This window comes from Patagioenas fasciata, chromosome Z, assembly GCF_037038585.1.
Source record: "Patagioenas fasciata isolate bPatFas1 chromosome Z, bPatFas1.hap1, whole genome shotgun sequence".
Lineage (NCBI taxonomy): Eukaryota > Metazoa > Chordata > Aves > Columbiformes > Columbidae > Patagioenas > Patagioenas fasciata.
In genome coordinates, this window is record NC_092560.1 from 16720023 (window position 1) to 16792111 (window position 72089).

General features: G+C 40.1%; 1 protein-coding gene and 1 long non-coding RNA gene across 3 annotated transcripts; one reads left to right on the forward strand and one right to left on the reverse strand.

The window, feature by feature from the left end:
• Window positions 1–9000: 9000 nt before the first annotated feature.
• On the reverse strand, window positions 9001–39409 carry MTAP (methylthioadenosine phosphorylase). 2 transcript variants are annotated; one of them, XM_071801887.1, is made up of 9 exons: window positions 39324–39409; window positions 36963–37049; window positions 30570–30628; window positions 28076–28243; window positions 19845–19947; window positions 17012–17251; window positions 16330–16452; window positions 10676–10806; window positions 9001–9975 (listed from the first exon to the last, which is right to left on the reverse strand). In XM_071801887.1, the coding sequence occupies exons 1-9, from the start codon at window positions 39342–39344 to the stop codon at window positions 9918–9920; spliced, it is 990 nt and encodes a 329-aa protein (XP_071657988.1). In that variant the 5' UTR covers window positions 39345–39409; the 3' UTR covers window positions 9001–9917. The 2 variants fall into 2 exon arrangements, with proteins under 2 accessions (XP_071657988.1, XP_065717846.2); XM_065861774.2 differs by lacking the exon at window positions 10676–10806.
• LOC139826375 (uncharacterized) lies at window positions 39118–44000 on the forward strand. Its single transcript, XR_011736384.1, has 2 exons — window positions 39118–39245; window positions 39796–44000. It is a non-coding gene; the product is annotated as an uncharacterized lncRNA (long non-coding RNA).
• The last annotated feature ends 28089 nt before the right edge of the window (window positions 44001–72089 follow it).

Here is a 72089-nt window from a genome sequence, read left to right on the forward strand (position 1 = left end):
TGGGGCGGGGGCAGGGCTCTCTCCCGGACTCCCCCGGCTAGCATACAGACAGGAGCCCGGCTCAGCCTTGCCATGATCCTGGGGGCAGGTGACGGTCCTACCCCTTCCAGCTGCCGGCGGCCCCGGTCGGCGCGGCGGAGAACGAAGCATCCCCGGCTTCTCGGCTCCCCGCTGCCCCTGCTGCCCGCCTAAGGAGCCCCCTTTCCCGTGTGAAAGAGGGCCAGAGCCTCGGAGGACCCCTTCAGAAATACGGCCGGTGAAGCGGCGCTCACACGGGGATGGCCGAGGGGGGTTCCACGCAGGCTCTCCCCTCCCGGGAAGGCTTTGCAGAAAGACTGTCCCACGGGCTTTGGCTTCGGAGCTGCCGAAACTTCAGACTTCATTGGGAGGTCATCTGAAGAGAAAAGGATGAAGAATTTTTGGCATGGAGTCACCCAAGGTGACTTCGGATATGTTCTAAGTGCGGGGTGTGACCGGACAAGGTTTTCATGTACTGCTGCCACCGTGCAGGGAAGGAAAGGGAAAATTCACACTGCTTGGGGCAGTATAGAAAAAGGTTTTCCTGCTAAGTGTCCAGCCCAACCTCTGTGAAAAAATATTCTCAACTTTTTTGTCTCTGTAAGAAGTTTTTTAAAAAAAAAGTTTCGTCACATTGAGGTGGCAGCACTGTGCTGCTTTTCCTTTCTGTCGTTAATGTCCACTCTTTGGACAAGGAGCCAGCACCACTGTGTCACAAAGCACCCTTCCATCGTGTGCAGGTGCCAGCATCTGAATAATTTGACTCATATTTCCCGTTGTGGTGTCCTCTATGAAGCTTTTATTTAATTTTTTTGTTTGGTTCTTTTTTTTTTTTTTTTTTTTTTTTTTGTTTTTAATAAAAATATCTTCAGGTGCAATGGCACTTAAAAAACAAAGTGTTTTCTATTACACATCCTGGAAATCAACTCTTTGAGAACATGACTCCCAAGCTTTACAACGGGTACCATCCCCTTAAAATTCACGTATATTTAACGAAGTTTATGGTGTTTAAGGGTCCATAGGCTTTGAATATTGTGCTCACAGTCTTCGAAAGCTTAATGCAAGTGGAAAATAAAAAACATTTTAGGAAAGAAATTAATAACCTGATCTTGCCCAGGCCAAAGGCATGGAAATACATGAACCCCACTGCCTACTTACATAGGAAATAAGCCTCAAACACTATGAGTAACAGGAGGAAAATGGAAACAGAGCCCTTCTAGAAGGAAGTGAGGAATTTGAAGATGGCACAGGTAAGCCACAGGTGGAGAGAGGACCTCTGAAGACATTCATATCTTACTAGAGCTCTAATGGGACAATCTACCTAGGGCTTCTTGATCCATTTTTGTTTTTTTAATCAAGTCTCATTCAATCCTAATCTGACACTCACTGAAGTAATTCATCATCTCTTTCTTTCTCTCTCTTTTTTTTAAATTATTTTTTTATTTTTATTTTTTTTCCCCACACTTACAGGAAAAAGAGGTAGAAATGGTTTAACGATACTGTACGAGCAGAAGTCAAGACAAAACACTTTTTGGAAAAGAGAGCATGCTTTTGGTAGAAACACTTGCTAAGAAAGTGTTTCTGTGCTGGAGAAAGCCCGAGAAAGGGATGCAAAATGAGAGTTAGTCCTTAAGAGTTGAAAACCAAGAACCTTGCAACAAGAGGCTTCAGGTTGCCTCACAGAAAGGCAGACAGACATTTGCCACTAGATCGAACATCATTCTTGGTAATGACTGTAAACTCAGGACTGAGGATGGGCTCTGTTTGCACCTATCGCTCCAGCCAGAGGCTGTGCAACCAGGGAAAGGGTTTCTACAAACGACCAAGGGGGCAAGGCATTTAGAATCCATCTCATGCTGCCAGTAGAGGTCTTTCGTAATACCTGACTTCCTATGACTGAACTAGGCAGCTCATGCTGCCATTGATGCAGTCACTATTCTCAGGAAGCAGACTCCTATATGCTGTTTCTGAACAAACACATTGCTACTTGTGGAGGTGGGAGAGGTGGTCCAGACTTTCCAGGTGGGGAACGTTCCAAGATAAGCATTTTTTCTCTACATGGTGCTCGTGGTCAACAGCAGGGACTGGATAAAAAGGTAAGAAAACAGGCATGTTGAGAGCTGGGAAGATGGGACAGAGGCACAGGGTTTCCAGAACAGGGGGGAAAGAAACAGATCCAGCTGAGGGAAGATGTACCTGGAGAAAGATGAACAAACATGGCAGAGTCTGCCCAAGCCTGAGAGGGTGCACACCAGACATCTACCTCTACTCCTACCCATGCCAACCTGGGTCAATGGTTTTGTTTGGCTTCTAAAACAAAGCCCATCCCTGCAGAAATCCAATGCACATGGCTGATGAGCAGCAGCACTTACAATTAGACAGCAGACACTCTTCAGTGGAAATCATGTGAGAGAGGGCATCCCTTGCCTCCAGAGGCCAAGCTTTTGCAAGCTTTACTGTTTGTTTACATCTACTTTCACCTGAGGTCCCAAGCAGCCTAAGGGTCAGAGAAGGAACTGAGGGTCAATCCAAGGTACTAATAACACGATGCAGTGGAGAAGTATCAAATATTGATCAGTTCTGAGGACTGAGCTGATTCCACTGTCCTCCTCACGTGCACTTTAATGGGAAAGCAATACCTACATGAGAAAGAACTCTTTTAAGTGTTTGACTGTGGTATGAAAACAAGCAAAACATTATTTCAGAACATTCTTACACAGTGGATAAGAGCCCATAAAAAAGCTGCTCCCTTTAAAGCATTAATTAATAACACACAGATTCTAAGGTCAAATTTAAAGATTTCCATGAGATCAAATGTCTCCCTCCTTCTGCTAGATGAACCATGCTGCAGGAACCCAAACAACTAGACAGCTTTCATGTGCCCTCTGTGATATGTTTCACTTACTACAGGCATTATTTTTGGTTCCATATGTTGCTAAATCTGGGGATGAAATATTGTGGCCAAACTTTTTTTATTTTTCTTTTCCCTCCTCTTCTTTCAAGGTGTACATAGAAATCACTGTATTTTTAACTTGTATTATTCCCTTAAGCAATGCTATTCAACACAGCAGACATTCGGATATTCTACAGTTTAGCATCATTCATTTCTTTTCTACAGCTGTACAGAAGCACACAAGCTATTATATGATGATTTATGAATGCACTTCATTTGTAGATATGCTTCTTCTGTGGCTGCTTTCAGTAAAAGCTCATGCACTTCTGTTCACTGGTAGAAATACAAATTGTTTCACCAAATGTCAAGCTAAATAATTTCATGCTAAATAATGTGCGGAAGAAACTTGATTCCATGAGGAATGCCTGCTGTAAGGCAGGACATTTGAAAATACAGAGGTATACGCATCTGGAAAGGACATCTTGCAAACAGACTAGTCCAGCAAGCTGGTTCACAAAAATTATATGCAGAGTTACTTTTGTATTTCCTGTCAGTCAACAACAATTCCTAGAAAATCCCAGTCTATGCACCCATGGAAAAAATCGATTATATTACTAAAAAATTGAGAAACGCCTGGATTCCGCATGATTTATTGTACATGAATTAAAAACATTTTGTTTTCTAGTATTGCTACTGAGACCATAAGGCATTTATTTTGCTCTGCCCTGAGTAGAAAACTGAGCCAGAAGACTCATAGTGTCATTCATACCTGCCTACAGTTTCAGGAAGCACATTACATATTCAGTGATAATTGCAAAAGTGATAGTGTTATTCCTCACTGCTTGGTTTACTGAGAATAAAATGGAAATACAATGGAAACTACACATATAGAACTAACTGTGAGCTTTCTTAGAGAAATCTTCTTACTCCCTTTCAGTAAAAACACCAAATTAGTATTATTTTCTCCCATACAGTTTAACAAAGATCAAGAGATCCAGATGGCCAGTTGTGTGCTAGGAACTAGACTACCGAACAATTACTTGTTCATTTACAAGGATTAGTAGAAAACAGATGATCCAAATTTGTTTTTTTTTCAGCCTAAAGCTTTTCCCATAGAAACAGCGTTAATTTCAGAATCAGTTCAAGAGTGCTGAAAAACAACTTGTTTTTTTTTTTTGGAGTGCAGTTCCAGACTTGCAATGAAAACACCTTTCCTCCTGCCACTTGGTCATGCAGCCCCACTGTGTTGATGCCACACTGTACCCTTTGACAACATGCTTTAACTTGCTAATATGGTGGAATATGTTCCATTTTGGGGAAGTGACTTTTTTTTTTTTTTTTTTTCCTGGTTCTGTGAACTGATGAAACCTAAAGAGGAGTTTGATGTGCACTGGAACCAGAACTAAAATAAGCAGCAGGGAGCAGTAGGAAAGATGAGGAACAGCAGCCCTATAACACTGTAGGGAGTTAAAAAGTCCCATCAATACCTGTGAATAATTTTAGATGTGAATCTTCGTAAACTCTGTAATGCAGCTGGACCTGCAAAATGACACCCTGGTGATCAGACAGAAAACGTATTTCCAAATATGCCTAGTCATGCATGGCTTTGAACCACAAACGGCCTGAGACAATTCATAGCAAAGGTCATAAAAAACTTGACAATTATTTAAATAAACCATTTCAAATTTTTGCAAAAACATGATTAAATGTTAATTTCAGTTCTCTTGCACTGTCCTGCTTCAGTCAGTACTGCAATGACAGTGGGGAGAGGAAGCAGTCGTTAAAACAGTTAAGCCGAAGTTTCCATCTCAGAGAGCTGATCCCGCCCAGTACTGAGCACCTCCTGAATTAATTTCTCCCCTTACTGATACTCAGCTGGTTTTGAGAAACAAAATACTCTCCTGCTGGTTACACTTCTGGGAACCCCAACTGCTCTCAGGTTTGTTTTGAATAGTAATACAAACACTAAATTCTGATGTCACATGCCCCTGTACTGATGGTGAGAGAGGCTTTCAATGTTGTTAGTACGAAATGCCGTGAAGTGAAAATGAGATATGAGTGGGCAATCTTTTAACATTAGCAAGACAGATCAAAGTTAGGCTGCACAGAATGTTTTAGAGCAAAAAGAAAAGAGAGAAAAAGAGTAAATCTAATGGTCTGCCTCATGGTCTTGTTTGTACCATATTTGAACCTGCTATATTGTATTGGCATCAGTACATTACACTGTTAACACACACATGAGAGGATGTTCCAAGCAAAATAAACTGAGAACTCCTCCAAAAGAAAAGGACTTTAGAAGCCTTGGATAGCTGGGGTAAGCAAAATACAACATCCAGACAATCAGTGAGAAGCAGGGTAGGGCACAACAGCAACTCCAGTGTCAGAGAGAGCAAGTGCTCTGGATGCAAGCTCGGAATACAGACAAGGTTCTGTTTGGGTCTGAATGCTCCCATGTTCAGATGCGGAAGTCTCTTCAGTCCGAGCGGAAGGAGATCTGTGGCCTGTGACACAGGCGCCACGATGAAGCAGAACTCCTGACAAATGCCACTGGAAGAGCAGTCGGACAAAAGCTCCTGTGAGTGGGTGTGAGTCTTCCTCTTGCGTTCGTTATTTGCATGTTGAACTTTCTCTGCAGTGACACTTCTGCTTGTGGTCTGTGTGGATCTGGACATTTCATGTAGTTCCAAGTGCTGACATTTCCTTTGGAGCTCCGTGGAAAATTTTACAAGGAATAAGTGTGCTACTGATTCTGTATTTCCCAGTCCTTAGCTAATAATAGCATACCTCCCGCTTTGTGTACGTGTGCTATTCACAATTACTCACTTCCATTCAGTCTCTGCGCTGTGCATATGTGGAAAAAAATTAGGCTTTCAGCATTTATTTCTAATATACCCACTGTTGCCCAGGTGCATTTCTCTATTTCACCAAGGCAAATCCCACACAGGAGCATGAAACCTCAACAGCTCCTGCTAGCTCTAGGGATGGTCTCTTTCCCCCAAAAGCCTTGGAAGCATTTAGGCCATATAAGTCGATGAGTTAGTTTAGGACAATTTCACTGGAGAATGAGAAGGCAGCTTGAAAAACATTAAATTTCATTGGTCAGTAACTTCACTAGGCTTTCCATGGTCCCAATCCCTTTTGCATGAGACATGCAATTTACTAACAGATAAGCTGCTTTGATTGCTTCAGTGCTCACTACTTTGGTACCTGAGTTGAAGCAGCAACTGTTTAAACGAGACTTGAAAATGTAAGGGTTTGGGAAACATATATATAGAAACCATTCAGATTCTGAAAGGTCCTGCTGAAATAGAGACAGTATTTAGTACAAGAGATGTCAGTGTAAAACTGTAGTGGTAAGTGGATAACAGGTTATGTTTAACACACAGAAAACACAAAATTTCTGTAAGAGGAGCAATGACATCAGTCGAGTTTGAAAGGCATTTATTGTAGAGTCTGACACGTTTGAAAACCAGGCATCCTATACCCTGGTAAGCTGTTCATTAGGCCAAGGTGTGACTTTGCAAGAATCTCAAGCTAGTATTTATTAACACTGATTTTGATGCTATGATACAAGAGCACTGTCAACACTATGTACCAGAAGGCGGCACTCCAAATGCACCACAGCAAATGGCCTGAATAATGTTAATTAAAAAATTTGAAATTGTCATGGAGAGACAGTCAAACAGGAGAGGTAATTTCCATCAATGAAGTCCTCTGCATGTCATTGTCTCACTCTTGTCAAACCAGAGATATATTAAGTCTAAGAACCACCACTGTTCTCTACTATAATGTTTACTTGGTCTTAATAAAGCAGTATGTTACATTTGTATCTTGTTTGTACCTTTTAACTCTATTATACTTGCAGTACTTCCTACAATAAATCTGATAGTTTTCTTAGGACTGTTCAGAAAGACAACGAAAACCAGTTATTTGAACTGTCTTTGAGTAACTAAACATTACCTATGCTTTTCTTCCCAGATACCATCTTCCTTGTACAGTCTGCTGGATCAATATCTCAGAATACATTTAAAATAATACATTTAAATACATGCTAAACTTCACAAAAGCACACTACACACTACCACTGTGTTACTGACTTTATCTTAATTCTGCATGAGACACCTTCAAATAACAAGCCTCTATCGACAGAGGATATAGGCATCATAGAATCACAGAACAGTTTGGGTTGGAAGAGACCTTCAGAGGTCATCTGTCTCCAATGTCCTGCCTTAGGCAGGGACATCTTCAACTGGATCAGGTTGATCAAACCCCGGTCTAACCTGACCTTGAACACTTCCAGTGATGGGGCATCCACAACACCTCCAAGCAACCTGTTCGTGTCTCACCAACCCCACTGGAAAGTAATTCTTATGTTCAACCTAACTCTGCCCTCTTTCAGTCTAAAACTGTTGTCCCCTTCCTGTCACTACAGACCCTACAGAAAGTCTGCCCCTGACAGGCTGCAATAAGGTCTACTCAGAGCCTTCTCTGGTCTGAACAAGTCCAGCTCTCTCAGCCTGTCCTCAGAGCAGAGCTGTTCCATCCCTCTGATCATCATGGTGGCCTCCTGAACCTCTCCAACAGGTCCATGGCTTTCCTGTACTGAGGGCTCCAGAGTTGGACACAGGACTCCAGGTGGGGTCTCACCAGAGCAGAGGGGCAGAATCACCTCCCTCAAGCTGCTGGTTATGCTGCTTTTGATGCAGCCCAGTATATGACTGACCTTCTGGGTTGCAAGCACACATTGCCAACTTGTGTCCAGCTTTTCATCCATCAGTACCCCCAAGTCCTTCTTGGCAGGGCTGCTCTCAATCGCTTCATCCTCCAGCCTGTATTGGTATCGGGGGTTGCCCCAACCAATGTGCAGGACTTGCATCTGCCCTGGTTGAAGGTTCACATGGGCCCATTTCTTGAACTTGGCCCTGTCCCTCTGGATGGCATCCCATCCCTCAGGCATGTCAACTGCACCACGCACCTTTGTGTCACCTGCAAACTCAAGCCTGCTATCTTACGTCATTGATGAAGATAATACATAGTATCAGTACCAGTACAGACTGCCGAGGGACACCACTTTTTATTGGTTTCCACTCGGACATTGAGCTACTGACTGTCACTCTTTGGACATGCAGGCAATTCCCTGTCCTTACCTAGCGTTATATTAAGAATTTATAGCAGAAATGTATAAGAAAAAACACAGCTCTGCACCATACTGTCCTGTGAAACTGTAAGTACTCTGTATATAAAACAAGAAAGCTAACACAATTATCTTTATGTGTCACTATGGAATGTAAAAAAACCTAACCCAACCCAACCAAAAACCAAACCCAAACCAAAAACCAAGGGGGACTGAAAATGGAAACCCAGAAACAACTTTTAAAACAATGGCTTCAATCCATTCCAGTGAAACTGTCTACGGGCAAAGATAACAACAATGAAAACTGTTTTTAAGGCTAGTCATCTGATTTGGCTAGATATTAAAGGTAGTAAAAGCACATTAGATCTGTAGCTGCCTTCCGGTCAGCCTTCACACTCTGGTTCCTGCAACCTTAGTTCTTTAAAAAAACACTGGGAAGTTGGTTAAGCTATTTCATCCAGTATCTGAAAAGCACCTGTACTGGTTTTGCTAGGGACAGTATGTCCAAATCCAAAGGCTTTCACAGCAGGAGAACGGGTGCCTAACAGGACGAGACTAGCAAGCTAAAAAGCTTCTGTACCTCCTTTTAAAAAATTTCCTTTGGATTAAGGTGGGGTTTTTTTTGTTTGTTTGTTTGTTTTTTGATGTTACATCACTGTGAGAATGAATACCTTTCATGTTTCTGTTTTTTTTCCTTGTTTGCCTTGTCTTGCATTCTTACCCCCTTCTCTCTCAACGATCCCTGTTGTTTCATGGACTTTGAACCTTAAGTTCTTAGCTGCACAATATTTTGTAAAAGTGATCTTATTAAAAGTGGTGTTTACAAGGTATCACCACTGACCCGTTCCATGAATGGCAAAAGTCACCGTCAGGAAACCAAAACTCACTCACTACACTAATGACTAGAAACAAATTAAAAAAAAAAACAAACAACAAACAAATGATTTCCACACAATTAGGAGAAGCATTGGTTTAGTTTATTTTATTTACTAGACAAGAAGCAGCAGATGATTTTATTGAAGTCAAATTGTATTAAAAAAATGAAATGCATACATTCAAAGCACTCAAGCACATTCATCACTTAAAACAGAAACGAAACCCACAGTTGTTCAGATCAATAAAGCAGCAAAAGGCCAGCACAGTGTTCAGGATACTGGCAGCAAAGCACTTTTCTGTGCAGTTCTGTAAATCACTTAAGTACATCCTCAGGCACATATTTGACTTAGGCATTACCTATTTTTTTGGAATGAGAACATTGATTCATTACACAACTGCTGCTGGGAAAGAAACACCATAAATGTTAAACACCACATCTTCCAGCACACAAACAAAAACCACTGCTTAAAAAAAAATCACTGAAATTAAAAAATATGGATAATGTATAAAAATAGTATAATTTTATTTTGAAATTGTCTCTTCAGTTTTTCTGGTATGTTTCTGAAGTGAACTGTAACCATTTGCCGCGTTAAGTGAAAAAATGAAAGGCAGAAACAGCAAAGCAAATCACGTATGTGAAATCTGCTTTCTTAGATCTCATTTTATGAAACTGCAGAGTATCATCTAGCCTTTCCTTTCTTACATCAACTAACAGGTGTCATTGAAAAGAGGATGACCACTCACTACTGAACTTTTTCTTCGACCACTGTCTGATCCAGCTTGATAGCAAAGCTATCCTAAGCTTAGAACACACTCAAAATCTAACTTTAGCCATCTTACACATTATCAAGCATGACAAAGATTATAACAGCTGTCTTATACATTATCATCGATCAAGGTTTACTCCAATTCTTTTATGCTTGTAACAATTTTTGAAGATATTATAACCTCTGGAAGTTCAGAAGTGATCCACTCTACCTTGTGAGCACCCAAACTTCAAGGTCCATCCACATTGTTACTGCTTTGGCAGGATGACCGAACACTGCACTGTTGTCTGAAATATAAAGTCAAAGTAGATAAATGCTTCCTCTGCCAATGTAGAGCAGAATTACTTTTCAACATAAAGGCAGACTACGTAGCTTCCATTTGGATTACAAAAAGATTTAACTCTTTCCACATGCATAGTATCTCAAACCTCCTCCAACACCACAAAAGTTATAAGAATTACAGGGAGGGCATACCCTACAACAGTTCAAACACTTGTCATTACAACTTTCTAAACCTGTCTAACAGGCTTACTGGTATTGAGAAAAACAATCTGTATCGGGTTTGTGTGGCAAGGTTTTGGTAGTGGGCTGGGGCTAAAGGGTGGCTTCTGTGAGAAGCTGCTAGAAGCTTCCCCCATGTCTGACAGAGCCAATGCCAGCCAGTTCCAAGACAGGCCACCACTGGCCAAGGCTGAGCCCATCATCAATGGTGGTGGTGCCTCTCGGATAACACAGAATATTTAAGAAGTGGGAAAAAAACTGCTGAACAACAGGTGCCAGAGGAGGTAAGTTAGAAAATGTGAAACAACTTTGCAGATGCCCAGGTCAGTGAAGAAGGAGGGGCAGGATGTGCTCCAGGCACTGGAGCAGAAATTCCCCTGCAGCCCATGGTGAGGCCGGTTGCTCTCCTGCAGCCCAGGGAGGTCCATGGTGGAGCAGAGATTCACCTGCAGCCCAGGGAAGATCCACGCCAGAGCAGGTACATACCTGAAGGAGGCTGTGACCTTGTGGAAAGCCCACACCTGAGCAGGCTCCTGGCAGCACCAGTGGCCCTGTTGTGAGGGTGGGAAGGACTGTGGGAAGGAGTCATGCTGGAGAAGTTCATGGAGGACTGTCTCCTGTGGGAGAGACCCCACACTGGAGAAGGGGAAGAGTATGGGGAGGAAGAAGCAGCACAGAGCTGATGAACTGAACACAACCCCCATTTTATGTCTCCCTGTGTTCCTTGGAGGCAGAGAAAACTGTGAATGAAGTTGAGCCTGAGAAGAAGGAAGGGGCAGGTGGAAGGTGTTTTAAGATTTGGCTTTGTCTCATTAACCTACTCTGATTTGATTGGTAATAAATTACACTAATTTTCCCAAGCCAAGTATGATTTGCACATGACAGTAATTGGTCAGTGATCTCTCCCTATCTTTATCTTGACCCATAAGCCTTTTGTTTTATTTTTCTTCCCTGTTCCAGCTGAGCAGGGGAATGTTGGAGTGGCTTGGTAGCCAAGGTTAACATGTGACACAATCATACTGCAGAAACACTTAATTAGAGTTTAGGCTCAGAAGCTACCAAGGAAAAATTGTGCAACTTGCTTTTCATTTTTAATGCTACCATACTGGCTTACATGCATAATATACACAGAAAGCTCTTCACAAATATAATCAGAACATTCTCAAAACCAAAGTTCCTTAAAAAACGTGATTTCTACATGTTTCTTCATAAATTTTGAAGAACAGCTAGCAAGAACAGAAACCTTTCTCTAAAGGTGCACTGACTGGTAATGAATGAAATACTCATGTTATTCAGGGACAAGCAACCTTGACATTAGCCACATTCAAGGGTAAGACCTGAGAAACGCTTCGGTCTCAGCTTTATGGCAAGGCCCTTAGCCTGCAAGGACTACAGTATGCAGACTCATGCAACTACAGTTGAAGTGAAGCCTTGATGAACTTTCCACCTCCACCTTACTCACCCGAGCCAATTTGCTCCAGTCACACAACTATGTTCACCGATTTTGTTGAGGTATTTTTTGAAGAAGAAAATTACTCAGCAATATTTACAAGATCAGAGCTCTGCACAAATAAATTATTAATGTAAGTTTCAGTCTGTGACTAGAAAAAAAGACTGAAAAATGCCCTTGAACTTGTTAGCTACCAAACATATTAAAGTCCAAGTATGTCAATGATGAAGTGTGCTGAAACACCTATTGTTACCTTACATAATCTAAACTATCCCACAGTATTCACTCACCACAGCTCTCTTATCAAAGTACATTATTCCTTGTATCAGAGATCTGACAAATACCATTTCACCTAGGCTAGTGCAGAAGTTCAGAAAAGACAGGCAATATCAGCAGGTCCCCTCAGAGAGTCCAGAAGTTTATCTGAGGAGCATTCACAGAAGTTCTGACACCCTAGCACAGGCTAATTTTCTTACACCTATGCTGTAGGAAAAAGAAGTTCTAACATGAGATTCCTTTTATCATCCCAGTAGAGATGCTCTCCTGATCCCCATGGGGTTGAACCTTACCACAATAGAGGTACAGAGCTAAATTTTCCACTGTCATGAGTTAAAATTCTTTTCAACAAGACAGTTTTTCCTCTTTCACCAATACTTTTCCTAACAAAGATTAAAAAAAATACAGTACGCTGGTTCCCTTTTGAAATTCTCTGCTGTCACTGATTTGTTTACTTAATTTGGAAATGAGCCCATGTTTTACTCAATCAGCTTTTGATGGCGTGGATGAAGTTCTGGTTGCCTTTGATGTCCCTTCCAAGTGTCAACTATAGGTAAGGTTTAGTTTTCCTGAAACCATCCCTACATGCCTGCTCTTGCTTCTGGATTCCTTCTTTGCAGCTTGTTCCCACTTGCAACCCTTGAATGGTGTATTTTTGCACTGGAGCTCTGTTTTGTGTTTAGCCAAGTCAATCTCCTGATTAGTCTTTCCATGATCACTTCCGTGTTTGGAGGATGCTGCCCTTATAGAACTGCCAGCTTTCTGGGACTCCTTGCCCCTTCCAAGCTGCCTCCCCTGAGAGATGATACTTACTAGTTCACTGGTTAAACCCAAGTATGCTTAACTGAGCTCCAGCACCTGTGCTCTGCTGCTAGCCTTCCTCTCTCCACAGAGTACATTGAACGTGACTATTTCAGGAGCATTACAGCAATAACTGCCAGTGGTTATCACTTCCCTAAATAATTATTTTCAGTGAACAGAAGATCCAGCTGTACATCGCCCATGGTTGACCCATTCTATCCCGAAATTTCCCTGATGCCAGCCAGAAACCACTTGGACCACTGTGATCAATAGCATCACCTCTGTTTCCTGACCCATTACGCAAATACAATGTGGTCATGCCCCATTCTCAAAGAGGAAGGCCTTTGTAACCTGGCCACACTGCAAAGTGACAGGCTGCAGGAAGATGCTCTGCCTGCAGAAAAGTTGGCTCCAAACTTTTTTCAAGCTCATGTAACCTGAGCCTGGAGAATGATCTCTTTTTATAGCAATGGAGCCAGGAAATACTGGCCTAAAGACATCTTAGGCAGTTCAAAAATAGTAACAGATGACACATAAAAGGAGAGACGGCAGGCAGCCTACCCTTCAGCAGAAAAACAGCCTGTGGACATCTTTGCTTCAATACTCCAGGGTTTCCTCAAGACTACTGCGAGATCCAGAGGTGACACCACGGCATGTGTCTGGGTGGGTTGGATGGGAGGAGACAGATAAATGCAGTTGTGCAAAGAGACTGGCAGCATATTTTCTCCTGCCTGAGGTTTCTCCAGTCATAGCAGCCAGATTACAGAGCTCAGAAAGGAAAACTTGTGTCCATGTAGAGCCTTATGCTTCCTCAAACACTAAAACCAGGTAACTGGCAGATGCCCATTTGAGATGCCCAGTTGTGGCCTGGATGTAGGCTGGCATGGCTTTGCATCACCACTAATCACAGAATCCCAGCTGCAGTCTTGTTCAGCTCCCTCCTTCTCTGCATTCCTTACCACATCAGCCTAGTGCAAGAAGGGCTGCCTTTAAGCTCTAGGAAGAGGTGCCTCCGAAAAAGATCAGTTCAAAAACATCAATCATCTGACCTTCGAAATTCCCAGAGTAAAATACACATAGGAACACTTCACATCTACAAAGAAAACAGTGTTCTAGAACTCTTTATGGTTCAGCTACTCACTTGTACAGAGGCACACAGACACATATTTCCATTGCTGTATTGCAGAATTGCCTTTCCCTTTATTCACTAAAATAGAAACCTATGACCAATCCTTCATCTACTTTACCAACATTTAATGCCTCAAACAGCAAGATTTTTAGTCTTTCCTGTTTTGCCTATGTAAAATCAAATGAACCCCCCAAAGCCTCAGACTTTCCTGTCACTTTTCCAGAGTACTTGGTTATGTTAAATGAGAAACACTTGTGACTCCTACTCTCCTGACAAGAACTCAGGCCCCACTTGGCAATACCTAGTTTCTGTTTCCAGTTCTTCTAATGCCTCAGAAAATTATCACTGAAACCAAGCCACTACCAGCAAAGAGCATCAACACATAATGATTGCCAAGCCAAAGTAAAACAACACCAATACTCATCACTGACACCAGGCACTAGCAAGTGCTTAAAAGAAGCTACATTAGGATGGAGTGATCCTTCCCTCTTGTGCATCCTATTTTCTTCTTTCAGCAAATAGCAGTTCAGGGGCTGAGCTGGAGGAAGCGTGTGAATCAGTGTTCTGAACAACTGATAATGCACTGAAGGAAGGGTTAGCATTCATTAAAGTGGAACTTTGCAAACTCAATGCCAGCTCCTTCCAGTCACCTGTTCTTCCACTCCCAATGAAGAATCAAGACAATCACACAACTGAAAGCAATGGGACATTGCTTAACGAAGTACATCTGCCAGATTTGGATGCAGACCTCATAGTACCTAAGCAGTGCTATAGAAGCCACCACAACCGAAGTAGCTAAAGAATATCTTGCATGTTGTTTAGATTATTTGTTCAAACTCTGTGTGTTTTGGTGTTTTTCTTTTTCTTTTTGGTGTGTGTGTGGTGTTTGGTGTTTTGTGTGTGCGGTTTTTTTTTTAATAGCCAGGCATCTGTATTAAACAAAAAGCACGGCCCAGTCCTCTGAAAAGGTTTTCTGTGGATTAGAGGGAGAACGAATACTGATTCTGCTGTCTCCCTTATCCATCATCCCTTATCCATACTTTCACAGGACCGCAAAGGGGAAATGGAGAAGTCAGTTACCTCTCACAAATGTATGGAACGGACACTAAAAGAGCTGTTTCAGATAATCAGGTGAGGAAGAGTCATAAACATAACCCAAGGCCTTCAAATAAAAAGGAGGTTTTCTAGTGAAGAATTAGCAAAAGACTGATTTGAAAGATTTGGTTTGAACCTCCACAAACCTGACTTGCTCAAGTATGCTCAAAAGTGTCTGGGGTGAATTTTGCTTAAAACTTCTTTCCTTTAGGACACTGAATAAGCTAGAGATGAGAGTCACTGACACAAGAACCATATTGGAAACAAAACTGAAAATTTGATCCTAATCAAAAGACAAAAAAGGTTTTTACAGTACATACAGTTCTATTGGTAATTGCATTTCAGGAACACATTTTCAGTTATATGAAGACATGACTTATGTCTGTGTTCATTTTTCTTACTCATTCAAATTTCAGTCACCACAGTGAGAAAAGAGAAAGAAATAGCCTAAGAGAGGAGAGAGTTATAAGAGACTTGACTCTTTCAAAAGTTTCCTCAACAGGATTCCTCCTTTTCAGACTGCTGCTGCTTCCCCTAACTGAGATCCTTGTTGCCAACTGCTGTCTGCTCTGTCTTTCATATTCTAATTCTCTTTCCCTGTCTGCCATACCATTTCAGGGCAATCTTCAGTTGCTCTTTTGCTTCACACTCTTGTACTCTTGGGAGTGGCTATTAATCACAAAAACCTTGTCAAGAAGCTGGATAAACATCCAAACTATTTTAACATTGTTCTTTCCCTCTATGTTATTGCCAGAAATGAATCTGAAGGATGTCTGTGAAATAGCAGTGATGTAAAACTTGTAAATAAACTCTTCTTTAAGAAAAATTCTGCCTAAAAATTTCCTCACCAATATATTATGAAATGCTTTTCTTTTCCACCTTTTTTTTCATGGTCTGTGGATCTGAAACCCGTGGGAGAGCACAGTTCTAATGATTTCAAACTTGTTATTACTCATATCTTGTAACAAACTCCTCTCCTACATATTAAAGAGCACAATGGTTTTGGTTTGATTCAGTCTTTCCATTTGGCTCTCCTCTGTTGTAAGATCTAAGCTAAAGCTGAGCAGAGGTACATTTTCAGTTGGATACTGACATAGATTTGTATCTTACCTGTGTTTTGAAAGATAACACTTCATCAATCATATATAGATGCCCCTAATTATTTTACCTTTTGTAACACTACTTGTGAAATTGAAGCAAGATCTTTGCAATAAAGGCTGTGAGAGTCTTAATGAATTTGTTTGCCCATCTTGAATGGATCTGGTCTGTTTAAGTATCTGCTCTAAGAAGCTACCACTTAAGCAGAAACATCTTGGAACACATACCTATATTATGTGTATATATGCATACATTGTCGCAAGTACTGATCAGCCCCACGTGTGTACTTACTTTCAGGGTGTGCAGGGTGTCAGTCCACTCCATGGAACCTATCTGAGGTATAGCAGAAAGGAGTATGCTAGTAGCCTTATTTGCATTCCCTTTCAGTGTCTTCAAAACTTTATCCACTGAAACCTAGAGATACAATAAAACTGACTGGTGTCTCTTGATTTCAATGGCACACATTTTAAATAACCAAATAAATTCCTTTAACTCACATACCTCTAAATACTCAAATCAATTCATTTAACTCATGCATCTCTAAATAAAATGCCACAATTGTTTTAGCCAGTAAAAACTTCTTTACTCTGTAGGTATATGTCTGATTGTATTTTACACAAATAGGAGAATTACAGCAGATACATCATTTTGCATAGAGCTGCAAAGGAAAAAATACCAAACCAGTTAGAGGAAGACAAGCTCATACACAAAGCTCACAAGCTTCATACACAGAGAGCCCCTGAAGCAGACACGAGCAGACAAAATGTTTGCTAGTTGTGAGGTGAGTTTAAGAAAATGAATGAGGTAGCAACAATTGATTCTGTTCTTACTTTCACAATTACTCATCCAGAGTAACTCAGTGATACTGATGTAAGTAAGAACAGATTTAGTTCAGTATATCTCTTATCAAACCCTACAGGTTCTCAGCAGATCCCTCAGGGTAAGACCCAGAGAAGAAAAAAGTTTCACTCACTGCTTCTTCATGTTCCTTCCAGCAGTCATAATCTGTTGCCATGGCAATACTAGCATAACTCATTCCAGCTTCTTTTGCAAGAATCACTTCAGGCACTGTAGTCATATTGATAACATCAGCTCCCCAGCTGCGGAACATCAGACTTTCTGCTTGAGAACTGAAACGTGGGCCTTCAATGGTGATCATCGTCCCTTTGGAATGACACTGCAGGCCAAGCTTCTTGGCAGTCTCAATAAGAACCTGAAAAGGAAATAATTCCCCTTGTGCGCTACTTTGCATCACATCAGAAAACTTACATACAAAAGAAATTTGCTTTATACAAAGCAGTCACACTTCATATGGCTACAGTCATCCAAACCATGGATTAATTTCATTTTCCTTATCCAGCAAGAGAAATTAATAGTCTTACTACTTGTTAATATCAGTTGGATTACTGTTTTCAATGCAGACCAAGACGACCGGAAAACAGAAATGTTTGCACACTATTTAGGCTGTGCTCATATTGGAAACAGAGTGGTGAAAACACTCCACTGAGCACTACATTACCACAGGGTGGAGCTGAGCTGTTGAGAACAGTAATAGGAAATTTACTTTTTGAAAGTAAAACTCCACAAGCATATACTTCAAAGAGTACCCTAAGAATCTTTAGAGAAATTATTACCACATTTTCCCATGCCAGTGACTTAGCTGTACGCTTCACATATACCATATACTTAACATTAGTCTTTACAGTTCCAGCTAGGCTTTTGTATATGGCAGGATCATCACAACTGTCTTTCTTGATGAATGGCCTGGCTAACACCAGTTGATACAGCAGGAACAAGAGTGTACCAGCAAGAGTAAATGGGACTAGGACATCCATTAACTGTCCTGAGTAGGAAGGGGAAAGTAACTGCGATGGCATCTGTTTAAAATTACCAACAGAAAAGCTTGAAAATATGTATAAAAGCAGTATGAAAGACTGTGACAGAACAGGAGAGACCTTTCTAACACAGCACCAGTGAAAAAGTATTCTGACACTGCCAGAAGCTGCCTTGTCAGCATCTTGAACTTCACACAGGCCAGGTGGAGCAGCTTCTAATATTAATCACACCTAATACTGTGGTTTACTGCTGATATTAATTCTTAATGTATGATTCACCGATTTCCAGTTAATTACACTTTGTTAATTAATCAATAGACAACTTCAATTGTGGTTTGACTTAAACCACAGTTGAGCAGTATTTCCCTTAATATCTTTACAAGGCTCTAGCTTTATTCCCTTATAAGATATTGCAGTGAACAGTAGTTTCTGAAAGCAGTAATAACCAAAGTGCTCTATGTTATTAAAAAGTTTGCAGTCAGAGAAAAGAAAAATTCCTTTCAGATTTACAGTGCATAAACCAGAGTATTTTCCCATATTTGCACAAATGGAAATTAATATAAAGTTTTCAGATGTTTTCATGCAAAATTCCTTAATTAGTCTATTTCAGTATTAGTTTTGGGTTTATTATTATTGCATTTATTATGAAATTTCCCTGATTTAGGATAAACTAAGCTGAAATGATCCCAATGATCTTCAGGCAGAGTTCCAGGAAAAAAAATAATTTATATCTGTTATTTTCAAACCAAGTGAAAGCATCCCTTTTCAGGCTTGCTAAGAGCTCAGAACCACATGCTCTTTAAAACACCTGTTAGGCTGATTAGAATGCATAGGCTAATGACTTAATGATCACGTGTGAGACTGGGAAGTACCTAAATGTTTTTTCTCTGTTTCAAAAGAAGCATTTCTCTGTTGGCTTAAAAAAAATGTAATACTCAAAGAACATTGTCTCTAGTTACCTAACAATGAAACAAAAACCAGCCTTGGTGTATGTTTCCTGCAACCTCAGGAAACAGCTTATGCATATCTACTTACTTTTTTAAAAAATGAGAGAGAGACATGGTGTGAAGTACTGACAATCACTTCAATAACAACACTGTTTTAAATTCATTTCAGAAAGTGCACAACTAGTTCTCAATATACTTCTTGTATCTGTTGTGACATGACATCAGGCTCCAAGTCAGCAAGCAACTATATGCCAACTAAGAGTATGTGGCTAGGCTCTTGTTGCGTGAAAAATGCAAAGTATTTTGCATTATTTTGCTGCTCAATGGAAGAAGGGCAAAAGCATTCATATGTATAATATGTAGTGGTGTGTTTCCTAACGAGACTCCAAATGTCTTTACTTCATTGCAAAACATCTTTACTCTAAGTGCACTGAAGCTCTGTTCTACTTGCAGTGCTGTGGACCTGCTGGTGGGTATATCGAAACCACACTGTGTCTGACCAGTTAACAAGAACAGCCTATGACACTGAAGTGAACTGGTGACAAGAGCAGAATAGGTCAGGAGTACAAATATTTGTACAAGCTCTGAGTACAGATTGAGCCACCTGCTTCACAATTCAGCTTTGTCCTGCTCAGTGTAATAACCTGCTGCACAGGCAACAACATACGTGCAGTTTTATTCAGAACAAAAAGGAACTAATTCCTAATTCTTTCTTCCTGTTTTGTCCACTTTATTGCTGATAAAGACCTTTTGTTGTGTGATTAAGACAATGGGGGAATCTATGTCGCTAACTGACATCTTCTGCATAACTCCCTTAGGAAACCAGCTACTATAGACATAGGATCTTTTACTTCCCACACCTTTCAAATGTTACGTTTTTCTTTAAAATCACGACATATCCGAGAAACAGGAATAAAGAAGTGCAGAGTGTCTCTGTATTCTAAGAATGAATAATTACACTACTGTACCATGAATAACTGCCATAAAAATAACATTTCTAAATACTATTACAGAGTTCACTGACCTCTCTGGTTTTGGTGCAGAATGGTTCTGCCATTGGAATATGACATACTCCTGGAAGTGTGGAATGCTGCCCATCATACAAAGTACAATGTCTTTTAGTTGTCCTAGAAAAGCAGAAAACATGCTCAGAGAGAAGAACAAGGAGAAAACAGATGAGAAATCAAGAAATGTATACAAATCTGAGAACATAGCATTCCTGTGAGGGAAGAAAAATACCAGCATGATATTAATGACCACCTGTAACCCTGTTTTGCCTCTGTACAAACCTTTCAAAATTGAACTCAAAAGTATAAAATTGTAACTTCAGTAGTGCATTGTAAATTGATTACAGAAAAATCTACTGCTAACAAGACTATGATGTACTGATTTGTTCCTAAATGACACAAAGAGCCATATTATGCTGTGACTCTAGCCCAAAGAAATCAGCTGAATTTAAGTAAGGCAATTAATCCCTGAAAAAAAGGAGCACAGTAAGCTTTCAGGAAGGGAAGGAATCAAGTCTGAATTACCATACAGCTATTCAAGATAGAGCTTGTTCATATCATTGCATCCCTACATTGAAATGATGGAAATTTATATGAACAATCTCCTTAACAAGAAAGGTGTGAATTCAATCAGAGAAATTCTGGAATAGGATGTCTTCATATTCTCAGAAAGATTACACACATGCATGGGCAGCTTGCAAGTAGAAGAATCCTTTTACTCCCTTCAACTGAGGAACCGTTTTCTTGCATGGCAACAGTCGAATATGCTGCAGAAATTACCACCCAGCATGCGACTTTGACAACTACCAGAACTGTTACTTCACCTTCAAATGCATTGCCTCAAGTTAATTCTGCCAACTGGATGGCAAAATCCCTCAAAATTCTCTGAGACATTCCCTTCTTCCTCCCACTGTGTCATGTATTGTATTGTAAGGCAACAGACAAATTCAAGCCACAGTTAAAATACAAAATTTCTCCTGGTAATACTGCTCACAACAGCTCTCCACCCAAGTCACCAGTAAATATTTTGAAGGTTTTAAATACAAGTGACTTGCTAGAATGTAGATTTGGAAGAAAAAACAAACAACTTCCCAAAAAAACAACCAACACAACAACAAATAACAAAAAAGAACCAATAGGGTAGCCTTAAGAATGAGATTATAAAACAGGAAAAGAGAACAGCAAATTAAAACTGTCTGCAAAATGGGGTATAGTTGTTCAAATTGGTTGAAACACTAATATTAATTTTTCCTTCATGGGTCACTAAAGACTTGCAAACAGAATGTACCTGATTGTACACACTTTTTTCAGTGTATGCTAATGAATTATTTATAATTGGAGAAAATGGGAAAATTCATTATCCATTTCCTGCATTATAGTATTTCAGACATTGTTAGTCAGGCCCTTTCACTCAGAAAAGCCCTGAGGAAAGACCGCATTTGTAGAAATACTAATCTCTGACTTTCAGATACCTTGTATTCTTTGGACAGAAGATCCACATCACTACATGGTCTAATAAAGAAATCCATTATGGTTAGCACCACGCATGGGAATAAGTAACAGCAGAAAGACCTACAACTGCTCTGAGTAATGGACAATTTGTTTGCACTCACTGCAACAACTGCTCTTCTGCATGGAAGGCCACGACTCTGCAAAGCCCATAGCTATTTGATATGGGGCCAGCTGATGTGTCTGTAAATTGCTAGGCTTAGGGTGATAATAAAGGCAGATTTGAACTAATCTCTGATTTTTGCTACCTCTGAAGTAATGGCTGGCAGAGAAGAATGTCTTTTAGCCTCCACTCCTTTCTGTAGCCTGGCTACTCAAGCCAGGAGTTGGCCATCCTGACCTGTCCCACTCACCTGTCTGCAACGTACAGTGCAGCAGCACATAATTTTCACCACTGTGATACTCCTCCTCTGTGTCTCTTGTAGACAGAACGAAGGTATAGAATCATAGATGCTTCCTTGCCCTGCTCTCACTGAGATCAAGAGCCAGGGAGCAAAGGAAAGTATCCGTCTAAGGCTCTTCTCTTTACACAAGTTTGAGGACCTTCCTCACTCTACAGCCACTGTTCAGAGACAACCTGCTCCTTTGATCTCACAGTTTTAAATGTGGAGAAGTCCTCATGCTCTCCTGATTCCTCAAGTGTCTGCCCAGAAACTGGCCACACTACTCAGACTAGGAGCGCACAATCCAGACTGATCAAAGATAGCAAGAAGTGAAGAATGCCCCAAACAGGAGAGATCAGAGGTAGCACTTGAAAGCACAGTTTTGGGTGTGTCTGCCCTGCTCTTACTGCTTTTTCAAATTCAAAGTTGTGTGTACTGCAGTTTTGAAGGTGTGCCAAGAGTTTGTATTCCTCACTCTGTAGCAAAAGCCACCCTTTTAATCAGACAGTAAAGTGGCTTTTGCCCTCTTCATTTTCTCACAGTAACATAAGATTTTCTGGCAATGTTGGCTAAGACTGGAAGCAAATAAGTGAACGAACCAACCAATCATTTCCATCTGTGACAACCGGTCCTCTTCCACTTGCATCATTACCTTCCCTCTTCTTCCAGTAATGCTGAGTTATCAACAAGCTATTCATAATTAAAGAACAACATGAAAATTCACACTGGTATCTACTCTATAAAAAGCAGTTTCAGTATGCTCTGCTTCTTCAGGCACATTGACAGAAAATTCTCATATGAAAAATTCTACAGAACGTAACAATACTGTAATACTTGTAGTGGCGCATGTGACATAAAGAATTCAAACAATAAAGTTGGCAGCTGTTACAGGACTTCTTTTATGAAGCTACTTTCCACATCTTCCGATTGAGCTGAGTCATCTAAACTAAGTAGTTACCTACTTTCTTATTCTTCGTTTCCTAGCAACCATTAGCAGTGAACCAAAGTATTAAAAAGCTCCTAATTACTCCAGTCCAGCCAGGTGGAAGTGCTGTAATACACTAACAGGAGCCAAAGGCAAAAAAAAATTCCATATTTTTTTAGTTACTTGTTTCAAAGAAGTGACCAACTATTCAGAGCTCGGACTAGTTCCTGTGGTTATTTTTTGATTTGGAAGTGGGGAGAATACCATGTAAATGTTTTGGTACTTACTCAACAAAATGTATCTTTTATTGTTTAAAGACACACACTAATAGGTAAGTGTGAAGAAAGCAGACTCTATATATGAAATAAAACACTTACTAGGAATGCTAATGATCTGCAGAACTGAGCTGTCAAAAGTCTGGAAATGCTATACTGTTCTAATTTCACCCATTCAGGGTTCCCCACTGTAAGTCAAACCTGTGCCCTAAACGAGGCATAAGTCCTACACAACTCCATATATTGAGATCCTGTCATCAGTGTCACAGTGTGAATGCCCAAAGGGGGCAAATTACACTTGCTGACTACAGCTTTCTGCTTAATTCTTGCTCTTCTTGCACTCAGCATTCTGTCTTCCTGCTTCCTACCTGAAAGGAGAATTATGATGTGCTCCCTCCTGAGAACTAGAGCCCAGATACTAAAAGGCACCTAGAAGACACTGATTTTAATGGCAGCTTGAGTAAATCCTTCCGACCTAGACTCAAGCCTCTTTCTTATGTAGTGCCTGGCATGGGCTAATCACTACTAGCCAGGGTACCTTTCAGGAAAACCAACCAACCATTTTTGCAGGTTTAGCCAGCACCTTTCTTCCAACACTGTTGACACAGTTTGTTTGCAGGACCCTGATCTTTCATTAGAAGGTGTTTCAGAAAAACTGTGTCTTTTCAGAGTTTGGTGAACAATTGATTTTGTCCCATTAAAATACCTTCCTATCACAAGCACTGTTTTCATAATAATTTATGATATATAATGCAATCACTCATAGAGACCACCTACCTCTGTGAAAGGCAAAAATGCAGACCCTACCTGCAAAGAACCAGCAGTCTAATACCCACTGGCAAAGATCATCAGGGAAAAAGACTTATCACAGAAATCAAATTGTCAAATGAAACAGACCATTATGATTGGTCAGTTTCCTGAATTAAAAGGGCAAGCTAGTAATGATTTTTACATTACTATTACATATATTGTTTTCCACACATACACTTTCCCATTTACTTTTCAGAAAAGCTTTTTGGTTTCCTGAAGTCATGAAACAAGTCCCTGCCAAGTCCCATTCTTCTACATCAACATGAAAACCTACTTGCCTGAACGAAACTCTGCTCATATATAGGATATGCTGTTACTACTGGTGACCATCTGACTAAACTCTCAATGAAAACACAGATCAGAGAATGGTTGAGGTTAGAAGGTCCAACCTCCTGCTCAAGCAGGGCCACCTAGAGCTGGGTGCCCAGGACCCCATCCAGGCATCTCTTGAGCACATCCAAGTAGGGAGACTCCACCATTTCTCTGGGCAACCTGTTCAGTGCTCAGTCACTCTCACAGTGAACAAGTGTTTCCTGAAGTTCCGAGGGAACCTCCTGTGGTTCAGTCTGTGTCCATGGCCTCTGGTTCTGTCCCTGGGCACCACAGGGAAGAGCCTGGCTCCATCTTCTTTGCACGCTCCCTTCAGATATTCACATACATTGGTGAGATCCCGCCGAGCCTTCTCTTTGCCACGCTGAACAGTCTCAGCTCTCTCAGCCCTTCCTCACAGCAGAGATGCTCCAGTCCCTTCAGCATCTTCGTGGCCCTTTGCTGGACTCTTTCCAGTATGTCCATGTCCCTCTTGTACTAGAGAACCCAGCACTGGACACAGTATTCCAGGTGTGGCCTCATGAGTGCTGAGTAGAGGGGAAGAAGGATCACCTCCCTCAGCCTGGCAACAGCCCTACTAATGCAGCCCAAGATACTACTTTCCTACTTTGCTGCAATATAAATAATCCCTGTCCTTTCACTTATTGTCACATCAGATAAACATGTTCTAGAACAACTGGGTTTTTTTCTTCTGGAAAGGGACATGTTCTTAAAACCCAAACTTAACCAAGATGATTATTTCTTTTCCATCTCAAGAGATATGATGCAAACCTCCAAGTCCTGGGAAATTTAAACTGTGGGAAGAGATTAGGTAGCTTCAAAATGAATTGTTAATTTTGATAATGACATTTTGGATGAAAGATGGTCTCAGATTTCATATCTGGGTTAATTTCCTGGCTCTGTTAATGTTTTTCTGCCTGGCCTCTGCAAGAGTTAGTTTCTCCATACTTCTGAGCCTCATCTGTAGCAGATAACAACTCTGCAAACAAACTGTTTATGTTTAAAACTGCAGGGTCTCTGAGCCAGACGCTACTCCTTACCACACAAGCAATTCACAGATTAGCACAATTAGGCTCCTCTCACCTATCTAGGAGTCTGCTAGATGATGATGCTGTTGCAATAACTGGTGCTTTACTCACAATTATCCAACTGATGTTTAACATCTTTCCTAGATAAATCAATATCGATGCTAAAATTACTCATTTCCAAATACGACTAGCAGAATAAGAGTGATTATGATTTAACCTGTATAAGCAATCAGCCTAAATACTTTCAGACTTGGGGGAAAAAAAACAAAATAAACAAACAAAACAAAAAAACAAAATACAAACAAACAAACACCAAAAGCCAAACCATTGTCAACAATACAGCTGCTCTCCACCCATAAGTCAACAGTAGTATAACAGGAAGCAGGTTATATGTGGTTTGCTCCTGCAGGGTACTTAGTAATTTAGATACACTGTACTTAAAACATACCCTCTTACAAAAAAAAGCATTTCAGGTACACACACACAAAAATATCAGTAAGTCAAAACTTACTGCACTGCAGAGAACCATCTAGGTATAAATGTTCAGTTGGCAATGAAATACTGACAGCAGCCCCACAAAAATGCGAGGAAGCTGCATAAACCATTCCAAACACTTAAAATTGGGTGAAATAAGCGAATAAGACTTCCAGATACAGTACACCTATAGGTAGCAATAATAAATCTACCTCTTCAAATGCAACTATATTTTTCAAATACCTTGTGTAGCTGGTGACCTTTAGATGTAGCTTTCCCCCTCCTCGTGTTTGAATTTTTTCTAAACATCAGGCAATCAAGGAGGTGAGGACTGACTGGAGTATACAGACTTTGGAAAAAATTCACTTTCTTATGATTCTTAGAAATAAAAAACACATTAGCATCCCTCCTTATTTTAAAATAACTTCCTCTTTCCCCACTGTGTAGCATTTGATCTCCCTCCTTAGAGCCTCATTATTATTGCATATATTTTCCTACCTGGCTCCTACTATGCTTTCTGACATCTCTCCACCTCATTTCATACGCTTAAAACTCAGAATGGCCTGTGGTCTTATATGTGTCCAAGGGTGCTTAAAGAGCTGGTTGATGTCACAGCGAGACCTCTCTCCATGGTTCTTAGCTCTCCTGGGGATTTGGAGAGGTCTCAGGTGACTGGAAGTTGGCAAATGTTGTCCCAATCTACAAGAATGGAAACAGGGATGACTCTGGCAACTACAGGCCTGTAAGCCTCACATTTGTTCCTGGCAAAATCATGGAGAAGATTGTTCTGGGAGTTATTGAAAAACATCTGAACAACAATGCAGCCATTGGTCCCAGTCAGCATGGGTTCATGTGGGGAAAGTCCTGTTTAACAAACTTAATTTAATTCTATGACAAGGTTACACAGCTAGCTGACCAAAGAAAGCCTGTCGATGTGATCTTTCTGGATTTCAGTAAAGCCTTTGATACTGTCTCTCACAGTATCCTCCTGGACAAATGGGGTTATGTCGGGCTGGTGACCAGTGGGGTTCTGCAGGGATCCATCTTAGCGCCAGTGCTCTTCACGGTCTTCATAAATGACTTAGACTAGGACTTAAAGGCTTGCTTAGTAAGTTTGCTGATGACACAAAATTAGGAGGAGATGCCGACACTCTTGAGGGCAGAAAGGTCCTGCAGAGGGATCTGGACAAATTGGAGAACTGGGCAATCACCAGCCACATGAAGTTCAACAAGGGCAAGTACCAGATTTTGCACCTGGGACATGGCAACCCTGGTTGTACATACAAACTGGGGGATGAGATGCTGGAGAGCAGCTCTGCAGAGAGGGAACTGGGGGTTTTGGTCAATGGCAAGTTGAACGTGAGCCAACAGTGTGCCCTGGCAGCCAAGAGGTCAACCATGTCCTGAGTGCATCCAGCACAGCATTGCCAGCTGGGCAAGGAGGTGATTGTCTCACTCTGCTCTGCACTGATGTGGCCTCACCTGGAGCCCCGTGTGCAGTTCTGGGCAATACAGGGTAAAAAAAGATATAAAGCTGCTGAAGAGTGTTCAGAAAAGGGCTACAAAGTTGGTGAAGGGTTTGGAGAGGAAGCTGTATGAGGAGCAGCTAAAGTCACTTGGTGTGTTCAGCCTGGAGGAGACTAAGAGGAGACCTCAGCGCAGTCTACAACTTCCTCACAAGGGGAGGAGGAGGGGCAGGCGATGATCTCTTCTCTTTAGTGACCAATGACAGAACCGGAGGGGATGGCAGGAAGATATTTCAGGGGAGGATATTTCAGGTTGATATTTCAGGGAAGATATTTCAGGTTGGACATTAGCAAAAGGTTCTTCACCCACAGGGTGCTGGAGCACTGGAACAGGCTTCCCAGGGAGGTGTCACAGCTCCAAGCCTGACAGTGTTCAAGAAGAAATTGGACATGTCCTCAGATACATGGTGTGAACTGTGGGGTTGTCATATACATGGACAGGAGTTGGGCTCGATGATTCTAATGAGTCCCTTCCAACTCAGGACAGTTTATGATTCAGCTGCCCATACTAGTGGAAATAGAGCATCAAAAATTTCCTTGGAAATTTCTTGTTCACTCTGTTGTTCTGATTGTAGGAAGCAGATTTGCGCCTTTCAAGTGTTTTCTTGTGGGATATGCAGCTGAACAGAGTTCTCAGAAAATGCTATTTGAGCTTGTAATTTGAGCTTGTGTTCCTCCCCCACATCTGAGAACAGGACCTCTTTTCTCTTCATACTCTTCCCAAGGAGCTATACTTTTCTTTATTTGAGGCCGTTCTTCAAACCTAGGTACTTCTAAGTCTGTTTGACCTGAACTTCTTGTAACATTATCCCTGTTTCCTATCATGTCTTCTTGTATGAATCTCACCGTTTGCTGTAAGAACTGAGGCTATCAACTCATTCCACAAAAACTTAATTTAACATTAATTTATTATTATATGGTTTAACCCCACTTGTCCCCTTTCTTTCCCCCAAAACTAAGAACACAATTAAAAACAAATGCTACTTACCTGTCAATGAATTGGTCAATTATGACAAGATCACCAGGCTGTATTTCCTCTCGTAATGAACCACAGGCAGTAGTCACTAAAACGTGCGAACAATTTTCTTCTTTTAATGCCCAGATATTGGCACGGTAATTGACATTCGATGGCATGATTGTATGATGTCTTCCATGTCTGCAAAGATACATGTTGCAAGAGAGTAAAATAAATCAGACTGAAATTCCCTTCCTTCTCCCAGATAATGAGACTTTCAGAAAAACTTTACAACATTGGAAGTGGAACTCACCATTTCAACTATCTCCAGTGTACCTTCTTTTCCTAACTGTATTAAGGTTCTCTCTCTATTTAAGAAGTAGTAGTGTAGTTTTGTTTTGAAATGCAAATTTTTTATATTCAAGACTGTAGTGAAAGAATCTTGAAAATACAATCCAAATATATTTTAGCATCTTCAAGAGTACAAAATAAGCACTTTTCTCCCAATTTTTTAACTCAGTTCCATTGATTCTGAAAACCCAGGTGTATCAAATAATATCTTCCATATACTACAACAAATTTGTAAGATTTATATACATCTCTACAAACTTTATGTTCAAAAGTACTGTTTGTACCCTCTCACCCAGAAGAGTGGCACATCACAGGAAATTAAAAACAGAAAGAAGGTTGTCATGTTTCTGAAGAAAACACCAGAATCATCACATTTTTCCCTTTCTCTTAAAATGATCTGACAGCTTTCATAAATCAGAAGGATGACATTACACTGTTACAGTATATTTCTTCACCAAGACAGGAAATAGTCTTACAAGCACATGCTTTCACGTTATCTCTGTCATCACTACAGAGGTACCTCATTCTCATAATGATTAAACACATTTGAAAAATATTTTCAACCACATAAGAGGAAAGGAGGAACTTAATTTCCCAATTGATTCTTTCACAGAGACCAAAAGGTCTTAAGAACTTGATCAACTGGGAACTGGGAGTTGCACACAACATGACCAAGCACTGTCAGGGAGGATTCCCATGTTGTCACTAGCATTTCTAATATGCTACAAGGCACACAGATCTGTTGTTTAATGTTGTGGTTGTTGTCATATTCCTCTTCTAGAGTATACAGGCTTTTTTTATTTTTTTAATTGGTCATTGACAAGAAACTCTTATTTTTCCCAAAACACAAAGTGAAGTTGCATGTACCTTAGCCCTGAAAATAAACTCACAGGGGTCATATGTGAATGGTGATAAATTCCAGTGAAGACATAAACCACCCATATCCCAAGGCCTACTTTGACACAACACAGCTATGAGATTTGGCTTAGCATTTCATTTGAGAAAATGAGAAAAATGTTGTCCATGTGTAACAAAAAACATGAGCAAAGTCCATGCAAGATAAGTGAAACCACAGACAGTAGTGTGGTTGCAGAGATGGCAGTAGTCAGCAGCTTAATGGAAAAATACTGGTATGAAAAGAATCAGGGCCCTGAGCGCACCATTGGATTGCAGTTGCCCTGGTCAGTCTCACCCTGGGCCTCCACCCAAATACCTGGTGCCCGTCAGCCCAGGTGCTCTCACCTCCAAGCTCAGGCCCTAGCCCTTGCTCCTGGCCTTGAGCTGTGTCACAGGTGTGCCTGTCCCCAGCCCTGCCTCCTGCATGGCCTTCATACCTAAGCTGTAGTTTATCTCCAGACCTGTTCTCTGGGTGGACTTTGGACGCATGCTGCAGCATTGTCTCCAACCCTGTCTCTGGCCCTATTCCCTACTGCTCCTGCCTGGACTCCCTGAATGGATCCTGGACTTGATTCATCACCTTGACTTTCTGGGACTGCTGACTGACCCTGTTATCAGCACCAGGTTCTGCCCGTGCTGCCCAGATGCCGAGAACTGTGTTAGCAGTCTTACGTTTAGTCTTGTGGTACACTTGTCCTAGACATCCAGTTAGATTAGTGTGGAATTGCCACGCACTCATCTGCAGATCTTGCTTCCAGAGTCTCTTCTGAGTAGGTAAGAGATGTCTGAATAAAAGTAACTCAGAGAGAGTGAGCTACGTGGGATGCAGCCTCCTAAGCAATAAAGATAACAGCCAGAGGACTCAATAATTAAAGGGAATGATTTGAAAGAGTCTACAGTGGTACCAGAGATACAGTTCATCTGTAAACAGGTAATTTCCAAGTTTCACAAAGGAAATTTGCAAAAACAGGGAGCAGATGGATTACTGAGGTTACCAGACAACACCCACCTAACTACCCACCAGAACAGTCAGTTCTTACCAGGGCAGCACCCTGACTGGATTTCTCTTTCCTAACTTGAATGGTATTTTTACGACTCTCAGTCCATGCAGCACTACACTTCTTCAGGAACAAATCCAGACTTCTGCTGGACTTTGCTAGCAACTCCACAGAGCAAGATGAAATCAGAGTAAAAATTCAGTTAATCGAATGTAAAAGGAAAAAACTTTTGAGAAAACTTTAAGACACGTAATACAAAGCCCCTTAAAATGCTCATTTACCTTGCCAGTAGCACACAGTCCACATTTTTTATCTTTCCCAATATCAAAGCATCCGATGGCTGCAAAACAAGCAAATAAGAATGAATGATAACCTGACAATCACATCAGAAACCTTATCTGCTACTTAAAAATAAGCAGGATAGTTATGAAAGGAAATATTGGTTACCCCTGTAGTCTCACATTTTCTTCAGCTCAGAATAAACCAGTAGTTTGATATGGCTGATTTGTAACAGTCTAGAATTGGAAGATCAAACTTGACACCAGGATTATCGCAATTTTTCTGTGTTCATACCTCAATATTGCCACCTCTTTATGTTAGGGTTTGAAACAGTAATATTTTCAAGTACTTTGAAACAGTATTTGAAACAGTGTTATACATACATGAAAGCAGTAGGATGTAAATGTTGCCTTTAAATTGCTTAGCACATCTCACTCTTCCCTGTAAACTTCAGTTGCTTTTTGCTAAACAGGTGCCATTCCCTACTAGAAGCCCTCTCCCAACACAAATCACATTTAATCTGCTCCTTTCCGTGACACTCCCTATTCTCTTCTCTGTTCCCTGTCTACCATGACCCCCTAGTTCTCACTTCATGTTCTAGACTCCTCCAACCCACCCTTTGCTCCCCCGCAGCATTCTGACAAACTCCCTCTTCCCTGCTGCTGCGAGTCCCGCTTTCGGAAAGTGAGGCGTGATATGAGAGAGAACTTCAGGTACACTGGTGGTGGAAGCAGCGTTGTATTTAGTCAGCCCAGGGACCAGGAGACAGCACACGCTCTCCTCTCGCAGTTAGATGACTAGAATGTGCGTTCTTCCTGACTAACCAGCCAGCCAGAGCATTTTATTTTTGGCTGCCCAGCTGGGACACATGTCGTGCCCTGTAGATGGTCACGCTGCCCATGTGGGGCAGCCCCCAGGTCACCAAATGCTACCATAACAAATTAACTGTGCTGTGGGCTGTGTTCTGCACCTGGAATACATGTATCAGGGATCTGAAATACACAACGCTTCCAGCTTCCCTTTTTCTTAAAAAATTTATCTGTTTAGATGCTGAACAGCATTTGTGCTGAACAGCAGAGCAGCTGGATGTGCTGCTTTTCCCAGTTCAGAACTGCATGCATTTCACTATTTTTACTGCACTGTAGAAGAAACTGTAAATAAGCTGGAAGCCACTCTGTGCCAATCTCCCTTTCTGTGCCCTAGGATTTAAAGCTGAAATACATATTAACAAAATTACAATTTATTTACTGATCACAAGTTTGTTAGTGTCTAGACTCACACGTTTGGATTTAGAATTGTTCTGTTGTCTGCTACTTGATATAATTTTATTTGTATTTTAATGCTAGCTGCAATATTTCAATTTTCATTCCGTTTTATAGCTGTTAATTCTGACACACATGAAAATCTGCAGAGATCAAGAATAAAGTAACATAGCTGCATCTTAGAAATACTAAGTTCTAATAAAACTACCACTTCTTATTCCCCATTGCACAGCTCTTTTTGGTAATTTTTAATGTGAAATATCTTCAAAGCAACATAATTTACTGAATCACCTAGGTTTAAATTCTGCTAGACACAGATCCACCATTTTTTTAAATAAAGGGAATGTTCCAGAAAATTTATTTTTAGAACTGCAGTGTATTCTGACTTCTTTTAAAAGAAGTCCCCATTTAATATTAACCTATTGACATTTAAACATTTCATTTATTCACCTTACTTTATGTATACTGTTCTGAACCAGACATGGTTTTAAGAATGAAATTTCACTCAGGGCAAAAGCCTTGCTGTCTAGTTGCCAAAGCATTCTGGTGTTGTAACATCACGTAAGAATGACGTTTCACAGTAATTAGCATTCAGGGTTTGTTGTTTGTTTTTCTTTAGAGTTCTCTACAAAACACATTTAGGGCGCCTTCCAAGTTTGAATGACTTTCTTGCACGTGATTGTTAGAAACATGGCAGAGAAAAATATCTGGAACAAAAAATGGATTGCTAAATGATGAGCTGACAGCTTAAGAATTTGCAGATACTGCATCATGAGTCATTAAAAGAGAGGAGACAAGGATAAATCAGTGTGTGTAAAGTTATAAGTAAGTGAAAGATAACAGAAATTTCAAACTGTGTTAACCATGTAACAGAGCCAGTATATGTTTCTCTTCCACTCTCTTTCTCCCACAAGTTCTTTCCGATGCTTTACCTCTGTACTGTTATTGTAGTTGTGGTCAGAAGCTTTGAAATGCTGATAAAATAATATAAACAGCCAATGGAGCGATCTGAATGTAAAGCTTCAATACAGTATTTTAAAGCAGAATTTAATAAAAGGACCAAGAAAAACTTCTCAAACATTCACAGTTCATACACATATTTATCTACTTCCCCCTTCCACAAAATTCAGGTCAGATAATATATATTATTCAGTGTTGCAAAACAGAAAAGGAAGCAAAGAACCCTGGGCAATTAACCCTAAATTATGACAGTAACAAACAACTGAAATAAATCCCCTTTGTCTGCAACATCAATATTCATGAAGTATTGTTCATGTGATGCTTACAAAACTCATTTTTTCCTTGGTCTTTCCTCAGAAGCAAGCTAGAACAGAAAATACCCTGAACAAGCAAAACTGAAATCTAAGGAAAACCTGAGATTGAATAGTATGGCTCCCCAAGCCTTCATTTAACTGGTAATCTTGTTTAGGAACCAAAATATGTAAATCACTTTGAGGAGGCAGAAGAGGAGCTTTAGTGTTATGTCACAGAGTCTGATTTTCCTGATGCAAGCATATAAAGCTCCTTTGCAAGGTGGAATCCCCCCTGCTCCACTTTGTTTGCCAGATATATATATGACAAAAAAAAGAGGAGCACCTAAAATAATTTTCTAGAAGAGGAAGTTATTATGCTGATTTGGGAAAAAGTGATTCAGAACCAAGTTCTGTCATCCAGAAAGTAAAACAATCCAACTGAAAGTATTTACTGAATAAAGTTTTACTAGCAGGTTCAAAATTCAATTATGAGGACAAATGCTGTTGCAAGCCATCTCCTCATCCTATAAGAGAACAATATTTTCCATATCTGGAGGTGGAATACCAAAAGGTTTTAGGGTGTCTTCCATGGAACACCAAATTTTTGATGCAATGAAAATGGAGGAAACAGACAAGGGAGAAAAGGAGGCTGGAATATTAACAGCTTTAAGCATATTTATTTTTTAAAAAACTAATCTACTGCATTTTTGCTTGTATTACTTGAAAACTCATGGGAGGATAAATGCCAGTATAGAGAATTGCAAAAATTCTCATATTAGTTTCCTTTAAACTTTTCCATATTTCACCTGAAAAAAAAAAATCCCCACATTCCCATATGATCTAAGATTAGGTATTAAATGATTGTTAGGATTCAAAAAGGCCAAAACAGAAGACAAATAAAGGACTCTGTACGAACAAAATCTATGTTATTATTCTGCTTCTAAAAGTACAGAAACAACATTAAGAAAACATCTATTTCGCTGTTGTCAAATGTCATACGTGTCAAGGAATTTCACCAGTAAGGTTTTCAGCTAAAAGCCTTTTAGCTGTGTCCTTGCCAAGAAACTCAAGAATTAAAAAACAAAATTTAAGGAAAGTAGAGTTGTACACTTTGCATTTTTGCAGTATAGAATTAAATGGATGTACATTTTTTAACTATGCCTTTTTTTTTTTTTGCATTCAGACATTAATTTTCATTCTTCTTAGTTTTGCTTGAACTAAATAGGCTTCCTGTTGCCTCTCTAATTCTCTCAGCAATTAAAAGACCACGAAGTTCTGAACAATCTTGATTGACCCCTCTACCTCTTAAACTTTGAGGCAGATTCTCTCTCCATTGATATCATAGCTCTGTGAAAAAGCATCCTTATGGAAGAAAATGCCCTGTTTGGTTTTATTTCAGTAATGATCAAGAACATGACACACCTTCAGAAAAAAATACTAACATAAACCACAAACTTCTAAACTTTTCCAAGTACACTTAAAAAAACCTTCTAATTTGCCCTTTCCTATTTGGCAATAGCTGAATATCTCTCATCTCCTTTGTTCCACAATGAGAGATGCAAGCTATGTAACACCTTCCTGAATGCTAAGTCTCAGCAGGAAAATAAGCAAACACTGATTCATCTAATGATACCCATTAAATTTATAAGGTTTGTTTCTGCTTCAGTTGAAGTCTATCAACTTGACCCACTCAATGCACTTTATGCCACTTTAACTTGTGGTCTAAGCCTTACAGAGTTGCTCCATGAGGACAAAAACTGAGCTCAAACACTGAAGTTAAAACAATTCTATTCGGGAGTGAAACTACATTAAACAACCATCAGACAAAGTTCTTAGAACTTTAGAGCTACAGGCAGAGAGAAGAAAGACAGGCCAGCAGTGGTAAGGACAAAAGCTCACTGTTTGACTGTGCTCCCTGTCACAGACACAGAAGCTCCACAAAGTTGTAGTCTTCCATCCAGGTCAGCTTAACAGTCCTGGTTCAGCTCAACACACTATCTAGAATCCACGCTTGCCTTCCTACTGCGACATCTCAGTTATACTCTGTCCCTCCATACACAGATACAGAATATCCACAACTTTGTCTTTAAGTTGAGACTAAGCTGAATGCATAATATGAAGCTTAGACACAGTCAATCCATTGATCAAGGTTTCTCACAAACCACACCAGGTAATGGAGGTTTATTTTCCCCAATTCATGTTGTATTCTGTGAAGGACACAGGAAAAAAGTCAGTAGCTAAAATGCTTCCTAAATGAAATTTTAAAAGCCTTCCACACTGACCAAGGGACTGTAGAAGATTTTTCAACTCCCCTTGTGCAGAAGCCATCCTGCAGATTCTCCTACTCTTCTCAGTAATACTAAATCCTCCTGTAGGCCACCTACTGAACTTTAGAATCTGAGCCACTCAAATCTGCTGCATCCCAGCACTGTGACAGAGCAGACCCACAAATGCGGTGCTGCCATTGTGCCCTTAACTCTGAACTGAACAGATCCCTGTGAGGGAGGTGGAGAGCTTTTCATCCTTCCTGGATAGAAATGCTTCAGTTACTATTTGCTACAGGCATACTGCTATTTTTGCTTTGTGAGTAGTCTCCAGACATAGCCAGGTTGTAACCATTCATGTGAGAGTCAGTCGCCACAACGCTCAAAAAGTAGGGAATGCAGTGGCAATTGGTTTGGTTTAGCCAGTGGATTCTACTTCAGACTAATGCTGGCTACTGTTTGGAGAGTGGGGTACAGAAAATGCAGGAGGCAAGTTCCCTTCATTCTCTTGCAGTTTGTTAACAAATTTTGAAGGATGGTGGTAAAGTCAAACATATTTTCCTGTTTGTTTTATCCTGCCATAATCTTTGTCTCCTTCCCCTTCTTAAATGGTGTGCACACAAACTCTGCTTGCTCTTTATACTCTTAAGCCATTTTTAAACTCCTTAAACCATTTTCAATGGAGACACAGATTCAGATTTTTAATCACACACCACAGTGCTGAGCTTTCTGGCAAGCTTTTACCCATAAAATGGCTCTTGCTACTACATGCCAGATATTTTCTTGTGTGTACACTTCCTTACATTGGTAAAATTAATAAGATATAATTCTGATTGCAATTATAAAGTCGCCAGACTTTCCTGGTCTTATGACATTACAGAATTACTAAGATCCAGTTCTTCTGTAAACTTCCTGTGTCAACTAGAAGTTCTCTCCCTCTTGATTTCCTGCCTATAAAACTCTCTCTTATCCTTTGTCTTGCCTGTTCCTACTGTCCTTGCTTTGGGGCATTATCCTCCACAGCACACTTGGCACTGTGTACAGAGCAACGCCTCTGTCCTCCACTCCCTTTTGCTGAGGAAAAGAGCTGAAGCAATGTGAAGGAGAGAAGGCCAAGACTACCTGTGCCACAAAAAGAGTTTCAGAGGTTCATCTTCAAATCAGTTTCAAATTATGTGGTTATAAGCATGACTGTAAGGACACCATTGGTATGTAAAGCATAATTCAGTGGTTAGAGGGAAAATGGTGGCCCATATACCTCAAAGGACAATATTTTGCAGTTCATAAAGTTCCTGAAGTGATCTGACATACACTACAGGTCATGCAACAGCACAAATCTGAAGAAGAGGGTTTATCCCTCTTGACTGCAGATTCAGAACTAAGTTTGTAAATTCATCCAGTCTACAAATGGGAAGAGGTATAGTCCCCTTAACACATCATCTTTGTATCACCTTGTTTCTACAAAGTAAGAATCACACACTACATAACAACTAAAAGGAAATAGTCTGTGACAGTACTTCCTTTATGCATTAACAGTCTGAAAAGTCTTAAAGCACACAAACATATTTAAAAACAACAGAAAGTCTCAGTAATAAAAAAACATAGGTTACACAGACCTTGCCATAGGGAGTATCAACATATTTTTCTGTTCTTCCTTCCAAGATATCCGGATCATCCAGGCCAGTTCCACCAATAATTCCAATCTTACATAGAAAAGTAAATATTAGTCTTCTTGAGATTACACTTCATTTAACAGCATATCTGAAAAACTTAATAGGCAGTTACAAAATACATTTTCTACTTCAGATGGGGTTAGACTATAGATCAACAAAACCTCAGCACAGCTTCCCAGAAAGGAAATTTCAAATGACTAATAATTTTAAACAACTGTATTTAACTTGCCCATTTCTTACACTGTGATTCTCCCCTTTAAAGATACCAAATGAAAAAAACTGCGGAAAATGCACAAAGATGTGCCGATTCACCACTTATTCCCAGTAGAAAAACGAAGGCTGTTATTTGGGAAAGCTGCTAATGAGTGAGAAATACCTGTATAAAGCACATTATAAAAAGGCTTCTTCTTTCTATGGGGAAAAACAGTCCTACACATAACTGCCATACTGAATACCGGCTATTACTATGTAGTATTATACACATAAAATAATGTCTTTTGCAAAAAAAATGAGAACATTTTTGTACTAACTTGCCAAGATCTAGGAACTTCCTTGTTTCTGAAAGTAATCTCTGTACAGCTTCTGAAAAGGGGGACAGCTCAACAGCATCTTCACAAGTGAAATAAAAAGAATCTGCTGACAATTTCATCTGCTGTGAGCACTGCTGGTTTCTTCACATATTTACAATTAGGTCATCTGGTACCTAAGAAGATGTAAGTGCTCATTCAAACTTCACTTGAGCTGGGTCACTAATTGTCCCCTGTGCAGACACACTGGTGTCAGGTGTTATTCAACTCGCAACCCTTCCCTAAGTAGAAACTTAGCAGACTCTTGCTCCTCCTACTTTTTTAATGAAGTCTTTTTCAGGTACTTTTCCCCCAATTTTTTATGGAATTGACTAACAGTTTCAAAGCATAATGGAAATGGAGAAGAGAGAGCAAAGCAAATGGCCACTTGAATAAAATATATTGTATTTCCTTAGGAAATCAGGCTAAAAGTTCTATTTTATGTTTTGATACAACTTACAATGAAGCAGCATGAAGTGACTCACAATTACCACCTGTCATGCTTTAGTAATCACCATTTTCTTGTTCTTGCTCATTGCTCATCTGTTCTAGCTCGTTTGTAAAAAAAGGGGGAAGAAAAATGTAATTTGAAACATATATTCTCACTGAGACTAAACTCACCTGTGATTTCATACTCCAGCTAAAGAAAAGTGCATCTGAACTTTCTTTGTTCTAGTTCATCATTGAAAAGTATCTTGGTTTTGTTTTTCTAGTGATAATTCCATTTTCAATCAAGACAAGTTTTCTTTTGAGTCCAGAACACTTCAGTGTTTTGGATGAAATGGTAATGTCAGGCCCTTCACAACCTCAGGTTTAATAATGGTGTTTATAAATAATGTCACTATTTATCACACAGAGAGAAAACGCTACTGCTTTTTTTTTCTTTTTCCCCCAGTGCAACCAGTTGTTGCAAAGTTTGTCTCACTTTCCAGTTGAAGAATTCGTATAGTAGCTGAGCTGTTTATTACTGAAAAAAATATCAGGAATCATTCTGGCATGACTTATTACTGCACAGTTCCACCATTTTTTAGTATTTTTAAAGACAGAAAATTTCTTAAGTAAAAGCTCCGGACTCCAATGTGCAACAGCTCTCTTTCATAACACACACCCAACTGCCTCTTACTCTAGCTTTTTCTCAATTTTCACTTGTTCAACCACTATATTATTGGCTCATCAAGCATTTTGTTTCAAAAAAGAGGCTCTGTGGCCTTCATTACACATGAAATGCTTATCTGGAAAGGTTTCCATAAGAGATGCTTATTTATTCACAAACATTCAGATTATGATTGCTCATGAAAATCCGGAAAATTACATAAATTTTAGGATGAATAATTTTTCGCCTTGATAGTAATGTAAGAAGTGTGCAACAGTGGTGCCCGCCGGGCGGGGGAGAGACCCCGAGCGGGTGAGGCGGCGGCCGGGGAGGAAGACTCGGCCCGGCGCAGCCCGCCATGTTGCACCGCTGAGGGCCGCCGAACTCCCGGGGCTGCTCCCGGCGGGAGGGCGGGGCCGAAGCGAGGCGGGAAGGGAACGGGGAAAGACACGGCGGACGCTCGGCGGGCGCCAAGGAAGCAGCGGCGTGGCCCGCACACCCCGCTCCGCACGCCCGCCCGCAGGCGGCCTGGGACGAGGGGAGGCGACAGGCAGCAAATGGATTGAGGTTGGCGGTGGTGGGTGCCGCCTCCCGCCGTTACCGCCGCCTCCTTCCCAACCCTTGGCGGCGGGAGCCCACGCTTACCTTCACGCCGGCGGCGGCCATGTTGGCGGGAGGAAGCGGCACTCGGCCAGCCCACCAGAGCCGCGTGTAGCCTGGCCCCGCCCCGCTCCCCGGGGCCGCAGAGCGGGGCCCGGCGGGGCCTCGCCTGGTGCCGCTCGCTAGGGGGCAGCGCCCGCCCGCGCTGAGCGGGTCTCTCCGCCGACACCGGTCCGAGGACGCGCAGGGCGGGCCCGGCAGCGCGGCAGCTCTGCGGCCCCGGCCCCGGTGGGAGAGGCCGGGGTGCCCGAGGACTCCGCTCCCCGGGCCGGAGGGACCGGTGTGCGGGTGCGAGCCCGATGGCAGCTGTTTTGTCACACGGCTGTGGTTCTTCAGGAAGCGGTTGGAAACACACGATGCCGAACAGCTTCTTGGAATAGAATCTGTTTTATCGCGATTTTGTGTCACAGCACTGCTGCTTTTTTTTTCCACTTTTTTTTTTTTCCCTCCCCCACAGGATATCTCCTCTCCCGAAGTGGATATTGCCACCCCGTTATTTCTGAGTATTTCTGTTAATATGCTGTTCCTGCACGTCACGAGTGGCTTCATCAGAACGTCTCCAGCGTGATTTCGGAACATCGCTATCATCTGGTCCGTAAGCCCTGAAATGTTTTTACATCCTTGAACTGTATCCCTAGTGAAAGTTTTGATACTTTTTCAAAACCTTTCGTCTTGGAAGTACTTTTGTTAAATCAATGAGAATACTGCTATGTTTAAATACCTTTTGAAATCGCAGCCAGGGTACCCATCCTGCTTTATTTTCAATACTTCTGATCTGCATGTTTACATGTGACTTTCCAGGACTCTTCACGGGCTGTGTGCAACAGAGTGATGCTGCAGCTGGTGGCACGTAAGACATTTTCTTAGTCACGCTGCAGTTCCGGAAAAAAGTATTCCGCAAATGTTGTGATATAATACAAATAATTTGTCTACTTAAATGTGTAAGCATGTGCTAGTGCCAAGTATTGGCTTGGTCTCTCTGAAAAGTAACTTTCAGATGGTCCATATTTCAGCCGGATCACCTACTATATTTGTGGAGACGCTGTGGCTTACTTAATATCCCCCAGAATTCATCAGTTTTTCAACAGAGGGTGGAACTAAACACCACAGAATCCCTGGATCACCCTATAAAATATGACATGAAGCAGAAAGTGCTTAGTCCTGAATTGCAAGAAATGGCAAAACAAGACGAAAATTCCAGCTCTAACCTATGTGAAAATTCCCAATTTATAGTGTTTGTATCTAACAAGAGGAGTTTTCATATGGTTTAAATTACGTGTGTTCTTTTCAATATTCAAAAATTATTCTAAAAACAAACTGGAGCATGTTTTTTTTAAAAAAAGAGTTCATTTTCTTTTTGAAGTACACATATAGAGAAAGTGCATATATTTAGCTCCCCAAACTAAATATAGCTTTAAGTGATATGAAAAGGTAAACGCTGTATCATCATGTGTTAATAATTACAGTTTTCCTCTTAATGATACTTTTCTTGTTGCCACATCCCATACATTTAATTAGAACACTTGTTTTAACATAATAACATCTAACATGTTGAGAAACATGAATAGTTTTGATATATTCATGTATTTATTACTATAGATATTAATATCAGCTGTAGAGCTTTCAAAAATAGCCAGTTTTTTTCTAATTTGAACTACTTATTTTCAAAAGTATTTGTTGTGGCTTTTCTTTAAAACAACTTCATGTATCGAAGAGACCTCAGCCATCCAGACACGCCGTTCTCACGTGCCACTTGGTGCTACCTCTGTGTTAAAAATGTCACATACCTGCTAGTAAATGCAGACTCCGATTCCTCACTGAACGCGTGTCCTGCATTTTGTTGCAGCTGAGAAATCTGCTGAGATGTGTGAGGCAGTTCATTCTATACCAGAAAAAGGATATTCCTGACAGGGCAGTAGCAGCTAATGTGCAACTTGTGTTTCAGCTGGAATTTGTTCTCTGTGCAGTTTGAAACACTTTGTCCTCTTGTCTTCAGTGCATGTGAGAAATCTTCATACGAAGCTGGGATGTTTGTAACAGGAGCTGAAGACTTCTTACTGCAGTTCAAAATGTGAGACTATACTGATGAGACATGCATTTTGGAAAACCATGGTTAAATAAAAGGAGAAAGAAGGACGGGTGAAGTTATGTGTTAACTTCTCCAGTGTGGTGCAGTGTAGCCGTAATACCAGGTGAAGGCTGAAATTTACTTTACTTTTCTCATTCTAGGTTGGCCTTTCTGTTGAAGGTGTATGTTCCAGTTTCAGTGCATAGAATCTTTGAGTAAATAATTTTTGCCAGTTCCCTCTGTTTAATTCTACTATGATTTTGCTCCATTGAATTGCTTATAAAAAGCTGTGACAGTTGTGTTGCAGTATTCATCTTTTACCACAATCATGTGTAATCTGTTTGCTTTTCTGGTTCTACTTTTTGCTTTGCTTTGAATATGAGAGCTCATCGAAAATATTCAGTATTTGAACTCTCAGTGGCCAGGAGTTAAAAGAGTCCTTTCTTACTCCCATTTAAAACCTGTGCTAGCTGTTCCTGGACAGGCTGTTCCCGTGGGAGTTTGGAACTGTAGCTGTCCAGAGAGGAGACAGCTTTCCAGCTTCATGCTTGTGGACTTTCTATACTATATGTATATTTTAGGAGTATTACTCTATATATAAAGCTGTATGTCCAGGATAAATCTGAATACAGCAAGCAGAAAAGCCTGTTCATAGTGAATTGTTAATGACATAGATACCTCAAGAAATGTTGAGCTGGAAGCTCAAAAGAAGCTTCATTAGATGCGGTTTCTGAATTTTAGTCTGAGCCACTGTTTTGGCACATTTCAGACAGTGGGTGGACAGTTTATATTCAGAATCAGAAAAAAGATCTGAGAAATTGTATTCTTGCAGACAAGCTAAATACCTTTTGAAATTTAATACCATGCTAATTTCAATTTACCAGCTAACTAGTAAGGAAAACCTGTATCAATATGAAATTTTGCACTTAAGTGAGTGAGCTCATTGTACATCAACAGCTAGTGAATTCTGATTACTCCCACCGACATATAAGTTAGGTCAAGCCATACATGGATTTAAACCTTCAAGAGAATGTAACTATTCAGTAACACGTAAGAAATAGTGCTTAGTTAGATACACATTTTAAAATTATTTCATTTATGTAGACAATATGGTTTTGGTAACTCAATTTTGAGTAGCTCAAAATTAAAATCCTGTTATAGGTCTGAGAGATGGAATCTGTTTTAGTGACTGTTCAACAGGAAACTGTAATCTAGAAATTCTTAACACGGCATCTATCATTGTGAGTAGTCAGCTTTCTATAGCAACCATTTGTAATTGGAAGCAGGCAATCAAACACCACCCCACCAAAACCACCACCATAATATTCAGGAAAACAGCGTGAACATGGATTTTCACATTTTCACTTTTTACACTATTAAAAAGGCACAAGTTACACAATTACTAGAGAGGTTGCAATTTCAGCTCACAATTCCATTTATGACATTATAGAAAACCTTGAAATAAAATGATACCTTTGTGTTTTCCCAGAGGGTCACTTTGTACTTCGTATTCTAAAGAGTGGAATGTAGATCCATTTACCTGAATAAAAAGGAGTAATTTAGTGGAGTTTCATTTCACTATTTTGAAAATAAAATAAATGCACAGTGGCTTGGAGTTTCCCTGCTTTGATTTCTTAGTATTTCAGGTGTCTTATGGGCAGTGTGTCCTTGGTTTAAGTTAAATAATGCACAAGAACTAAGTTTCATTTACACCTTGCACTACTCAAAAATACAAAAGAACCTTACAATGAAAATAAATAATTTATGGACCAGATTAAAGCTCTTCAAACTTGAATGTAAAGTGTAATTTTTTTATGTGTCAAGACACTCTTTGTGAAAAGTACTTATGTAGTCAATAGCTGAAGACCCTGTCCTTAGAAGTACTGATGGGAAGGTCAGAAAATTCAAGGTCCCCACAACTATCTAACAGTTTTGATTATGTGCCTGGCAGAGTTCTGAAATTTTGGCCAAATGAACTGAAATGTTCTTGCTTGTATAAGAAGCACCTCGATTACACGAAGAGTGTGTTATTTAGTTAAATATAGAAAACAGTCTATGTGTAAGACAGTAATTCTTAACAACGCAAAACAGGGTTGGGAGAAGAGAGTCTAATGTGGTCAGATAATTAGGACATAGTGACCCTTGAGTTTTAATCCCTTTTCTGATATCAGATACTTTTGTGTATTCAAGTAATTTAAATTCTGTCCCTCCTGTAATGTCATGATCAACCTTAACTATGTTTAAAGGGGTGCTCGGATTAGCTAGGTTGTTTTTGTGGAAGTGCTTTGAAGATGAAAAGCACTGTATCAAGGTAAAAGGTCTTATTATTTTTTTATTACAACAAAAGTTACTGTAAAGAAATAAAAGTGCTGTGTACACATAGCTGAGCTTTGAGTTGCTTTAGCTAATGTTACTTCAAAGAAACGACATTGGGATTGAAAAGAGGGGAAAATAAAGGCTCAGTCATGTCCAATTTACCTTCTGCATTTGTTCGTGCAAATCTCCAGAGCTCCCATTACACTGTACTGCTTGTAGACTTTGTTATTTCTGTCCTACAAATTCACAAAATAAATTCCAGTAGTGATGGAGTTAAAGGAAGAGTGTCTTCTGTGTCCTTCTGTATCAGCCAAGACTTGACTCAAAGAAGCAGCCCATATTTACCGTATGATCATACCATGAAAATAGCTTTCTCTTGCATATTCTATGTAAATTTTATGTTTTCTCCTGTAAATTGGAAACAATTTATTGGATCCTGTCCCCAAAATAGTAATTTAAGATTTCAGCTGACTTCAGAGAAAAATGAATGTCTGTGTTTGGTGTGCAGACAAATATATTTTAAGCATAAACTGCAAGACTACTACATGGAAGCATCCAAATGTCATGTTCAGGAATATTTGAAAGCCTAAGTTTCCAACTGTGTATTACAATCCACCACCTAGAATTTATTGCTTCTACAGCTCTCTTGTGGAGCAGAAAGGTCTGTGAACTCTCAAAAGCATGCCAGCAAAAGGCTAACTGATGAAGTTCAAGGACCCTCATCAACAGCTAAAGTGAAGATGGCTCTCTTTACATTGACCCTGCTATGGAACTGTAACACTTTACATCGATCCATTCATTTGCAAAATGAACAGTTGGCTTTTCCAACATTTGCAATAAGTGGAAGTATCTTCGAGGGACCATTTTAGCAACAGAAAAGCACCAGAAAATCCCTTCCCTAGCATGACCTTTTCTCAAGGAGGAACCATCAAGAAGCCAACCACATCAATTTCAAAGCTGTGATGTGTTCCTTGAGCACTAGATAGCCTTAATGAGGTAAAGACTGCACAGTACACAGAAAGAGGAACTCTGCCAAATGCAGGTGAGAGGAGTAGAATTTTTCAGTTTACAGATAATTTACCAATGCAGTATTTTGGAAAGCTTTCATGCAAAGAAACACACACTGTATGAGATCAGGTATATAAACTACTACAAGATAAGACAATCAGGTCCAGGACCTTGACATTTGACATTACTGGCGCAAGTTCAGAAAATAAAATCCATACTGCAATTAAGCATTATATGTCCTCAAAGTCCCCATTATCTTCACTGATGCCACAGAGGAAAGGGAACCTCAGATTGTGCAGGAAATGATTGCAAAAGATGAACATTATATGAATTAACATCAGCACTGGTCTGCTAGAAGTGTGTGTGTCTCCCTAACACTGCCCCCATACCAGTTAGTTTTTGTGCATGAAGTACATGAGTGCATCTGTATCACCTGTGCATAGAAGTGCTTATACAATTGATCTCGGTAGCTATAGTACAAGCTGCCTCTTCTTGCGGCTCTGCTGGAACTTGCTTACCTACCACATGCTTCTACTTCCAGCATTTTTTTTAACAAAGCACATTAACTTACCTCTACGTCCATCACACAGATACTGAAAAAGGAAGAATGAAAAAGACTGGCATAAATTTTCCTCTGGTTTACGTTGAGGTGTAGTTTTTCGAACCCCAGTCGCATTTTGTTTAGCCAAGAATCCGCTCTGACTGCTTCTTCACTTCAGGTGCCTTCCTTGGCTCTGCTCAGGCATCACTCCTGTATGACTTTGATGACTAAGAGTTATGTCCGGGTGAATGTGAGCTGCACCGCAGGGGCCTGTCCCGGGAGCAGGGTGACTCAGAGGCTCTGACGCAGATTGCCTCCCCGCTTCCTCCTGGCCGCGGGCAGGCAGGTTCTCACTGCTGGCCCAGCGCATCCTGCAGTTGGTACATGCCCATCCCACGCAGTCCTGCTGTGGACGGTGAGTAACAGGAGTGGGGCCAGAGCTTCACCTCCTTCGTGCCTCGGCCTGCTCCCATTAAGTGGGCTTGCAGTCCCATTTCTCTGCAGTTAAACCCCTGGTCTGGCAGATCCTTGGCAGAGGTGAATGGGCATGTGGACATTCAATGCTTCATTCTAAGCTGGTCCTTCTGGCTTACATCTGGCTACACGTGCCAAATCAAGCTCATACTGCTCTTCACTGTGAGTCCATTGCAGGTACAGCTTACATGCTTCAGCGATGTAATTTAATTCTATCAGTGGAATAATTCCTTTTCCTTGTATGAGCAGCTTCTTTGCTAATGGAGCCTGTGCAACAACACTAGTTAAGCCTTGATGGATATGTCACTTTCTAGTTCATAATCCAGTTTTAAACAGAAATTAAAAATTAGGTCCATGTGTGTTACCTTAAAAAGAGAACTTTTATATGTCTTCTTTCACACAGTATCACAGTATGTTTGGGATTGGAAGGGACCTCAAAAGATCATCCAGTCCAATCCCCCTGCTGGAGCAGGAACACCCAGATGAGGTTACACAGGAATGTGTCCAGGCGGGCTTTGAATGTCTCCAGGGAAGGAGACTCCACAACCTCCCTGGGCAGCCTGTTCCAGTGCTCTGTTACCCTCACTGAGAAGAAGTTCTTTCTCAAATTTAAGTGGAACCTCTTGTGTTCCAGCTTGATCCCATTGCCATCTTGCCATCTTCCAAAGTAATGAAAGAAGCTTGAGCTAAGAGGATGGCAACTTTAAAAAGTTTAATTCAGTAACTATTGTAAAATATTTGGAGTGAAGCTAAAGAGGTATTTGAAAGTTTATACCTAATACTTTAGTTGGTTTCATTATAGGGTGAGTAACACAATGTAGTAAGAGGAGTAAAATAAAATCCTTAAATTGAAGGACATATTACTATGCAGCTTAGTAAAATGACAATGCTTTTAACAAAGCGTTAATGTCTGCTGGTATCCATTATGTGTATGGCATTCATCTTATTGTAGTAGAGAAACATGCAATATTGTAAAAGTATTTCTCCTAAAAACACGCAAATGAGATGGGAAAATTACTTACAGGTGATAGGCTAAAGTCTTGGTAAAGATAGAGGTCAGGGTGTTGGAGTACTGAAGACCTCAGCTGGTGTTCAGGTCTCTATGTAGGTGATCAATTGATGGGGAGAGCTGCACAACTCATAATGAGATCATGGTATCTCAGATGCCAAGAGGGACATCACCCAGAGCTTGCAGAGTAACTTCTGTGTTGTCCCCGCTACAGGCTGAGTAATTCGGGAAACCTGAGCAGGAGGGCAGTGCAATCGTTGTGAGTAGTTCTGCCGTGTTCATGTCTGCAAAGAGAAGGGAAAGAATTTCCCAAAAAAGCCTTTTCCAGGAGAATTATCTGGGTCTCAAGTGAACACAGAGATGCATCCTGAGACATCGCTGCCCAGGCATCTGATTCTCGCCCAGACTCAGACACAAGGAAAATAAATAATTGATTGTGACAAGGAATCTCCATCACATGCTCAGGTGACAGAAGGAGTTTTCAGAAGCTGAAATTTTGTCTGTGAATAAAAGGATATCTTCTGAAAATGTCTTTTTTTCCTGTTTTCTGATTTAAGAAGAGTATATTTATTTAGCAAGATCATGCTTTTCTAAGCAATTAATATAAACCCTTGGATGAAGAAGGGGGAAGGGTTGTGCTGAGGTAGCTGATTTGTCTTGTTACTGTAATGCGTTATCAAAATAATTTCAGTTTGAATAAGCTTTAGAAAACTGTCAGAAGCTGTCAGCAGCGTAAACCCCTGCAGCCATAAAGAAGCTTCATGTGTTGATTGTTCTGCCATAAGGAAAAAGCAGGGGGCTAGAGCGAAAAGTGCACTGCACAGATACTATGTAGCCCCCTGTAAGGACGTTCTAAGGGACCTGTGATAGGGATTTGTGCAAAATTAAGAAAGGACCACATGGTTGGTAAGCATTTATTGGCAGTCCTGAAACAGGACATACCAGATTTTATGGATTTAGGTAGGAGCTAAAAGATGAAAATATTGCTGGAGGGCACATTATAGAGCTGGAGTACTTCAGCTCCTAGATGAGGAAACATCTGAAGAAGTAATCCTTAACATCCTATTTAGAAAGTACTTAAAGTCACTGCCTTTGGTGGGACTCTAAGAATGCCATTTTCAACAAGTGTGTAGGAAAACTGCTTACACTACAACAGATCGCATGATCCCATGACTCATTTGAACTGCAGAAAGTTGACTGGGAAAATGAAGAAAGATTGGCAGAATAACAAAATAAATATAAATTGATGCGTGAGCAGGAAGAACGCAGTGCTATCCTGTGTGGGTGTACATACTGATGGTCTGAATGTGCTGCTTACTATTGTTGTGAAAAAGGTGCTAGTTCAAAAAAATGGCAGGAGAGAAGTTGGGGCTTTCAAAAGGTCTTGGCAAAGAGCTGCTGACTCAGTGGGAGCAGAATAACTTCAAGCCCATCTGAAAGGCAGCAGTAAGTGCTCCTATAACTTCAGTATTAATAACAGATGTGTCACGGACTTCTGAGTGAAGTTCTTACAATGACAGCTTTTTATATAAGACACAGAAAATAATGGCTATAGAAAAGACCAAAAAACTAGCGTGCACAGGTACTCTGTCTAGATGCTTTGCCCTGATTATCTGATGTTTTTCAACTGATATTCTTATCAGGGGAATTTCTATTTAGTTGTCTGTATTAGTCAGTGGGTAACTGTAAAGAAAGCAAACAAAATATTCTTGACATGAGTTGTTCTGCATTGTATGCACTCTGATGTCCTGGCCCACAATAGAAGATAACAAGGCCTGTGGAAGCAGAGTGCATCCTGGTTCCCCATGAAAGGGTCTTTGCACCACGCACAGGGGAGGAAAAGAAAGAAGCTTGTGATCTTTGTAGGCAAATATAGCCATTTAATGGCTTTCAGCCTTGACATTCCTCTACAAAGAAGAACAAGGAGGGAGATGAGGATAGAAAAATTTTAAATAATGCTTAAGCTTTACATACTTATTTTAGAGGATTTTCCTAGAGAGAATTTGTCATATTTGACCAGTCTGCCTCTGTGTGTACCTACACACTGTTTTCTCACCCCCTTCTGTTAACTTCTGACATCACTGTCCCATCTCAGTATAATCCAGGAGGGAGAGAAGTCTCAAAGATACTGGTTCCTTTAAGATATGTGAAAACATGTGTCTGGGCAGAAAAGAGCCAGTAAATAATTGTCTTCTTCCCACCTCTTCTTTCAAATGAAAAGCTAAAAACCTGTCGCTTTATTGTCAAAGAGAAAATCCTTCTGAATTATACTTCAGTGTTTCTGCTACTCAGATGGCTATATTTATTTTTTTAGTTAGTTACATTCCAGTCAAAGAAGCAACTGGGTACAAAGACATATTTATATATTTCACTTGTAAGTATGCAACTGAAATAAAACACATTAAGCTGAAGTCAGCAGCAGTACGTGCATGGTCTCATTAAGAATTGGCATAAATGCTCTGAGCAGATGGACTTGTTCGGTCAAGTTCAGTTTTAGAGAGATGCTTCCCATACAAACTCTCTTTACCCTTTCTTGACAGCGGTAATCTTTTTCATCTCTGCGGGGTGTAATGACTGGACAACATGAAAGGAAATGGAAAGTCTGGAAAACTCATTTCTTATTGATTTAAACCACAGGCTGAGAGACACTTGAAGAAAAAAATTATCCTTGGGCACAGGTGTGCAGGTTTATGACATTACTTTTTTATTTTTTTAATAGCATGTTTTATTCCTTTTTGTACTTTTTTCTTTCTCTTTCATTGCAAAGCTTTGATAATATATTCCTATATTCTTCTCATTCTCCTTTGTTTCTAGACTTCTGCTTTTTCCATCTCATTCTGTCTTCCCAACTTGCTTGATGAATTCTTTCATCTTTATTTAGACATTTCTGGGAAAACAAACCAAAACAAAACAAAAAGTAAAAGCCAAAAAAACTTAGGAAAACCCAAGTCTTCTTGTAATTGTTCGATGTCACTATACCTTGCTATACTTCCATTGCAGTGGTAAATACATATGTGCAGTAAACTTTCACCAAGGAATTATATACTGGAATAAGTTTTAGCTTGTATTGTTCAGGGTAACAGATACCAATAACTTCATCATTCTATGTTAATACTGTGTTGATGTTTGGTCATATTGAGTCTAAATAAACAACTCACTGCCTGGCAAGCTTTCAGCCAACTTACATTGCATAATTTGACTGGCTTTCTAATCTGGGAAATGCTTCTTGTTATTAAACAACAGCTTTTCTGACTAGGCTGAAGAAATGGAGTTGGCATTCCATTTAAATATGCTGTCCGTGTCTCCAGTCAGCTGCCAGCTGTATTGCTATATCACAATATTATGTTAAGCAGAATGTGTAGCTTCTGTGGCTGATCCATTAGTATTTGTTGATAAAAGCCTGTAAAATATAAGAAATTATTATTATTCATAAATGTGCATAACAACATGTTACTTTGTGCATGAGCAGAAAAACTCTTCTAGGGAAAACCATTCCTCAAAAGGAAATTGACTCATATATTGCATTTTGTTGTTGCAGTGGGTTTTTTTTTCTTTCACTCAAGACCTAGGAAGGCAATCATCAGACTAAAAAAAAAACAATTCAAGGAATAATGTCTTTGCTTCACGTTTAAAAATGAGGCTTTTTCTAGTCAGAATATTTGTTATATGGTAGTTTGAAAAAATGTTGAATGACTCTCTTGCTATATGACCGATAAACTCAATCATTTTTATTTTGCTATACTAGAGCAACTCTTCTAGAGAAGGACTCACTTTAAACATGAAAGATGACAAAATTCCAGGCAAATTTGAAGCCAATCATTGGACAAAATGCCTGGTTATAACACAGAACAATATTAACCTCAGCAGTTAATTGGCTCACAACTTACCCATTGGCTAAATCTAGGATATTTAAAGGGAAGTGGGTGCCTAACACTCATACCTAGATGGTGGATAGTTACAGGGAAGTTAGACGTGTTTGGGACTTTGCAAAATTAAACATACAACTGTTCAGTATTAACAGACCTTAAGTGAATTTCAGAGTTAACTGTAATACTGCTTAGTAATGATAACATGACTGTATTCCTTATGCTAGCATGACAGTTTATCAAACAGACACAAACCCCAAATCCTCCCAATAAATGCAAATAATTTCTCATCTATTTAGACAAACATGTCACATAACTACCAGTCATTTATGAAGCATGATTGGACTACTGATATTGGCCGTTCAATGCACGTAGGCAAAGAATTAAATGATGCATTAAGGGAAACAGGTGGTGTGAACAACTTAAAGCAGGCTTTTGGCCAGATAAATACAGTATAAATGCCATGGTAAAGGCTCGTGGTAAAGAGGCTTCAGGCTGTCTGATTCTTTAGTACATAATTTGGTGTCATGCATGTATAATGAAGATAGAGACCATTCTTAATAATAGACTACATCCCTGTGGGCAAAGAGCAGCAACATTATGTGAAGCCTTTCGAACACAGTCCATTGAGTGCTTGTAGAACGGAAAGTGTAAAGAAGAATCATGCTATTTTGCCTTTGAACTGAAGATATCTATTGTTCAAGAAATGCTTATCACAAGAGGACCAATTAGAAAAATCACTCAGGATCGGCTTCTCCAAACCTCAATTTCCGTAGGTTGGAAGTACTTGGATCCAAAGAATCTGCCATGTTCAAAGCAGAAAACAAAGAATTGCCTTATTTATTCCACAAAAAAAAAAAAAAAAGTCCCCAGATATTTCACTTTCCCAACTGTTTGGTACTGAGCTCAACTCACTACATTTGCTAAACATTCATCATTATTAATTTTGTAATGCTATTTGGGTGTTCCTTTGATTTGATATCACAAGCAGTGGATGAGAATGTTATTACTTCAAATTAGAAGCTGAATCATTTCTTCATTGACCTCTTGTGCAGCTTAAATTGCACACATATGCCTTACATTAGTTTTCTTTAAGCTTAGTCACTGCAAAAATAAAACTTTTAATGAAATCTTTGAAGTAAGGAACACCTATAAGATTCAGATTATACTGGCTATTTTTTTTTCTGAAATATTTGGCACCTGTGGAGGATTTTGAAATAAGGCTGGTAACGAACATGGGAATAAAATTATTTTTTACTTGCTTTTTCAGGAGATTGTTTTATATGACTCAGTCAGCAAAAGTATTAAATCCACACTGATCTTTAAGCATAACTCAAAGTTACGTGCTGAATAAAACAATTCAAACAATATATATTCATGCAAAATTGGAAAAAAAACCCTTCTAAACAGTATAATATGCTTGAAATGAAAATAAAGCCTGGTATCTTTGATGAATACCATTCAGCTATTTGTGTATCAAGCATTCAGTGATGAGATAATTAGGGTAAGGATTTGATGTCCATGCTGAAGTGTAATTGTCAGTGAACAAAACGAATAGGTGGGAGACACCACAGGTGGCCACCCATGGTCAGACTTCAACTGTGTCTCCCTGAGGAGACGGGGAGGTTCCTATGTCAGTTCATTTAGCTGCTTTGCTGTGAAATCAGCTGCTTCTTACATTGGGCTGAACCCCATAGCAGCAGAAGTGGGCCAAGGACGAAGGCATTTGAAAAATTGTCTTACTTAACAAAAGTAATGACATTCCTTGCTGAAACACAGTACTTGAGAGAATGTCAGAAAGACCCCTTCACCACTTGATGTCAGTGGTTTGAGTCCCATTGGGTTAGTGCAAAAACATGGTGATGCACATGTAAAATGTTCTGGCAATTGGTAGTTCATTGTCAAACAAACAGGGACCCCACTACGAAGTCACCTCTCCTTTGTCAACTGCTACTTTTTTGTTGTTAGAGAACATCAGTAACTGTGTACAAAACACCACCCAAAAGTAAATGAAATTAGGTTTGAAGTCCCATGGACCTAACTGAGTTCAGGCAAGATGAGGGGGAAGATAAACACCAGTGAATTCAGGCTGTGTCCTAAAGGGGTGACAGGGATGCAGGTCCTTCATCTCAAGCCCTCTTTCCTGTAGCCTTCAATATCTGCCTACTCTCATAACAAAACCAGGCTGATGATTCATGACTCTGCTGCAGATGTTTTGCCTTGCTTAGCCAAAACTCAGCAAATCCCAACTGATGGCAATTTATAGCAAATATGCTGTTAGCCTGCGTAAGAGCAACAGGAACAAATAAGTGGCTTGGACACGTGCCCAGCTCTGCACTGTGCATGCATTAGGGAAGAAGCAACTTGCTTAGCAATCTCTTAATGCTTCCAACCTTGGCTGGTAAATTTATGTATGCAAATATTATGGCTGTTTTGAAAATCTCCTGAAGCTTTGAGAGTTTAATAAATCAGATCACTGGGATAACACTCTGTACCAAAATTAATTTGAAATATTTTTCCTCAAAAGTCACAAGACGGGGCCTCTTTTTTCTTTACACCTCAAAAATAATTCTCAGCATTTGTTGTGAGATGTAATGGGGCAAAACCACATTGTGATAAAGAATCTAGTATAGACTACTAAATTCTGTGGGTACCACATAGGGAGGATCAGATCTGTGTCTGATTCCTTGTCAATACTTACTCAGGAAAGAAGAAACTCAGCCCGCTTTAAATGGTCCATGCTATGCAACATAGCACACAAGGCAATACATACTTTGTAAATTGCAAATGATACAGACAAAGAACCGAAGCAAATGAACAATCCTTGTATGAGTTTGTAAGAGGAAACCCAATGGCAGTAGCAGTCTCAGTCCAAAGCCAGGGAGAGGGGACCACTGAGCCACCATGAGGCCTTAATATAACTTCACTTTTATCACAAAGCAAACACAACAAATAGGTTTAGTATTGTTTGTGGTGAAAGACTAATACCCTAATGTACCATTGGCCCAGCCTAACTATAAAGCCTTAGCATGTTTATAAGACCACAATCAAATTGCTGACATGCATTGTAATGAAGACATTTAGCATACTCTAATTTAACGTGATTTGTAGAACACAGGACAGAAAGTGCAGTAGTGGCATGGTTAAGATGGCCAAGGCAATAATGAAAGCAACAGTCACCTCTGAGCTAATTTCAGAGAGTGAACTCACCCGCGGAAGAGCTGCAGGACAAAGACATAGTAATAGGAGGATGCTGTGAATGGTCATTTTTTGATCAACTCAGCAACAGAAGAATGATGAATCTGTCCAGAAAACAGGAAATGAAGCTCAGAGGGCCATGGGCCATGGTGTCCTAAACAGCTAAATGGACAACCCAAGGATTACAAGGGTGAGGGCAGCAGAAGGGGGCCAGCATTGATGACATCAGCTCATGACCATCAGCTACTGTGGTGGCTGTCCTCTTTTCCAGATCACCCTGACCACATGGGACACACCAAGGCCCCATGCCATCAATGTGGATGCTCAGGGACAAAAGAGGTCTTGCACACCTTGTGGCACCTGGGAAATACAGGGAGCAGCCATCATAACCGCAGCAGTGTACTGCTAACTCTTCCATGACTACACGCTGCTAAGCTTGTAGCTGTCCACTGCCATCATCACAGTTATCTCATAGTTGTCTTACAGTTGAATACTGCTAAACCGTAACTGTAACTGCTATTTTCATGCTTGCATTATTATACTTATATATGACACCACACATCATTATAGAGACCTGACAGTCACAGTTTCTTTTCTTGCTAGTTGGTATCTTTGCATGCTCCTGCGTTCCTGCCACCAGAGTTCCTCTTGTTACTCCTACAACACAGTTAATTTCCAGCACAAGCTGCTTAAAAATATCTGCCTCTGCCCCCTCTGCCACCTCCACCCACCTCTAGAGGCACCTGTAGGTTATATCCCCTTTACTGCGTCAGCATCCGCAGTGACATTTCAACATGACAGAGTGGGCAAGGGGTTTGTTAGCAAGGTCTTACTTTCCAAAATGGCCCAAGAGGTCTAGAAAGGAATATGGAAAGCCATCAAACTAACTAAATTTATGAAATAAAATAAAATAAAAAAAGAGAATAAGGTGTTCTGTGAATATACCAGGGATGGATCTACTGTTTTGTTTCATGGCATGTTAAATTTACTGATTAATTCTGAGTAACTAGAGAAACCTGTTTTGATGGAGGAGTTGCAAATACTGACAAGAACGTGATGTTCAAAAGCCTCTTCTCTGAACCAGTGTATCATTTGCTCTAATCTATGAAGAAAGCTTCTTGATGCACAAAGATAACTTAAAGATTTGCAATAATATGGAAAATTTTCTCTCTACCTGTGCCAGGTAGAAATTTTAACAATCTTAGTGGCTTGACTAAATGACTCAACACAACTGTTTTCTGTGATAGCTATTAGGAGGGCTAATACTTTGGCCTTGTAGCACAGCTCACTGTGTAGCTTTTTTATGCCAATGTACAGTTCTGACTCCAGCAACAAAATTCTCTTTACTGAGTTTTCTACTTGCCTGAGAGATGTTAAAACCTAAGGACACCTGGATGAAACCATTTCCCTGCCAGTACTGACACATATCAGAGGGGAAGGGATTAGTAAAGCTAACCACAGTTTGTTTCATAGAGTAAGGCAAAAATGTGAATTGTTCCACAATGAAATCCCTGAGACTTGGCTTGAAATTTTGGCTCCATCTTCAACATGATAACAGAGGAGTGAGTTGCTTAAAATATGAATAACCCTTTGTTTTCAGCCTTTCATAGGGAATAGATGATTTGACATCTGAGGATGCTCTTCTCTCCCCTTAAATGATAAAAGAAGGAAATAAAATTTCCTGACAGTTTTGAGTGCTTGAGGAAAGTCTGTCTCATGGCGAACATGGAAAACCCTTGACTTAGCAAGTGTTCATTTGCACTTCTCCTGGATACTGTCCTTTTAAGAGTTCCTCTGAGAACAATGGAGGACTCAGTTAAGCTTAATTTAGGATTCCCCGCATCTTATGGTTTTTACTCTTCTTGTAAACAGTACAAAAATTAAGACAAAAATAATCATGCACCAGATTCCTGCCAGAAGAATTATCACCCAGAGATAAAGGAAGCTGAAAACTAATACATAATAACCTAGAAAATATACAACAGAACAGTACTCAGCCAACAGAGGGAAAAAAAAAAAAGAAAAAAGAAAAGAGGAAGATTCTGAGCCATCTGGAGCTGGATATTATGTCTATTCCTGCAAGACAAATTTATAAAGTGAATCAAACCACAAACATTTTAAGTATAGTGACTGTTCCACCTTGCAAACGTGTTTGCGTGCTCAGAACTCGTTTAGTCTTTATCATGAACCACAGCACCCTTAAGAAAAGGCCCAGCTCCTCACCCATATCCAAGCTGTATCTGCTATAATAAGGGAAAGGAGGCTTGGCATTACAATCAACAGCTGCAAAACAGAGGGTGGCTTCACCTCTCTGTGTCTGTCTTTCCAAGGGATGACCCAGTTGCCCAGGCAAGCACTGCCAGGGCAGCAATACCGTCAACTTCAGGGGTGCTTGGCACTGCCAGAGTAGGGCGAATGGCTAGGGTATACCATAAAGAGAAGGTATGCCAAAGTATTTAAAAGCAACAGTAAAGAGCTTTTGATTTGTAAAAAGGTTAATTTCAAATTGAAATGGCTGAGGGTCTATTAGCTGGTGATATAGAGTTTCTCTCTTGAATATTGAAAGTTTTAGACAGTCTGCTCTTACTTCACAAGACGTACATCCCATAAAACCCAATACATGACTGCACTTTGACAAGTGCCTTGTTCCATGTATGTCTAAATTTCTGTGATCTTTATTTATGTAGCTGTTCATGACGATTGTATCTAATACATTAAAAACATCAGTAGTTGTATTTATCAGCTGGATTAGATTTGTTAATTGGAACTGACTTAAATGCTATATCCTGGTTATCCTGAAGATATGGGTATTTCCAGTTGAGAGGAAGTGTTAAGACTATTTTACAGTGAATTGTACTAATAGCATGATGACTACAGATAAGTAGAGTGGGTGGTAGCAGCAGAGCCCACCTTTACTTGTTTAGGAAGTTTGCTCCATAGTCCTCCTAAGAGTACCTGATGGCCATGTGTACACATACCAGCATATATATGTTTGTGTTAATGCATACAGACAAATGATCTGTAAGTGGGGACTTATCTTTGTATGCATGGGTTGAAACATCATGTCATGATCAGCCGGTTTGCAGTATCACACATGGCAGATACACAGCTATTTTCTTCCTCTAAACCACTTACTCCCCAGTAACTCTGTCTCTCGGCCACTGGCATTGCCTAGGACATGAGCCAGGAATTGGAATGTATTTCTTTCCTTTTTTTGTTTTGCAGTACTGGACCTTCTTGACATTAGCTTAATAGACAGAAGAGGCTAGAAATAATTCTGGGAACTGTACATGCTACAGCAGTGCAACTCGTGTTGTGGTATGCTGTCTACTGAAAGCTCCACAGCCACCAGTGCCCTCTGGCTTCTTCAGCCCATGACATATTCCCTCCCCACCTTGTTGCCTGCCAGTATTGGGAGAAAGTCCTCCAGGGAGAAGGAAGATGAGCATTAGATATTCTGTTCTGAAGAACAATTACACCACTTCACCTTCACAACAAGTTCATGCACGTGCTTAGGTTGCTACTGCCTCTGTTTACTTACCTGGTTCTCTCATCACCAGGTGAATATCTGTAGCATGTAACTCTCCTGTGTGCTTGCTGAAAAACAGGTACAAAATGCAGTTTCGTGAGTGTGTAAAGGGGCATGGTTGTGAGGAAACCTGCTGGAGGTAGTCCTGACCTAACAAATCTATGCCAGTTTGATCCATGATGATGTTTAAAATAATAATAAAAGGCATTTGTTTTTCCATGGCTTTACATCTGGGGAAGGGTACTGAATTCTCCAAATGGAGAGTGGAGGAGAGAGCAGGGGCCAGAGGCAAAACCCACCTCCTGAACCAGGTGAGTAGATGTCAGGTTGGAGGTTGGCTCAGCCCTCTGAGGCAGTCACTCCTGTGTTTCTGATGTCAGTAAACTAAGCATTTTCCAAAGCCACAAGTGTCTATGATGTCAGCATAGCTGCTGTGTAAAGCAAAGATGTGAGACACTAATGGGCTGAAAAATTCCTCTTTTCAAGCCTGTGTTTATAATCCATCTGGATACGTGTCTGGCTGTAAAACTTATTTTGAACAGAACTGTGTACATTTTACTAGGTGCTTCCAAGAGTGTGATTTCAATAGCACGATGATTGCAGATAAGTGCAGCTGATGACAGCAACTATGCCTGGGACAGAGATGTGGATCTGTTCAAAGAGGGAATACTTGGCAGTACATGAAGGGGTGAAGAGAAAGAGGGCAAAAGATGGGAAGACTTAAAACTGTAAGGAAACTGTTCATCTTCTTCTTGAACCCCTTGGACGCGATACTTTATGTACTATTTATATCTCCTGGTGGTTAATTGAAGACCCCACACTGCACCCTTCCTATCAGCCCTGAATCAGAGCCCAAGCCCCATGGGGAATCTCACCCTTGCTGTAAAACTGCTGCTTTGGAGTAGTTGCCCTGTACACAGCTAATCAAGGCCAGTTTTGCACTGGTATGGGGTTCTATGTCCCTCTTGGCCCCTTCATCTCCCAGGAAGGGAGACCACTGATTTGATGGGAACCTGGGCAGAGGACAGTGCATGGCCAGGAGGTCCTAGTGCATTACTTGCCCAACTGCAAGTGATCTCTGGCATCTGCAATTCCCTCTACATCACTGTTAGCCTCTCTCAACCTTGCAACATTGGCTCAGATTTGGTCAACGGGTTATTAATGAACAGGCAAAGAGAGGAATTAATACAGTTATTATTGAGCAGAGTGGCTTCAGCTCTGTTTCCTGAGGGAAACCAGGCTATATATACAAAACAGTGCCTGCATAGCTAAAACGAGTGGCACTGGGGAGGGACAGAGGTCAGACAGCTGCAGTGTCCCTGCGAGCCTCTCCAGTGCTGTGCCTCCTGTGAACAAGGACAGGGTGCAATTCTCTGTCCCCACTACTGCTTTGACCACATATCATGTTCAGCAGGTTTGTGTTTCCCCGCCTACTACCCCCCTTGGGTTTTGTGTATTTGTTTGTGGATTTTTGTTTGGTTTGTTTGTTTGCGTTGGCTGTTTGTTTGTTTGTTTTCCCAATAGCATTCAGGTTAATCTTTCACTGGTTAAAACATCACCTAGCACCATACACTTGTCATCATAGGGTTCCTGCATTGGGTTAATTCACACGTATGTCCTCAAATGGGTAAAAAGATGTCATGTTTGATTAGGACCACTTGAGCTGATAGTAGTATGTAGAATTATTTTTTTAATGTTGTAAGAGATATTCCTATTTAACCCTTAAGGCTACACAAAGATAAGGCTTTTTGAGACAGAGAAGGCAACCACAAACTACTCCAGGCCAGTTTCTTTCTCAAAAATTAGGTCTTGTCCTGTCTCTCTCTCTTGTCTTTCTGTTTGACTGGCTGTTGGCTCAAGCTCAACAAAGTTTTGAGCTATCCCTCTGTCTTAGCAGGTCATCCCCACTTTCTTTATGCTTACCTGCCACACAGACTCTCAGTCTGTCATATTGAACTCGCAGTCTCAGTGTCTACTCTTATTAACCTTGGACACTTGTACTGTGCAATGCTTTTTCTTTCCCAAAGATATGGCCATTCCAAATGACACATTTTGTTTCTTCTATTCTCCATATCCCACACCTTCATCACAACATTGTCGTCCCTGACTTTGGCAAGCAAGGGCTTAGATCAATCCTCTCCATTCCTTTTTGCTGTTGGAGAAAAATCACTTTCTTAGGTATTAGCTTAGAAAACCTCATTCTTTGTATCACAACACTACTTCTCTCTTCTTTCTCACCAAACACAGGTGACTTCTTGTCACTGGTAAGGTTCTTCATGTTCCAGCTTCTACCTTTCTCTCTTTTTGTATTGATAAGGTGACTGATACTGGAGAGTAATTCATGGTACCAGAGTTTGCTCCGTCTTATTTTCAGATTCACATCTTTAGATTTCCTCCCTTTTCACTCTTTACACTCAGAGGAGGTCAGCAGACCACATCAGTGAGGTATTCTATCACCTGTCTCGCAACAGCACAATGATAGATGCTTCTGTGTAATAGTCTTGTTGTGCTTTATCAGATCTTAAAAATGCTGTTACTCCATTCCATATTTGCACAGTGAACAGCAACTAAGCTCTCATAGGCTCCCTGACAATCCAAGTATAACTCAGAACAGAAGGAACTCAGATCTGAAGTTCTAGCCACTGGTGCTTACAAACATTGCTGCTCCTGTTTACTGCAGGAAGAACAAAACTGAGCATTTTCAGTTCTGGGTATTAATTAATATCTTATGAATTCAGTTCTGTGCTGAGATGACACATTTTTCACATCATTAACCTGAAGTCCTAAGGCACTTTTCACAAGCTTAAAGCTGAGCATGTTTTTAAAAGGTTTCAGGAATGTGCCTGAAATCTTTAAAGTTGCCACTGTACTTTAGTTTTCATGAAAGTTGTTCACATGGGACAAATTCATTTTTCCTAGACTTAATTCCAATGATAGACAATTCATTTTAAAGCATCACTATAAAGGTTTTATTTAAAGCAGACTTTAGGACCAGTACATATTGAACCAAGAGTATATGTAAAAAGGAAGAAAGTTACTTTTGCCAGCATGAGAAGAAAAAGGCTTTTTTTTCCTATTAGCTGAGTTTTTACATAACTTTGTTTTAATAAAACCCTTTATTTGTACATCTTGTCTCTTAATTGTGAAAAAAAGGTATGCGGGCTCCTTGTGACACAAGGCAGGAGGGAGCTATGAATAAAAAGACTAGATCTGTCCTACATGAATGTGGCAGAATGCAAACCCCCCTCTCTTCCCCCACCTCCTTGCAACCAGTGTGGGGGATGTTTGGAGGCTTCAGGGGCACCCCACACACGGTGTGGGGGTGCAGAGAAGCTTCTAGAATGCCTACAGTCAGGTCTGATCAGCCAGTATAAAAACGGGACTCTCTCGTCGAGACCGGGCTCATTGTCACCGGTCTCTTGGAGCACGAGGAAGATGCTGCCGCCGAGACCCCGCCTCCCCGGGATGGAGACTCCACTTGCCTTGCTGCCACAGGTGTGAGTAAAACCCCTCGCAGGATAGCGAGTATATTTATCCTTTCCGTGCACATATGCACGTGTAACTTCCCGTGCTTAATACAAGCACGTATAAAATTATTTCCTCGCACAATCGCGAGTGTATTTATATTCCGTGCACATTTGCACGCGTACTTTAAATTATTTCCTCGCACAATCGCGAGTGTAACTTCATTCCGTGCACATTTGCACGTGTACTTTAAATTATTTTCTCGCACAATCGCGAGTGTAACTTTATTTCCTCGCACAATTGCGAGTGTATTATAAATTTATCCTCGCACAATCGCGAGTGTATTTTCCTCCCGTGCTTCCACATAAGCACGTGTAGTATTCCGTGCACATTTGCACGTGTAAGTAAATTAACCCTCGCAGAATTGCGAGTGTATTATAAATTTACCCTCGCGGAATCGCGAGCGTACGCTTTACCTGTATCTCTTTAAGAATAATCCTGCACTGTGTTCAGGCAAGTGTGTACTCCTCTGGGACTCGGGGGTGGTTCCGGCATTGTTTTGGGTGAAGCCACGTGCATGCACACTGTGGACCACCTGTTGTACTAGTTGCTGCCCCTTAATAATTTTCCTCAACTGATACCCGAACCTATATTTAAGTCACTTTTGGAGTGCTAAAACCCCGTTTCTCACCGGTTTAATAAAAGTTGTTTTGGACCCTGTTGTCCCTTAAATTAGCCTCGGGGTGCCTCCGTGACAATGAATTAGGCAAGCAATTTGACTTCTCTAGAACTTATTGTCTCCCACCAGAAAATGTCAATCTTTCAAGGCACTATGGTCTAGAGAGGATGAACTACTTCAGGACCAACAGTTAGTATTGTTGCTAGTAAGTTTCTGACGAGTCAGGACCTCTAAGAAGGCAGAGAAAAATTGTGAATGTACCGTTACATCCATAAGAAGGCTATGACTTCCTTGCACAGTCATCTGTGAGGAAAGAGAGACTATCAGAGGGTGAAGAAAATAAGTAAAAACAAGGCATGTGAACTTTTGCATACACTGCAGTTGAAACACTCAAGAACAAACTCCAACCAACCTTTCAGAGGCTTCAAAAACATTATGTCAGCCTTTCCATCTCCCCCCGTGGAATGCCTCACACCCCTATGTGGTCTCTGTCCTCTTCCATAATGCATCAGGAATATCTAATCTCCTTTGTTATCATCTTTTGTCAACTACGACATTAGATCAGTTCAATCAGTTGCAGACAGTGAGGTCAGCATAAAGCACTCAAACGATGACAGAAGAAGTTTACTATGCGTAAAGGAGTTGGTTATTATATCACATGTTTAAATTTATAGGTTTGGTTCATCTTTACCTAAATATCTAGTTACTTAACAGCTGTTATGAGTCAGCCAGAGAGAGGATTAGTTAAAAAAATGTGGTGGTAAGAAATGCTTTAATCTTGAACTACAATAGAAGAGCAAGTCTGGTCAGGTCATGTCTAATAAAGGTGGTTCTCCAGTAGAAGATAAACTTAGGAGTTTATCACTGTTCCTACAAAACAGGATATGGTTTGGTAAAGTTAATCCTGTCATCTTCATATTAACCCCAGCAATTTCAGAGATAGGTGGGAGAGATTTTTTCCAGGGCATAGTACCATGCTCAAACATTTTCAGATAAGATAATTTTGCAAATGGGTACTGAAGTGGTTTGTCTTAGGCAGAGTCTAGTATATTCATCATTCTGTCATGACTCAAGGTTTTTGAGATTTTCCACAAGGATGATAATGAATTCTTGCTGGTGTGTTTTCATGTCACCTCTCTTGTAAGAGTAGTGGAGACATAGAGACATCAAGTCAGTGTTCCAATTTTTGTCCATGTCTCTTATCTTTAGCTGAGAAGCATAAAGAGAAAGCAAAGCTGTGAAGCTGTCAGAATGGCCATTGGAAGATACCCCAGTTTTGCGAGTTTCCAGTCTAATGTCTCCACACCATGCTTAATGCAGCTTGGCAACCGCAGGTTTACACTGCCAGGAGAACAGACATGGAGGAGAGACATATTCAGGCACTGCTAACCCATCACTCCCGAGCTTCAGGTGGTCACCAATGCCACTAAAACATGTTGGAGCAGCCAGATGAGAGCAGCCACAATACTGCACAGAAACAATGACAGGAAAATGCTCACTTTAGTTTCACTCAAGGCTGGAGATATAGGGTTAGTAACCGTGGCCAAATACGGTGGTGGAGGGTAGGTGCTTAATGTCTCTGAGTTGTGGGGCAGGGTGTGAAAATCAACATAGCACCCAAACAGTTGCAAGGCTGAGGTTCTGTCAGCCTTGAACCACTGCAGCCCATAGCAGTCTTGCCTCTGAAAAACTCTTCTATAAACTAGGAAGTCTGCAGAAACCCCCTCACACAGAATTGAAATGCCACTGCTGGGAAAAGGTTAACTCCCTGGAGTTCCCATGGAAAAGGTGGGCTTTTAAGCATTTCAAGCACTTAGTCTTGACCCTGTTTGTTTGTTTGTTCATTTTATAATTCAGATTATGTAATAGTAGAAAGAAGCAAACGTTTCTTCAGAAGTGTTTATAAAAATGAAGACTGCTTAACCAATGTTCAGGTATTCATCGAGGAGTATGCTATCAACTGGAAGCTAAATAAATACAACTGAATTGCTAGTCACATTTCTAAGGATGCTTTAAACTCAAACTGTGGATACCTATGCAATTTCTGAAAACCAAGGGTGCACAAGGAGTGAGTCACAAATCAGACAAAGAAACTACGAAGACCAAGCACTAAAGCAAAGAGAAAGTTCCTGGGAAGGTACAGAAATTCTATCGTCTCTGTGCCACTTGTTCTTAGCTTTTCCATTTGATAACTGAGGAGCAGGATGGTAGGAACCAGCAGACATCAAACTGTTTTGCATTTGGACATGTTAAAAAAAAGTTTCTGTAATTTTAGTTCAAATGTGAGCCCCATTGATTTTTTTCCTCTTCTACTCAATATTCCAACAGTGGTGTAAAATATATGTCACATAAGATGTGTCAGAATTATTTATTTTCTGGAATGATAATAATGCTAGTAACCTGCAAAAAAATTGCAACAGTCAAACAGAAAAACAGTGAGTTAAACCCAGGAAACTTATACCACTTAAGCACGAAATCCATTTCTGTTCTTAAGAAAACAAGAAAGCCTGAGGGAAACCACTTAAAAACTGTTCTAAAAATATGTTTTGTTTTGTTTTGTTTTAGAAAATAATATGTTTCCAGTTTGTAATTTTCTTTATTATTAAGAATTATGTGCTGCACTCAGCCTGACTTGCAGTCTTGGATACTTTAGAAGGAGTTTTGGTACTGGTTCTTATGCAGTTATCCCCCTGCATGGAAATCAGTATACTACCTGCAAATTCAGGACAGTGCTGGAAGCTGATTTAAAATCTAACATTTTCCAAAGACAAATGCTGTATTTGTAACTGAAAATATGTTTAATATATTTAGCATTTTTAACCTATATAGTTATTGTATAACCTTTTGATGATGGAGCTTCTCAAAGCTAGACAATAGCCACATCCATTCACACCAGCACCCAATACGAAATCATATTTCTTTCTTGACATGGTTGCAGCAATCATCTACATCAGGAAGGAAGAAAGAAAAAGCTTTTACTGAGTTTTTGCTAATTTTTAAAGCATTAATTTTGCACCTAGAAAGAAGGAGGGAAGGAGAGGAGAACAAAGAAAATATTAGTTGTGCAAAAACACAGAAATAAATACTTCCAATAGAATATGTGGTTCTGTCCTTTGATGAACAGGGACAGAAGTAAGGGTGCACTCAACTGTTTTGCCATACTTCACCTGAACACCAGCTTTCTCCTGAGAAATGCTCACAAATGCACAACCTCAAGCACACTTGATTTCCATATATTCCAAACTGAAAGACTTTCCTGGTTTCAGTCCATTTCTTTTTAAGACTGTAAATAAAAAGATGTTATCAGCATCTTAACTGAAAAGATACTTTAAAAAAGTAATAAAAAGATGATACATCCTCAATTGTCATGGAAATTTCCATGATTTCTTAGAGGAGAGCACAACACGGAGCAATTAAGTGCCTGAAATATTCATTTGGATCTCATGATTTAATTAGCAAATTACACCTTTGTAGAAATTTTCACAGAATGATAGAGGAAAATAAAGTAGGTCTTTAATTAGTCATTCTAAATTATCTTTGTATCAGAATTGTTATTTAATGAACACCTCTGATTAAGTTTGTTTTATTAAATTACGAGATCTGAATCATACTGTGAGACCTGTATAGACTTATGAATTTCAAAGGCAAGGGAAGTTTGTCCAATATGTGTTAGCTGAATGTCTAAATTATTCACCTTTTTGATAATGTGCTTATGAGTTGTTGATTTTTTTTTTTTTTTAATACTAACTATATCATTGTGTGGCTGCACTTCTGTTGTCTTTGTCTTTAGCTCGGCTTTATGAAATAACACGTAATACATAGGATCATAATTTTTAACCCCATGGATGTACTAAAAACCACAGAATCACAGAATGTTAGGGATTGGAAGGGACCTCAAAAGCTCATCCAGTCCACTCCACCAGCTGGAGCAGGAACACCCAGATGAGGTTACACAGGAATGTGTTCAGGTGGGTTTTGAATGTCTTCAGAGAAGGAGACTCCACAACCTCCCTGGGCAGCCTGTTCCAGTGCTCTTATTTAAGTGGAACCTCTTGTGTTCCAGTTTGTACCCCTTGCCCCTTGTCCTTTCATTGTTTGCCACTGAGAAGAGCCTGGCTTCATCCTCGTGCCACTCACCCTTTACATATTTACAAACATTAATGAGGTCACCCCTCAGTGTCGTCTTCTCCAAGCTAAAGAGACCCAGCTCCCTCAGCCTTTCGTCATAAAGGGAGATGCTCCACTCCCTTCATCATCTTTGTTGCCCTGTGCTGGACTCTCTCCAGCAGTTCCCTGTCCTTCTGGAACTGAGGGGCCCAGAACTAGACACAATATTCCAGATGTGGTCTCACCAGAGCGGAGTAGAGGGGCAGGAGAACCTCTCTCGATCTACTGACTACCCCCCTTCTAATACACCCCAGGATGCCATTGGCCTTCCTGGCCACAAGGGCACAGTGCTGGCTCATGGTTATCTTGCTGTCTGATTTTTCACCAAAAAAGGGTTTCAAACTCTTACTTTGTTTTGGCCCAAATGATTTTTTCCCGATCGTATCTGTTTTAGTTTAAACTGAAAGTTATAGAAAAACAGAAAAATAAATTGAAATAGTTACATGGTGAGAACCTTCACTGTGGCCACAATGGTAATGGTGGGTTTTGCCTTTCATTGCAGAGTAGCTGTGACAATTTAAGCACCTTTATCTCAGTGGCATTCTGATTACAATCATATTGCTGTATCTTTTCCATTTAGACACCTTGAATAGTCTTTAAAGATCAAAATTAGGCAATTTATGTATCAGGAATTAAACTATAAATATTGCTGCACAGAAGGTTCAGGATCTATTGGATAGGACTGTAAGGCTAAAGATTAGAGTCATAAAGTTAAGGCATTCACAATAAATACACATCTTGAAAAGCAATAAAAAGGCCCTTGATTAATTATAACGCTAATACTTTTTCATTTAAATAAACTGAGTAACAGTTTATCAAAATTCTTTCAATTCAGGTACTTCCATAGTAAAGCAGAGCACAACGTAAGTAAGGGTAAAGGAAGGAGTTCTTACTGATGAAGTTGTTCGGATAAATAAAGAGGTTTTGCTTTTTCTTTCATGGAAATATTTAAAACTCATTTTCCATATTGCTCTCTTAGTGCAACAGAGGTTTGTTAGAATTACTAGAATTTACACTACAGTATTATTAGAATTACTAGAACAACTAGGATTTACTAGAATTCCTAGAACTTACAGCATTATCACTAGAATGTACTCAAATGAGAAGACAAGGAACCTCTTCATTTAGAAAATAAAATGCCTGCAGAATTCCAAGTTGGTTTCAAGAATTGCAAGCTTGGAAAAAGCCTTTAAACATTAGAAAATACTTCCCGAGGATAGCTTCTTTAATTTAAAAATAATTTTCCTACCCAAATAAAAATACATCCCTAAACACAAGATCAGATAATTCTTCATTCATAAGAGCACACTGAGTGGATTTGTTCATAAAGTGAGTTTATTGTCAGTGTCGTCACTGTCAGCTACTGCCAGAACAATATCCTAAATTTTCTGTCAAGTTTGGTCCTGTATGGATAATTACACTTCTGTTTTTCTAAATGCCTTTGAGTTACTCTAATGCAACATTTAATAGGGCCAGCTTTAAGGGTAGATGAAGAAGTTATAGTGACAAGCAATTTCTTAAACCCAAGTTACCAGAGAAAACTACTTCCTGTTGAAATTATTAGCTTAGTCCATCCAGTATTATACAGACAAATTTTGATAAGTACAAAAGCGAAGTGTCTCCTATCTCTCCTTAAAAACAGGCTGGTTCTGGTCTAAATTATGTTCAGGAAAGGTTTCCTGACATACCATGTATTATGTAAGCCATTTGGATTTGCTATTCACCATTCACAGCTGTTATATGTTTTAGCTTCTTCCTGAGCATTTTGGTTTAAAAGAAAAAAAAAGAAAGTGAATTAATGTCTAGTTCTAGGCGGGATTAATAATAAAGTCAATAGGAAATGATTCAAGCTTTATTTCCATTCCGTTAAACATTGTTCCACAAGAAGATTACAATTTTATAACAGCAAAACTGAAACTAAAAATTTATTTGAGATTATACTGCCCCATGCAAATGGTTTACTGGAGTATGCTGTATCCTGTGATACACAAACTCTGTAGTTTGCAGCAGTAACCTGCTACACCACTCAGCACTGGCTTTATCTCTTGATAAAACAGCAATACAAGAGAGGAATTAGCTGCAGTGCTGTGATATCTCCACAGCAGGCAGTCTCCCCACTCCCAGGCACAGCCCCGTGTGCTGCAGAGGGCACTGCGCCATCCGTGGCACATCAGGCGCACACAGCCCACTGCGAGCTGCAGAAAAAAACCCAACAGTTTCATTATCCTGGTTTACATTTAAGAAATCAAAGACTGAGGAAAATTTTTTAAAAAACGTATGAGAGGTCTTTGGCAGAGAAAGGGTCTGAGCTGGGATCACCTAAATTTGGCTAGTGTTGGGATACAACTGTCCACACCTTCTTTTTAGTACTGAACAAAAGCAACTACCATTTTATGATGGTGGACAACGCTCATCTGTACTGACTGTAGGGCAACCCCAGGTACAAATATGATTTGTCACAATCCAAAATGCAAAATTTTCCTTTCTTGTTGGAGATTTACAACTTCTGGGTAATATCTCCCAGCACAGGGTTATAATGGAAATTTCCCCCAGTGTTCATATGGAATGATTATTGTAGCTCCAGAATATGGAGATAAATGACCTCAAAGAATGTTAACGCTGCCGTAGGACAAATTAAAGTCATACAACAGCATTTTCCCTGAATAGGTGTATTCAGCTGATTTAATAAAGATCGTGAGTGACTGCATGTCTTCTTGGCTACGACACAGCTCAAGGATAGAGAAGTTTAATAGCACATTAGTCATCTGCCCAGAGGTGAAGTATTTCATAATGAACTGAAAAGCCAGAAAACTGTGTATATATGTGTGTCTTAATATTACTTTGTTCCTACTAATGAAATTTATGCAAAACACCACAAAAACTGATGAGTATACATGCATAATGTGACCGAAAAATGTTACAGGTTGCATTAGGGTGAAGTGTTGAATTATTTATTACATGTCAAGTTTTTTTTTTTTTCTTTTAATTGTTTTCCTGGTATTTTGAAATTATTCCTGTTGGTTAATATGAATCTGTTAGCATAAAGGTCATGAAAAAAGGCACGTGTTTTTGTTTCTGTTGCACCATGTGCCTTCCCCAGTGAAGAAGGCAAAGGCAGGGCTATACAAGGAATATCCTAAAACATCTGCAGGCACCAAACTTTTATTTCTTTTAATCTTTTAAAAAACATCGTGTAAGCCAGATGTGCATACAAGTGAGGGGGAGAATGACATGGTGATTCAGGGGACTGCCAGTGGAATAAAGAATACATGGGAGATGAGTTCCACTTGCAGGCTTAAGGATGAGTGATGGCATGGCTGAACTGCCAGCTCACCTTTTGAGCTCTGCCTGATACATCTGCAGCCCTGCGGCTTGCCACATGTACCTTTCAGGTGTTGGGCTTGGCTGCAGATGACACACAGGCTCCATGACCACTGCTGACCCTGCCCTTGGCAGTCCACCTTGTCCATGGATCACCAAGATGTCATTGCTGGCTAGCACCACAGTCTTGGGCTTAGCATACCTGTCTACACTTCTGTGCTGTTGACCTGATGCTGAGGTGAAATACGAACAGCCTGGAACTTGAAATCATCTCAGGGTCCAACAAGCCAAGAGGAGCCAGCAGATCCACAGTCCTGGCACCTTCACCTAAGAGGAATTCCTCCCAGCCTACCTAAGCACATGTGGTAACACTGCTCCTTAAAAACCTCCAGAAGAGCTGGTATCTAGAGCTCCACATGCCTAGTGAATTCTTCCTGTGGAAAGAGCTGCACGTTTTGGGTTTTGCTCAGGGCCCAAGGGCCAAGTGACAGCTCCCTTTATCTGGAACATGTCCCCTGCCGGAGGATTACGCACAGTGCCCGGTGCCAGCCAGGAGCCGGATGGCAGTGTGCTCCTCCTGCAAGTACAAATCTGTGAAAGCTGGCACGTTCCCTGCTACTGTGAACAGCAATCCCCAAGTTGAGTTGCCAAGCATGCTGGAGACCAAAAATGCCCACTGCTTCACCTGGCCTTCAGCTGAAGGCATCTCATACACGGCCATGGGCAGGCTCACGTGATGTGTCTTGTGGCCGTCAGCTCCCTGTGACCAGGGAGACAGGAAAACAGGGAAAAGAAAGAAAAAGTCTTCTATTTTTGTCTAAAAGTTTTTAAAAACTCATTGTGAGTGCCTTGGGCACTAGACGCTAAGTTGACATATTTAGATTTTGTCTGTCTGGATTTTTATTTAATAGTTTTTAATAGGATTTTTACTAGTAGGTGTATTGTTCCCTGAGTACCTAGTGACTATGGAACATTTTAAAACCTACAGTGATTGTCAATTTTTTCTTCAAACATCATCATGGCAAACTTTGATTTTGTTGGCAGTGTGCAAATAAGAAGTGGTAAGACTTAGCTTGGAATAGCCTCTTGTCTATATTAGTTAACAATGCTTTGTGATGAGCAGCTCCAAATTGTTTTAAAGAAAAAACAGTAAAAGCGACAGATCCAAATGAATGTACAAGCATTTTCTGCATGCTAAGAGCGAGGATGTGCTGAAATGCATTACTGGACTCAGATATGGTGGTACAAATCACCTCCCTATTACCAAACTTGAGGTTCCTAAATCAGTTATGTCATATGCTTGATATCTTAAGCACAATACTATCATAAATTATTAAAATAGCTCGTACACAAATGAAAAATACCCTCTCTTTCAATGACCTGCACAGTATAGCTACATATTTTTTAATTGTCCTGAAAGCAAATTTTGGCAGAACCAGGCTGTTAAATCTGGAAAACTTTTATATTTTCTTCCAAAATTTTTCAAAACCAGCTCTCCCCATCTTTGTACACTTCTAAGTCATGCTTAACACGGATTTTCTTGTAAGGATGAATGCAAACTTTTTGCTTTTTTCAGGTTTTGAGGTTTACATAAAACTTCTTTGTAAAGATGATAGGGTTGGTCCTGGAAATGTCTCATGTATGAAATTCCTGAGTACTTGAAGTTTTGCTGTCCCTAGCAAGGGCAAAGAAAACTCACTCATGAGGGAAAAGGAAGAATTTTCTGGATTGTTGAAAATCATCTTTCTGAGTGCATGCCTGGGCAGAGGTATGCTATAAATTGCTCTCTCCAGAAACCAGTGGAAAAATCTGTAACAGTATAATAAGAAATTATTTCCTTTTCATGTGAGCATGATATTTACAGAATTCTAACCCACGTGTTGCTTTAGAACAAGTATATACAGTACTTTTTACCCAACTAGAGGGAAGATGCTATTCTGATTTTTAATTATTGTTATGTAGAAAGTGTCTCAAAGATGAATCCATGCAGCATCAAAGCACTGTGCTACAAATGGTTTGATCCTGTTTTGTGTTGACTGAGATCAGAGACAAATGCTACTGACTTCAAGCAGGATTGATATTAGCCTGTGCATATCTGACTACTGCTTACTAATAAAACATTGTTTATATATTATGCACTCCTACTTGCACAAATCGCTTTCACTTCATACCATTGATTCTTTCACAAATCTCTCAGCTGAATCCAACAGGGCAGTTGGTTGGCAAGTTATTACTAGGAAGCTTGGAGATAATGTACAAGCCTCTAAATATTTTTCTTTAGAAATTAAACAGTTATTTTCTTTACATTCCCTAAAACAACACTATGTTTCCTAGGGCTTACAATATGCATGTCAAAACTCTGCTTTCTGTAATATTTCTCCTGATCTACAGTTTTAGGACTTATTAAAATAAAGTCTATTTTTTTTCCGAGCAGATATACAATTATATTGTTCAGTTTTTCCAGTGTTGTATTTTTTAATTTCTATTTTGTTGTTTTAGTTCTGTCCCAAAATAGGTCATGATCACAAGGCAGTCAAAATGCACTCTCTTTAAAAAAAAAATTTAAAAATCATTGCCTAAGAAATAACGTAATCTTTGAGAAAGAAAAACTAATCCACGGACATGAAAGTTTTCACAAGCCACAGAAGATAACAATCATATATGATAAAAATAGTTTATTAAAGAAAGCATATTTCAATTTCAAGTTTCCATAGTATTTCACTGAAAAATGAAACAAGATGATTATGTCACAGTGGACTATGTAAACACCATTAGGTGTATAGGTCACATTATATTCGCAGACATAGAGCAATGAGAAAACATTAATAAACTCCCCAGAAAACATCAAAGATTTTCCAGGAACTTTTGCATCTAACCCTACCGACAATTTATAAACAAGAGAGGAGAAAAAGACTGAAGCAAGCTGTATAACTCAGATCCGAGGGAATCTGAGACATTACATACCATGACTTCTTTTATAAAAGATTCCATAGAACATAAGTTACTTATGAAATTCCAGTAAATATTGCTTAAAATGAGGTTAAATTTAATCACAGGGGTTTTGAGCATTAGTAAGCACTCATGAGTCATTCTTACTCATCCCAGTAACC

What these genes read in the sequence shown, in the direction of transcription:
- MTAP (XM_071801887.1), bottom strand. Translation starts at nt 39,344, where the DNA reads ATGGCCGCCGCCGGCGTGAAG. An exon ending in TGGCCGCCGCCGGCGTGAAG is followed by an intron (nt 37,050 to 39,323) that starts GTAAGCGTGGGC and finishes TTTCTATGTAAG; the next exon opens with ATTGGAATTATTGGTGGAAC. An exon ending in GGAAGGAACATGAAGAAGCA is followed by an intron (nt 16,453 to 17,011) that starts GTGAGTGAAACT and finishes TTGTATCTCTAG; the next exon opens with GTTTCAGTGGATAAAGTTTT.